The sequence below is a fragment of the Helianthus annuus genome, chromosome 1, assembly GCF_002127325.2.
Source record: "Helianthus annuus cultivar XRQ/B chromosome 1, HanXRQr2.0-SUNRISE, whole genome shotgun sequence".
NCBI classification, from domain to species: domain Eukaryota; kingdom Viridiplantae; phylum Streptophyta; class Magnoliopsida; order Asterales; family Asteraceae; genus Helianthus; species Helianthus annuus.
In genome coordinates this window covers 74,947,567-75,019,655 of record NC_035433.2, presented here as the reverse complement: position 1 = coordinate 75,019,655, position 72,089 = coordinate 74,947,567, and the positions used below count along the sequence as shown (strand labels likewise).

General features: G+C 35.5%; 5 protein-coding genes and 2 long non-coding RNA genes across 12 annotated transcripts; 5 read left to right on the top strand and 2 right to left on the bottom strand.

Moving 5' to 3' along the window:
- Window positions 1–22,736: 22,736 nt before the first annotated feature.
- On the top strand, window positions 22,737–24,096 carry LOC110911407. Its single transcript, XM_022156048.1, has 3 exons — window positions 22,737–22,819; window positions 22,890–23,259; window positions 24,028–24,096. The coding sequence occupies exons 1-3, from the start codon at window positions 22,737–22,739 to the stop codon at window positions 24,094–24,096; spliced, it is 522 nt and encodes a 173-aa protein (XP_022011740.1).
- Window positions 24,097–31,360: 7,264 nt separating this feature from the next.
- LOC110869247 (PRA1 family protein B3) lies at window positions 31,361–32,335 on the top strand. The gene has a single exon (XM_022118541.2). It carries the CDS (start codon window positions 31,449–31,451, stop codon window positions 32,091–32,093), a length of 645 nt encoding a protein of 214 aa, XP_021974233.1. The 5' UTR covers window positions 31,361–31,448; the 3' UTR covers window positions 32,094–32,335.
- Window positions 32,336–33,396: 1,061 nt separating this feature from the next.
- LOC110869241 lies at window positions 33,397–39,955 on the bottom strand. Its single transcript, XR_002553005.2, has 3 exons — window positions 36,472–39,955; window positions 35,213–36,017; window positions 33,397–33,866 (listed from the first exon to the last, which is right to left on the bottom strand). It is a non-coding gene; the product is annotated as an uncharacterized LOC110869241 (long non-coding RNA).
- A 706-nt stretch (window positions 39,956–40,661) lies between these two features.
- On the top strand, window positions 40,662–42,678 carry LOC110869230 (heat stress transcription factor A-7a). The gene is made up of 4 exons (XM_035988049.1): window positions 40,662–41,084; window positions 41,304–41,667; window positions 42,408–42,598; window positions 42,667–42,678. The coding sequence occupies exons 1-4, from the start codon at window positions 40,662–40,664 to the stop codon at window positions 42,676–42,678; spliced, it is 990 nt and encodes a 329-aa protein (XP_035843942.1).
- An 8,240-nt stretch (window positions 42,679–50,918) lies between these two features.
- Window positions 50,919–54,418, top strand: LOC110911222 (protein FAR1-RELATED SEQUENCE 5-like). Its single transcript, XM_022155853.2, has 6 exons — window positions 50,919–51,118; window positions 51,232–51,358; window positions 51,674–52,433; window positions 52,522–52,780; window positions 52,966–53,529; window positions 53,615–54,418. The coding sequence occupies exons 3-6, from the start codon at window positions 51,727–51,729 to the stop codon at window positions 54,416–54,418; spliced, it is 2,334 nt and encodes a 777-aa protein (XP_022011545.2). The 5' UTR covers window positions 50,919–51,118; window positions 51,232–51,358; window positions 51,674–51,726.
- A 1,970-nt stretch (window positions 54,419–56,388) lies between these two features.
- On the bottom strand, window positions 56,389–61,764 carry LOC110911141. The gene is made up of 10 exons (XM_022155765.1): window positions 61,743–61,764; window positions 61,586–61,660; window positions 59,767–60,752; window positions 59,004–59,681; window positions 58,286–58,592; window positions 58,099–58,206; window positions 57,555–58,008; window positions 57,287–57,470; window positions 56,886–57,140; window positions 56,389–56,817 (listed from the first exon to the last, which is right to left on the bottom strand). Exons 1-10 carry the CDS (start codon window positions 61,762–61,764, stop codon window positions 56,389–56,391), a joined length of 3,498 nt encoding a protein of 1,165 aa, XP_022011457.1.
- Window positions 61,765–64,058: 2,294 nt separating this feature from the next.
- On the top strand, window positions 64,059–69,686 carry LOC118481960. 6 transcript variants are annotated; one of them, XR_004866435.1, is made up of 9 exons: window positions 64,059–64,264; window positions 65,580–65,642; window positions 66,022–66,135; window positions 66,217–66,304; window positions 66,498–66,554; window positions 66,677–66,729; window positions 66,834–66,943; window positions 67,279–67,374; window positions 69,011–69,686. It is a non-coding gene; the product is annotated as an uncharacterized LOC118481960 (long non-coding RNA). The 6 variants fall into 6 exon arrangements; XR_004866426.1 differs by having other exon boundaries at window positions 66,498–66,729; window positions 69,011–69,223; window positions 69,348–69,686; XR_004866445.1 differs by adding an exon at window positions 65,750–65,830 and having other exon boundaries at window positions 66,498–66,729.
- The last annotated feature ends 2,403 nt before the right edge of the window (window positions 69,687–72,089 follow it).

Below are 72,089 nucleotides of genomic sequence, written 5' to 3'. Positions count from 1 at the left end.
ATTGGGTCTAGCCAAGGACCCTTATAAACGTGGCGCACCACGGAGGCATTCCGCGGACCTATCCTTAGTTTAAATTTAATCTTTTAGTTTTTGCAGAATAAAACACACTCATGGTGGTAATGGATGAAAAAGGGAACGAGAAAAAAATGGAACCATGCAGAAGAACAGAACAAACCGACAAAAATCTCAATAACAGAAGGCTCCACACGGGCCGTGCCCAACCAACACGGCCCCGTGCTGAGCCCCCTGCAGGAAATCACCCAGTTCAGGTAACTGGACACGGGCCGTGTTCAGCGAACACGCCCCCGTGTCCAGGCTTCTGTTTCAATTCTATAATTTTTGTTACTGGCACTTGACCACGGGGCCGTGCCCGGTCAACACGGGGCCGTGTCCAGAGCGCCAGTAACACAAATCTTTGTTTTAAAACACACTTTTACATATTCTAATCAACCAAAAACTCTATTTTTGGACACATTGAGGACAATGTGTAATTTAAGTGTGGGGGGATGCTAAAACCTTGGAATTTTGCAAAATCCTAAAACAAGCCTTACACAAAACTCTATTGGAACCGCTAAACACCCCAAATTTTTTCAAAAAACTTTTTCATTTTTTTTTTTATTTACTTGTTTTAGTTTAAGTTGGGAATAACAAGTTATAAAAGGGTTATATTTTTACAAACTTACAACCGATAGCGTCGTGATAAAAAGAACTAACATAAGAAAATTATGAAACGGTATAACAAGTCTAGCTAAAATTCGATTATATATGCTTGTTCACATTAAAAACCCATTCCCACAAAAAGTGAGTTTTGAGCCTTTATTGAGCATAAAAATATACATATTTAGATTAAATGCTCATTTTTCGTTTCTTGTGTGAATAGCCGCTCGGTTTTTACAAATCTAGAACTTGCCACGACGATACATTCCCGGTCCTTACCAACTTAAACCCAAGTAAGTAAATGATGGAGGCATTAGGACTAACTATTTTTCTTTCAAAACCATTATTTTTCATTTTTTTTTACCTACCCAAAATCCCCCTAGAAAACCCCTTTGAGCCTAAACCTTTCATTTCATTACCCCCAAAACAATTTTTTTTTACCTACCAAAAACCTTTTTCATTTTTTTCACCTTTATTTTAGTGACAAACTCGGTTTTTCATAAACATACCTTTACGTGATAAAAAAAAAAAAAAAAAAAAAAAAAAAAAAGTGTTGAAGTCAAAAACAAACATAAGCTACAAAAAGCTTGTTTGGAGAAATACTTCAAAAATAAATATCACCAAAAATAAGGTATTTTACGAAAACCGACAATTGTTACGATTTTCGCCCTTTTTACTAACCACTAACCAACCACCCACCTTTAAACCCAAGCCTTCACCCCAAAAGACCTTTTGATATTTACAAAGGTAAAAGTTAAAAAGGAGGAGGATTGATCGCTTGGCAAGCATATGGAAAATGTAAATCCGTGCCGCTCTCGAGCGATTCACTTAAATATACACCTTCGGCCGAGTGATTGAGTGATCTCCCGTGAGGTATGTGAACTTGTATATAAATGGAATTTTAATAAGGCATGCTATGCCAAATTAAGTAGTTTATCTTATGTAAAGTTCAAAATAAACCATGACGAATAAGATTGTAAATAAAATAAAAATAGAACCCATACAAACCTTGGATTCCCGACACTCTAGGACAAGTTAAAAAACTTCTCTTCTACCTATTCCATTTGGGAGTGTAAGCCACATTAAAAGAGTTTTGCTTGAGGACAAGCAAAAGTTCAAGTGTGGGGGTATTTGATGTGTGTAAAATGCAACATATAAAACACATCAATTAAGGCATAAAACTAACCCTTTTTAAGTACTAATGTTGGAAAAAGAGTGTTTTTGTCTTCCTTTTGTATTTTCAGGATGAAATGAGCTCAAAATCACAAAAGAAGCAAAAAGAACCCTAATTCTATCATAATTACAAGAAAAGGAACAAAAGCAAACTGCCCGGACCCTCAACGGCACCTCCCAAGACAAAGAGAAGAGAACAGATGTCTGAACACGCCCCGTGTCCAGTGAACACGGGGGCGTGCCCAGGAAGCAGCAGAAAAGACAAACCAGTAGAAGCTTCCATTGCTCACCACGGGGCCGTGCCCAGCGGACACGGGGGCGTGTTGAAAGTACAGCAGGCGCATTAATTGTAATTCGCAATTACAATTAATGAAGAGAGAGAATGTCAGACGGGCACGGGGCCGTGTTCAGCGAACACGGGGCCATGTCCAGCGTTCTGTTCAGCCTATAAATAGAGGAGCTTGGCTTCATTCTCTCTCATCCCTTGGCACACCACCTCTCTCACACTTCATCCACCACCCACCACCACCATAACACCATCATCCACCACCATCATCCATTGTCCATCATAGAGTGTGTGAGTCGTCTCGGGATCCAAGATTGATCGTAAGAGTTCTTGACAATCAAGGCCATGTTTGCCTAAGTCTCTTACATCACTTGGTGAAGACAAGTGTTTAGTATAATACTTTTTATTTTTAATCTTTTGCACTTTTTATTTGGTTTTGTATTAATGACTTTAATAACTAGTTACTTATGTTGAAGGTGATCTTTCCTTATCGTTTGTCCGTGGTGTCTTGGCATTATTTTACTGTCTATATAAAATAAAAGATTTTCACCATTCATATCTCCACGGTCTATATGGAGGTATGTTGGCTACCTGGTCGGGGGTTAAGGGAACGGTTTGGTAAGGGTCTTGCCCTTGTTCAGCGTTTAGAGGTCCTGCTTGGGACCTGGGTCAAATTTAGTAGGATCTCCTTCAATGCCCATAGGTATTGGATGGCGGGGATCCAAACTCTTTGACCCCCTCATAAGCTAACTACTATTAATACTATAACCCGGCTATTTAGGACTGTATCCCTGCTGACTCAGACTACTTAGCCGAGGGTAACGTCACCGCCAAAAGCGGGGCCTACCATAATTTGCATTAATAACTTAATTCATTATCTTCCAATAATCCAACCCTTTAGGATTGTATCCTTGCTGACTCAAACTACTGGGTTGAGGGTAACGTCACCTCCGAAAAAGGGGCCTACTACAATAACTAAGATAATCTCTTAAACAAGTGCAAAAGTGCGAAAATAATCAAAGGTTATACTAATACACGTGTCGGATCCAAGTGATTCATCTTGTCTATCTGTTTTTATTTTATTTTATTTTTCAGCATTTAGTTAGTTTTTATTTTTCTTAGTTTAAAACATTTTTCTAACTTTTTGATTTGATTAGACGTTGAGGATAAACCGGTATTAAAAGCTCTTGTGTCCTTGGACGACCTCGGTATCTTACCAACACTATACTACGTCCACGATGGGTGCACTTGCCCATATGTGTGTTTAGTGTTAGTAAATATCGTGTTTTATAAATTTAAAACTTGGCTAAAAGTGTAAAAAGGGCTTAAATATATATCTAAAATTATATTACACTACACGCACATCAATCCCTGCATACAATAATACCAATGAATAATCCAAACATATAAACTGCAAAAGTAGCATACTTGGGAATTCCTAATTTTTGTTTGTGATATTATCTATTTGATTTAAAACATCATTATCAAGATTCTATGTAAATGTTATTTATGAATCAAACATATGTGACTGCTTGAACTTAAATGGTGGTCCTTCATAGAAGTTGATCAAGAAGTCCTACCCACACGAGACTATACGAAATGGTCTTGTAGGGTTGAACGCATAACTTAGAACTCTCAGAATGCACATCAAATTCTCCAACCGCGAAAATGAATATACTCCATCTGGTACAAATAACATCAAGTCAAACTTCCACATTATATAGTGCTAGATGTGAAGAACAGAGTAAAATGGTCAAATTGTTATGGTTATCGTTGATGCATCTGCAAAAAATCATGGAACATATATGATGTGAAATCTAATTCATGGATCGAACTCTAGCTACAATATTAAAAATTTTCAAAGCTGACACTAACTTTCAAGATTCAGAAATAAACATGACATATACTCTATAGGTTCCAAGCATTTGTGACATGGACTATATCCTTCCCAATTTCAAATTAACTAAATGTGTTGAAAACAATGGTATGATGATGAATCAACAACAAATAACAAAGATGAACACAAATATAGCGACAAAATAGGTGACAAAACTCTTATTATACCAAACCAGAAAATCTACCCCCCCCCCCCCAAATACCCAAAGATCTTACAAAAGTAAGATCTGAACAATACAAACGATACAATCAGTCTTGATGATCATCTATACCAACAATCACAACAATCTCTCTAACGATGAGAGATATGAAGACGATACAGAGATGCAGCAACTCGCCACAAACCCTAACAACAATACAGGAGAAAAATGAAAGTGATATAATGAGAGAGATGATACAATGAATCTTCCGGAACCACGCTTATATACCAGGCCTTAACACATTTGCACTTTGGTCCAAAAGATCTTTCAATGATGATCGCAGTCCCTCAAAATTTTCACAACACCCCCTGAACTTCCAGCTGAATATAACAAACTACAACAATAATTAAACGGTTATAACAACCCAACAAGCAGCCCAATAATACCAGGCCCAAATGAATAATATTGCACATAACCATTTGAAGGATGAGAGCCCATATAACATTTCAACACCCCCCCCCCTTCATTCAAATGGTTTAAAAAGATCAATCATACCCAGCTGTTTGCAAAAAAAAAAAAAACATCATGTTGAGTAACACTCAACCCTTTGGTAAAAAATGTCTGCAAGTTGATCTTCAGAATCAACCTTTTTAGTAACTATAAACCCAGTAGACACCTTTTCTCTTAAAAAATGCAAGTCAATCTCAAAGTGCTTAGTTCGTTCATGAAAAAAAGGATTCGCAACTATAGATATAGCTGCACTACTATCACAAGACAACTGAACAGGCAGATTACAAGTAACATTCAACTCGTTCAGCACATTCACAATCCAGACAAGTTCACAGGTGGCTGAGCACATGGCTCTATACTCAGCCTCACCTGTTGATCTAGAAACAGTACTCTGTTTCTTACTTTTCAAAGACACAAGGGTTTCACCTAAAAATATACAAAACCCAGTGACAGATTTCCTAGTATTCACACATTTAGCCCAATCAGAATCCGCAAAACACGACAGATCAAAACTACTACTGTTTTTAAATAACAACCCTTTGCCTAGACTAAGTTTAAGATACCGTAACAATCTTAAAGTAGTTTTAAGATGAACAGCCAAAGGCTTATGCATAAACTGGCTCAAATATTGCACAACATAACTAATGTCTGGACGAGTCAAGGAAAAATAGATCAATTTACCAATCAACTTTTGATAATTTGTAACATTAACTAACTCTTCTTTTTCTCTAACAGTTTTCTTATTAACATCATGATTTAATTCAATTGGTGTATTCACTAGTTTACACCCAAGATATCCAAACTCGGTCAATAATTCCAAACAATACTTTCCTTGATTCAAACAGAGACCAGACTTATCATACACAACTTCTAAACCAAGAAAGTATTTTAGAACACCTAAGTCTTTAATTTGAAAATTGTTACTAAGTAAACTTTTAATTTTTTTAATTTCAGCATCATTGTTACCAGTTATTGTTATATCGTCTACATACACAAGTAACATAATGAACACAGAACACTTAGACAGAATGTATAGTGAATGATCACATGAACTTTGAACAAATCCAACACTAACTAACACATTAGTCAGTTTTTCATTCCACTTTCTAGGGGCCTGTTTAAGCCCGTACAAAGACTTAACCAGTTTGCAAACTTTAGACTCATTTTTAGCATAATAACCTTCTGGAAGGGAGATATAAACATCTTCAGTTATTGAACCATATAAAAAGGCATTATTAACATCCAGTTGATATAAGGTCCAATTATTTTGAACAGCTAAACTTAGAACACACCTAACAGTGACCATTTTCACGACTGGTGAAAAGGTTTCACCAAAATCTAACCCTTCTCGTTGTTTGTACCCCTTTGCAACCAACCTAGCTTTATAACGCTCAATTTCCCCATTGGCCTTATACTTGATTTTATAGATCCATTTACAACCTATAGGTTTTCTATCATTAGGCAAATCAACAAGTTCCCACGTTTGGTTTCGCAACAAAGCTTCCATTTCTAGGTTCATAGCTTCGACCCACTTAGGATCTCTCGAAGCTTCACTATAACTACTAGGTTCTGTTGATTTACTTAAACAACTAATGAAACTAGCATTATCAGCAGACAAACAAGCATAACTCACCACTTTATTAATATCATACTTCACACTACAATTAAGCACATAATCCTGAATTTTTTTAGGAATCGAAACATTCCTTGAAGATCTTCTAAGACCTACTAAGGTCCCATCAGATGGGTTAATCTCATCTTCTAACACAGCAGTGTCCTCTGCCTCGCCAGACTCCTCTCTATCACTACTTCCTACACTAGATTCTAAACTATGACCTAAGTCAGTTTGTCCAGGAGTGGCATATGCAGAGGGAGCTGGCTGCTGATCATCACTGATTGTGTCATGAGATTCAGTAGCACCCTCTTCATCATCGATAATAGAAGAAACTTCAAGTGTATTTGTCTCATACATATCAAAAAAGTTTAACAGATTTAAACTCTTATCATGCACAACATTATCATTAATTTGTTTTGATTTAAAAGGGTATACATGTTCATAAAATTTAACATCCCTTGAATAAAAAAAAAACCTTTCTTTCATCCAAACTCCAAAGTTTATACCCTTTTTTTACATTTGAGTAACCTATCAAAACACACTTATCAGCATGATAAGCAAATTTATCAGGTTCATTTAATATGGTACTAAAACAAAGACACCCAAAATTTCTAAGATGAGACAAAGAGGGTTTAAAGTTAAACATAAGCTCATAAGGACTTTTTACATTTAACACAGAGGATAGCAGCCTGTTAATAATATAAGCAGCAGTTAGCACACAATCACTCCAAAACCTCAGTGGTAGGCCACTCTGAAACATCAAAGTTCTGGCTATATTTAAAAGATGTCTGTGTTTACGCTCAACTACCCCATTTTGTTGTGGGGTATATGAACAAGAAGTTTGATGTATAATACCTTTTTGTTTACAAAACATAGTCATTTGGTTGTTTATAAACTCAGTTCCATTATCACTCCTAAACACTTTAACTTTCTTTTTAAACTAAGTTAAGACAAGTTCATAAAAGACTTTCAGGTTTTCAAAAACTTCCATCGTATTCTTAAGCATATAACACCAAACAGATTTAGAAAAATCATCAACAACAGTCAAGAAATATTTATATCTTTCATAACTAGACACTTTATAAGGACCCCATAAGTCTAAGTGAATCAGATCACCTAATTCCTTAGACTTATGATCACTCAAAAGAAAAAGGACTCTAACTTGTTTAGACCTATGACAAATTTCACATGGACCATGTTCAACAAACTTAACACCCAAATTATCTTTTAAAATAGCCAAAACGTGATCCGAAGGATGGCCTAACCTACTGTGCCACAAATTTGATCTAACAACACTATTAAAACACAAGTTCACATAATTACCATCTTTACCTACAAAATACAATCCATTTTCCTGTTTACCAATCACCAGGATTTTCTTTGACCTCAAATCCTGTAACATACAATTATTTTCATTAAACAAGACTGCTATTTTATTATCTTTGGCTAACTTATGCACAGATAAAAGATTAACACTATACCCAGGAACAGTGGCGGACCTAGGATTTTTGGACAATGGGTCCCATTTTTCCGGTGTTCAAATTTTTTGGATCGGTCGTTGTTCGGGTCGGGTCGAGAAACATAATAGAAAACAATATCATAACTAAACTACAAGTTTCATTTACTACACATTCATTTACTACACATTCAGCTATTAAAATACCCAATTTTAAAGTCAAGTTTATTCATTTACGACACATTCAACTATTAAAATACCCAATTTTAAAGTCAAGTTAAAAAAAAACCCAAAAAACGAAAGAAACAGGTATTGAACCCATGACCTTTTGAATGTAAACAAGGGGTTTTACCAATGCACCAGGCTCACTCTCATTGTTATGGGGTCCAACTAAATTATTTTATGGGGTCTATAGAAAGTTCATATACCGTTTCTACTACTTTTTATAAAAAATATTGGGGTCCGGGGACCCCGTTCCGCTTAACGTGGGTCCGCCCCTGCCCAGGAACATAAAACACATCTTTAATAACAATATTGTTAATTAGCCTAAGTTCTCCAATTTTTAAAACACTAACACTTGTCCCATTGGGATGACCAACCTTTAACCCACACTCAGAAACATCAATAAAATTAAACATATCTTTATCACTTTTAATCATGTGTTGATTAGCACCAGAATCAACCACCCAATTATAATCATGATTAAAACTCACACTGCTAGAACATCTAACAAATTCAGACACACAAGCAGACATACCTCCCATATTGGACTTCTCCTGATCTCCCTCATACTTATCACCAACTAAACTCATTGACTTTGCAATCTGCTCAGGAGTAAATGGTAAAGCAAACATAGCAGAACTAGAAGGACCAGATGACATACTAGATCTATTAGTATTTTTATCACTATTGTTTCTTACAAAAGATCCACTAGTTCTCTTTTTCATACCAGGTAGATAACCAATTATCTCAAAACATCTATCAACTGTATGACCTAACATATTACAATGAGTGCATTTTAAGTTTAAGTTAGGTCCCCTAAAGTTTCTCCTAGATGTGTTTTGATTAGATTGGTTAGAGTTAGCCACATATGAAACAGGTTGACTCTTTGACCCACTACTTGAGAGTCTATGTGACTTTTCTCTAGAAATTAAGGCATAAGCATCCTTGATAGAAGGAAATGGTTCTCCGGTCAACAAATTTGTCCTCACAGGTTGATATACATCATCAAGACCCATGAGGAATTGCATTAATTTGATTAAAATGGAAAAATCATTGTAGTCTTTGGCTGCTTGACATGAACATGAAGGCAGATGCACCATTGCATTAAACTGCTTCCACATAGTTGTCAACTTATTATAATACTCAGCCACAGAACTACCACTTTGAGAAATACAATTGATTCTTTTATATAAATCATAGACAACAGAACCATCGACCTTATCATAAGTCTCTTTCAGGTCTGTCCAAACTTCAGAAACAAGTTTGGAAAAGACCTGCCCTAAAAATAATTCTTCAGACACGGAATTCAATAACCAGGTTAAAACCACAGAGTTGCATCTATCCCATTGGGCAGCTAAGACATCATCATTAGGTTTTTCACACTTTCCATTTATAAAACCAAACTTATTTTTAGCTTCTAGTGCAAGCTTCATTGCACTAGACCAAACAGAGTAATTCTCAGTGCCCTTAAGTTTTATACTAACTATGGTCAAAGAACTTAAGTCACTAGGATGCAAATAAAGAGGGTTCCCTATGTCCAACTTGCTAATAAGGGTAACAGAAGTACCCTCACCATCACCCATGATGACAAATACACAAAGAACAAACAAACAACCAAACATAGATTTCACAAGTTATCAAACAATAACACATAAGATACAAGACAACCAAAAAACAACCTAGGGCGAAGCTGAGTCAGGGACCAGATTCCAGGTTCGTCACTCACAGATGCCTGGACAAGCCTTTACTCAGGAGCCACTCCTAAAACAACCAAGATCAGAAAACAACACAAACACAGAACAGACCTGAACTAACAACACAAACAGATGCAAACAAATAAAGACACACCAAGTAGCGAATAGACAGACTCGATCAAGTGCCGGCCCGACTAGTTCGGTAAACAGGGATGCCTAGACTCAGACAAGAATGATGCAGAAACAAACAATAACAAAGATAAAAGAGAGGAACGATCTTACAGATGGCGCAAAAGCTCCAAGAGATATCAGATTAGTAGTTTTCGAGAACTACTAAACTTGATATAGAAAATACCCTGAATAATGCTTCCGGTCAGTTTGCTATGAAACTTCTAGGGCTTCAGAGACCAACACGAAAGACAGATCGCTGAGAAGACCAAAAGACATCAAACCCTAAATTAGGGGTTCGTCCAACTTCAACAAGTATACCACCAATAACAAACAGATCTGAGCAGATCTGTCACCAACAAAATTTTCCGAGCACAATACCCTAGACAACAATAACAAACAATCAGTGAATACAAATGCACAGCGGAGAATAACAAACAGATCATCAACAGGAGCACGATGGCTCTGATACCATTTTAAAAACAATGGTATGATGATGAATCAACAACAAATAACAAAGATTGTAACACCCACCCCGTAACCCGGGTGATTATGCACAATCGATACACTTACAACGGAAACAAACTAAACTTTCATTAAAACTTATAATAGTCTGAGTACAACACTCTATTTATTTACAAACTTAGCAACTAAGAACTCCTTGATTTTCTAAAACTCCATAACTGTCAAGTAGTTCCTATAGCTTTCCTCACGACTCACCTGAGATAAGTATACTTAAAACGATGTCAGATATATACTAGTGAGCTCATACTATACAATTTTTATAAAAACAGACCACAGTTTACATTATATGCATACACAATATGGGCATGTGACCACATTATAGTCAGGTTGGGCCTCATTGAACCTTATAGGTCACATTTGACTTGTCACAAACCACCGTACAAGAGACATACTGGTCCTCCAGTAGTGTCCCCCTACGGCCGTCACATAGGTATGAGTGTGTGTCGCTGGACCTTATAAGCACGAAGTGCCTGTGGGTACAACACCTTATTACCCTTCCCAGAGTGACACACCTCATTAAGCATAATAGGATCCCATATACCTCTACTGACACATGCATACTGCAGCATTCTCATTATTACCAGTTATGGACGAGTATACTATCACAGTTTAAAAGACAAGTATGATGACTCACCTGATTAGCAATTGCTTAACTGCCGCTAATACGACTGGGTTATGTCTCAAGGTCCTGACACAATTACATAATCCTAGGTTAGGTAATGGTACAACTAACTAGTCATTATCATGGTTGGATATTGGTTAACCCTACCTTGTTTAAGCATAGGTGATCAGTCCATGCCTAACTAAGGCTAGGCTACCCAATACCCGCCCCTGACAATAACCCTAGTACCTAAAAATAATACTAACACTACTACTATTAATATATTATTACTAATAATAAAGCTAATATTAACTACTAAAAATAAATAATAAATAACTAAACATAAACTTAAACGAGAGTATACCTCAAAACTATCTACGGCACGTTGATGTAGAGTTTCCCTACTCCTGCTCCTACGCGCGCTCCAAAAACGACTACTAACAACACCCAACAGGGTATCGTATACTCAGGATTCTCTATACTAGAGCATTCCCGTTAAAGAAACTAGTACCTAAACAAACTACTGAGACTCTTATTTAAAGGAAGCAAGCAGGCACCTCAAATTATTTCTGAGGCGATGTGGGATAAAAGTGACGTGCCTACCTGCCTTGACCTGCTAGCTTGCTTGCTTATATATATTAATTCAGCTGCTTAACTCGTTTTTCTCGTATAACTTTTAAAATATGACGTTTTATAAAACGACGAATATGTCATTAGAACGAGCATATTTTTATCTACGTTTTAACCTAAGTTTCATTAAAAACGGAGTAAGGTAAAAAAAAAATATATTTAATTATTAATATTAACGGTCTCCTATATTAGCCAAGGTTTGTCAAGATATTTCACCTTTCACACAATCATCTTACTCGTTTAACAATATATGAAATATAAATTACATTTTTCACACGTTTATAACCAACACATTAAGATTCGGGGTATTACATCCTTCCCTCCTTACAAAAATTTCGTCCTCGAAATTTGTCATTACTTAAAAAGATGAGGGTACTTATCTTTCATTATGTTTTCTAGTTCCCATGTAAAGTTGGGTCCATGACGTGCGTTCCACTTGACTTTGACTAACGGGATTTCCTTCTTGCGTAACATTTTAACCTTTCTATCTTCGATTTGTAGTGGTTCTTCAATGAAGTTGAGTTTTTCGTCAACCTGTACGTCTTCCAGGGGTATTTGTTGGGCTTCGTCCACTAGGCACTTCCTTAAATTTGATACATGGAAAGTATTATGTATTCCTGCCAGCTGTTCAGGAAGTTTTAGCCGATAAGCCACTGGTCCTACTTTGCTTGTTACTTCAAACGGCCCAATGTATCGGGGTTTCAACTTTCCCTTCTTTCCAAACCGAATCACTCCTCTCAGAGGTGATACCTTAAGCATTACTTTATCCCCTAGTTGGAACTCTAGGGGTTTACGCCTCTAATCTGCATAACTCTTTTGTCGATCTTGAGCACTTTTCATCCTTTCTTTTATTTGCTGGATCTTTTCTGTGGTCTCCACAATGATTTCTGGTCCTGATAGTTGACTTTCCCCTACTTCCGTCCAACAGATAGGAGTTCGGCACCTTCTTCCGCATAAAGCTTCATAAGGTGCAGCTTTGATGCTGGCGTGATAGCTATTATTGTAGGCGAATTCGATGAGTGGTAGATGAGTGTCCCAACTTCCACAAAAATCAATTACACAAGTCCGAAGCATATCTTCTAATGTCTGAATAGTCCGTTCACTCTGCCCATCTGTCTGAGGATGATATGCAGTGCTTAGATTAAGCTTGGTTCCCAACTCTTGTTGGAAACTTTGCCAAAATTTAGATGTGAAACGACTATCTCTGTCTGATATGATCGATACAGGCACCCCATGTCGTGAGACTATTTCTTTGATGTAAATTTGAGCTAGCTTGTTCATCTTATAGTCCTCACGAATTGGCACGAAGTGTGCAGACTTGGTCAGTCTGTCCACTATTACCCAAATAGTATCATAACTGTGACTTGACCTTGGGAGCTTCGTGATAAAATCCATGGTGATTTTCTCCCATTTCCATTCTGGAATCTCTGGTTGTTGCAAATATCCAGAGGGTTTTTGATGTTTTGCCTTCACCTTAAGGCATGTAAGGCATTTTTCCACATAATGGGCAACAGATCGCTTCATTCCTGGCCACCAATAATCTCTCCTTAAATCCTTATACATCTTGTCACTGCCAGGGTAAATGGAATACTTAGACTTATGAGCTTCCTCTAAGATTGTATCCTGTAGTCCTCCAAAATTAGGAACCCATATCCTAATGTTGAACCTAAGGATATTATCATTTCCCATTGTCAGTAGCTTCAGTCTCCCAATCATTCTTTCTTTTACAATATGATTTTCTTTTAAGGCTTCTTGTTGTATATTCTTAACTTGATCTAAGAGACTAGTTTTAACCTCTATTCTGGTTGCACGAATTCTTATTGGTTGAGGTTTCTCTTTTCTACTTAGAGCATCTGCTACTATGTTTGCCTTACCTGGATGGTATTGGATCTCACAGTCGTAATCACTTAATAACTCCATCCATCGTCTCTGACGCATATTGAGCTCCTTCTGCTCAAATATATGTTTTAAACTTTTATGGTCACTATAGATAGTGCACTTTGTACCGTAAAGATAGTGCCTCCAAATTTTCAACGCGAACACTATGGCACCAAGTTCCAAATCATGGGTTGTGTAGTTCCGCTCATGAATCTTCAACTGTCTAGAGGCGTAGGCAATCACTTTGCCTCTTTGCATGAGTACACATCCCATACCATAGTGAGATGCATCACAGTAGACGGTAAAATCTTTTGTTCCCTCAGGAAGTGACAATATTGGGGCGCCACATAACTTATGATTTAACGTGTTAAAGGCTTCTTCTTATTTAGATCCCAAATTAAACTTAGAGGCTTTCTGGGTTAGTGTGGTTAATGGTGTTGCAATCTTTGAGAAGTCTTGAATAAACCTTCTATAGTATCCTGCTAAGCCCAGAAATCTTCTGATTTCAGTGGGATTCTTCGGTACTTCCCATTTCTTGATGGCCTCGATCTTTGCAGGGTCAACTTGTATTCCACATTCATTTATCACGTGGCCTAGGAATTGCACCTCACGTATCCAAAATTCACACTTAGAGAACTTTGCATAGAGTTTTTCTTTCTTGAGCAATTCAAGGACTGCTCTCAGGTGTTGTTCATGTTCTGCCTCATTCTTAGAGTAGATAAGGATATCGTCAATAAAAACGATCACAAACTTATCGAGGTAAGGTTTACAAACCCTGTTCATGAGGTCCATGAACACTGCAGGTGCGTTGGTTAATCCAAATGGCATTACCAAAAATTCATAATGACCATACCTAGTCCTGAAGGCAGTTTTAGGTATGTCTTCTGGTGCAACTTTCACTTGGTGGTATAACCTCAAGTCTATTTTAGAGAAATAGCTTGCCCCTTGTAATTGATCAAACAAGTCGTCGATCCTGGGCAAAGGGTATTTATTCTTTATAGTGGCTTTATTCAAGTCTCTATAATCGATGCACATGCGCATCGTCCCATCTTTCTTCTTGACAAACAAGATGGGTGCCCCCCATGGTGACGAACTAGGTTGGATAAACCCCTTGTCAAGCAACTCTTGTAGTTGCTTCTTGAGTTCTTGCATTTCTGTCGGGGCTAGTCTGTATGGCGACTTAGCAATCGGTGATGTACCGGGAACTAGGTCAATGCGAAACTCAACCTGTCTATCCGATGGTAGTCACGGGAGCTCGTCGGGAAACACTTCGGGGTATTCTCGTACTATTGGCATGTCCTCGACCTTCTGCTTTTCTGTAGTGTTTACGACATATGCTAAAAAGACAACATACCCTTTCCTTAGGCATTTATGTGCTTGTGCTATCGTGATGAGGTTCTTAGTCTTCTCAGTGCGGTCTCCCGATACAGTTAGCTGTTTGCCGTTGGGTAATCGGAGTCGGACGATCCTTTTGTCACATATAACTTCCGCATGATATGGTGTCAACCAGTCCATTCCTATGACTATGTCGAATTCTCCAAGTTCCATAGGCATTAGGTCTATAGGGATAACATGGTTGTTTAAGCTTATTTTACAATTCTTAAGAATGTCAACTATCTCTCTTTGACTTCCATCAGCCATTTCTACTGTAAAGGCATGATCTAGGTTTTGGGACGCCTGGTTCAAGTAAGGTCTAAAGGTAGTCGACACTAGACTTCTATTTGCACCGGTATCAAATAACACACGCGCATATACATCATTTACGAGATACGTACCCGTGATAACGTCTGTATTGGTCTTGGCTTCTTCCGTGGTGAGTACAAATGCCCGCCCTTTTGGCTGATTTGGTTGTGTCCTATCATTTCTTTTGAGTTCGGGACATTCAGATCTCATGTGGTTAGGGTCTCCACATTTGAAACACTTCTTCTTTTCCTTGCATTCTTGAAGAGCATGACCCGTCTTTTTACAATTTGGACAAGGAAAACGACATTCCCCCGTATGAAAGCGTTTGCAAATTTGACATTGAGGAAATGTTTTAGGCCTTTTAAAGTTGTTATTCCAGGTGTCCCCCTTTCTTTCTTCCCACTTCCTTTTTGGTGCGGGAGATTCAGCCTGCCGCAGAATCATCTCGGCAGCCATGACGGCGCCAGCCTCAACAGTTTCTGCAAAAGTCTTGGGGGATTTGGATTTGATAAACACCCTCATTTCAGAGGGTAGACCCCAAATAAACCTATTGATCAGTTGTTCCTCGGTTAATGCTAAATAAGAAACCAGTCGAGATATGTCGTTGAAACGAGAAACATACTCTCGATAGGTTTTATTTCCCATTTTTAACTGAAAGAATTCCACTTCCAGTTGCTCAGTCTCACTGGGAGGACAATACTTAGCAAGAAACTTATGAATAAACTCCTCCCACTTCATCTCCTTAACCTTTTCTTCTCCCTCTGTTCGGACCACAATGTTCCACCAGTGAAGGGCTTCAGCTTCAAACATATGTACGGCGAACCGTACTTTGTTGCGGTCATCACACTCACATATGTCTAATACTGACTCCATTCTGTTGAGCCAGTCTTGAGCTTCTAGTGCTCCCTTTCTTCCGTCAAAGGACTGAGGTTTACAGGACATGAAGTGCTTATAAGTACATTACTTTGATTTGGAATATTCACCTTTTCCTTCTAGTGGCATGGTTGCAATAGCGTTTTTCCTTTCGCCCATTCCTTCCCTTTGTACTGGCGTGGAGGCTGCTGAGCTTTCTTCATGTCGTTCTCCAGATTGGTTAACATTACCGGTTTGTGCATTCTTCATTACCTTAGCCACTTCCACAGCTATATTGTGGATATCCTCAGTATTTAGACGCATGCTTGTACTAGACCGGGACCTGACACTATGAGAGGGAGTTCGAGTCCTATAAGAATCTTCCTCTCTCCTTCTGTTATTCTGATTATTTCTAGACCCTTGTTCATCTCTATGTTCAAACATTGTCTCCTTCCTATAGGAATATACTAGAGTTACTAGTACGTATGATACATCATTATAATATAACAACTATATACGTCACATAGATATATATATATATATATATAGCACATAAAAAGGCACAACATAGCTTACTTCTTCTAGCGTCACTCAATTGACTATGCAAGTACTTTTCCTGAGAACATGTTATTTGGCCTAGTCTGAGTGTGCTATTTAATCTTTAGAGAACTACTAGTTAAAGCTTAGGCATTTCTGCAATACCTAATTCGCTAAAACCTCGGGCTCTGATACCAACTGTAACACCCACCCCCGTAACCCGGGTGATTATGCACAATCGATACACTTACAGCGGAAACAAACTAAACTTTCATTAAAACTTATAATAGTCTGAGTACAACACTCTATTTATTTACAAACTTAGCAACTAAGAACTCCTTGATTTTCTAAAACTCCATAACTGTCAAGTAGTTCCTATAGCTTTCCTCACGACTCACCTGAGATAAGTATACTCAAAACGACGTCAGATATATACTAGTGAGCTCATACTATACAATTTTTATAAAAACAGACCACAGTTTACATTATATGCATACACAATATGGGCATGTGACCACATTATAGTCAGGTTGGGCCTCACTGAATCTTATAGGTCACATTTGACTTGTCACAAACCACCGTACAAGAGACATACTGGTCCTCCAGCAGTGTCCCCCTACGGCCGTCACATAGGTATGAGTGTGTGTCGCTGGACCTTATAAGCACGAAGTGCCTGTGGGTACAACACCTTATTACCCTTCCCAGAGTGACACACCTCATTAAGCATAATAGGATCCCATATACCTCTACTGACACATGCATACTGCAGCATTCTCATTATTACCAGTTATGGACGAGTATACTATCACAGTTTAAAAGACAAGTATGATGACTCACCTGATTAGCAATTGCTTAACTGCCGCTAATACGACTGGGTTATGTCTCAAGGTCCTGACACAATTACATAATCCTAGGTTAGGTAATGGTACAACTAACTAGTTATTATCATGGTTGGATATTGGTTAACCCTACCTTGTTTAAGCATAGGTGATCAGTCCATGCCTAACTAAGGCTAGGCTACCCAATACCCGCCCCTGACAATAACCCTAGTACCTAAAAATAATACTAACACTACTACTATTAATATATTATTACTAATAATAAAGCTAATATTAACTACTAAAAATAAATAATAAATAACTAAACATAAACTTAAACGAGAGTATACCTCAAAACTATCTACGGCACGTTGATGTAGAGTTTCCCTACTCCTGCTCCTACGCGCGCTCCAAAAACGACTACTAACAACACCCAACAGTGTATCGTATACTCAGGATTCTCTATACTAGAGCATTCCCGTTAAAGAAACTAGTACCTAAACAAACTACTGAGACTCTTATTTAAAGGAAGCAAGCAGGCACCTCAAATTATTTCTGAGGCGATGTAGGATAAAAGTGACGTGCCTACCTGCCTTGACCTGCTAGCTTGCTTGCTTATATATATTAATTCAGCTGCTTAACTCGTTTTTCTCGTATAACTTTTAAAATATGACGTTTTATAAAACGACGAATATGTCATTAGAACGAGCATATTTTTATCTACGTTTTAACCTAAGTTTCATTAAAAACGGAGTAAGGTAAAAAAATAATATATTTAATTATTAATATTAACGGTCTCTAGGGCTGTAAACGAACCGAACGAACACGAACAAGGTCATGTTCGTGTTCGTTCGTTAAGGAAATTAACATGTTCGCGAACTGTTCACGAACGCATACCGAACATAAGTTTATGTTCGTGTTCGTTCGTAAAGGAAATTCAGTTGTTCACGAACAGTTCGTGAACACTGATCTCGAATACAAACGAATGCAAGGAAATAAAAACGAACGGAAACGAACATTTAACATGAAAATAAAAAATAAAAAAAATGTTATCCTTAAACATTAAATAAGTAGTTAAACACAACCATCAAATGATAAATCAAAACACAAGAAGTCTAATACACCGAATCAAGTTTAACTAACTTAGACATAATTATTCTAAAAAATGGCTTAAAATGTCCAAATTTTAGCTAACTTAGAAAAAATAGGGTTTCAAGTTTTCAATATGTTTAGATAAATGGTTCATTATTTATTATTTTTAATACAATCAAACGAACATGAACGAACGTAACCGAACATATTACCGAACGTTCACGAACGCAGTCGAACGAACAAGACATGTGTTCGTGTTCGTTCGCTAAGCTAGCCGAACAAAATTTTTTGTTCGTGTTCGTTCATTAAGCTAATCGAACGAACATAAACGAACTTCCCGCCGAACGGTTCACGAACTGTTCGCTGAACGTTTGGTTCGTTTACAGCCCTAACGGTCTCCTATATTAGCCAAGGTTTGTCAAGATATTTCACCTTTCACACAATCATCTTACTCGTTTAACAATATATGAAATATAAATTACATATTTCACACGTTTATAACCAGCACATTAAGATTCGGGGTATTACAAAGATGAACACAAATATAGCGACAAAACAGGTGACAAAACTCTTATTAACCCAAACCAGAAAATTTGACCCCCGAATACCCAAAGATCTTACAAAAGTAAGATCTGAACAATACAAATGATATAATCAGTCTTGATGATCATCAACAGATGATCATCTATACCAACAATCACAAAAAATCTCTCTAACAGATGAGAGATATGAAGATGATACAGAGATGCAGCAACTTGCCACAAACCCTAACAACAATACAGGAGAAAAGTGAAAGTGATACAATGAGAGAGATGATACAATGAATCTTCCGGAACCACGCTTATATACCAGGGCTTAACACATTTACACTTTGGTCCAAAAGATCTTTCAATGATGATCGCAGTCCCTCAAATCATTCACAGTACCCCCTGAACTTCCAGCTGAATATAACAAACTACAACAATAATTAAACGGTTATAACAACCCAACAAGCAACCCAATAATACCAGACCCAAATGAATAATATTGCACATAACCATTTGAAGGATGAGAGCCCATATAACATTTCAACAAGATGTTTACAAATTTTTATATCTAGTACGTTATAATACACTCTTTAGGTAAACAAATTTTGTAAAATTTTAAAACAATATAAAAAACACCATTGACGCATTGTTCGACCGAATAGTTCAAAATAATATCTTATGCATACATATGATATAAAGCTTGAGGTAATCTTCAAATGAGATCTTGCAAACAGACTCGTTATCTATTTTGAGCTCGTTATCTATCTTCTGGCTCAAACTTAATCTCGAAAAAACCTTAACATGAAAGTGTAAGCTTGAGCTCGAAGACCATAGTGAAGTCTTGATTTTACTGTTGTGGTATTGACGATGATGATGGCTTCTTCATTTGCGATGGTTAGCTATATCTCTGCTGATCACCATCAAGAGCCTTCCTAATTTGCATTATACATGGTACGGTCCGACTTTGATGCTCGTACTATTAACCACCAATGGGGTAACCATATACATGTCCTTACAACTCGCCAATGTCGGGACACAATCCAATCCATGACAATGTGATTAGTTTATAATGTCTCCTCTATCTGTGTGCTCGAAGAGCAATTCACCAACTTGTTAGAAGGTTCTTTAGGATTACCTAATGTGTTTTGATTTGGTGGATGGTTGTGTGGAACTAACACCCATCACATATCTCGTGGTACATTTGTATTTGCTATGACATGTGACCTTAAGTTGAATTTCTTTATGTTTCATTTGCGTTGTTGTACGAATCTTTAATACTTGTTAGTAGGGAAAACGTCGCTAAAATGTAACTAACTTTGTCAAGTGTCTCAATTAAGTCATCCAAACTTTTTTTTGTCTCTCTAAAGTCATTAAACTTTAATCTTGTGTTCTAATATTGTGTAATTACCAGGTTATTAGGTTACCATGTTTTTCTTTTTCTTTTTTTAATGCTTATGTGGATATTATTTATATTAGGTGGAATTTATAAAATAAAAACATATTATGATCAGATCATAAAAACCTACGAATGTTTCATTCCTCCCACAACCCTAGACGACATGACGAGCAGCAACGCCCACCGACCTTCAACCTATGATGATCCGATTCGCGATTCGCCGTGTAAGATTGCTTTCGTTTTTGTTTTGATCAAATTTAAGATTCTTGTCTTATGATTGTTGGGTTTTAGTTGGCTTCTAGTGAATTTGATATTAGTGGTTCGTTTTAGTTGTCCAATAGCACATATGACTTTTATTCTAGATAGCAACGCTTGTAAATTGTTTCTTCAATATGACCGGCTCTAACCTTTCATGTTGAAAAGAGCATATAGCATTGCATGCAGCAGGAGTCGGTCAACCATAGAAGCCTTGTATCGCTTAAAGGGAGAAATCTTTGGTCACTTGATCAAGAAAGGGTATATCAAAACTAAAACAATTTTTTTCCTAGTTTAATGATTTAGATATAACTTATTTAATATAAACTTTAGAGTTAGAGAAATATAATAATTTACATTGAAATATGGCATTGCATCAGCACGAGTCGGTCAACTTAAGCCTTGTGTCACTTAAAGGGAGCATATAGCATTGCATGCATGTACTAGCTAGTGAAGCCAGGGAAATCATTATAAAGCAGAGTCACTTTTTTAGTTATTTAACTAATTTGTAATTTTTTTTTGCTATTTATATTCCGCAATAAATAGTACGGAAGTTGGGTCTCAAACAACATTACAACATGAAGATGATCAAATCGAAAAGGACCCTTTTTTGAGTCTACTTTGTTATGACAGTGATAGCGAAAAGGATGATCGTATTGAAAAAGATGACGAGGCCAGTTCCGCTGAAGATTGGAGTGCAAATGAAAAGGATTATGACATTGATGGTGTTGAAAATATGAAGCGTGATGTTGCATATCCGAGCTACGATCCAACAATTAATTGGAGATTGACCAAACCTATTCTAGGAATGAAATTTAAGAGTCCTACACAACTAAAGGAGAGTTTAATTGACTATGGAGTATCAAATGGTTATCAATTAAAGTTTACAGTCAATGACTATCGTAGTTACTGGTGGTATGTGGGGAAGAAAAAACTGAAGATGAAGAGGATCATGAAGGAAAAAAGAAGAAAGTCAGGACATGTCCATTTAGGCTTTGGGCCTCAAGGCTTACATGCGAGGATTCATTCCAAATAAAAACACTAAACAAGAAACACACATGCACAAGAAAGTATTGTTTGGGCTCTCTTGTTACGTACTCTTGGATTGCAAAACGGTATTTCAAACAAATAGTTGAAAATCCGGAAATTAGTTTAAGGCAAATGCAGACCGATATCATGAGAAAATTTGAATGCAAAGTGAGTATTGGTCAATGTAGTAGAGCAAAAAAAAAGGTTTTGGATGATTATGAAGATGGTTTAAAAGAACATTATGCTAGACTTTCGGATTATAAAGCCGAGATATTAGAAACTAATCCAGGGAGTACTGTGAAGATGGCTGTGAATGAAATGGAGAATGGAGAAGTTTACTTCAGTAGTTATTATATTTGTTTTAAGGGTGTCAAAGATGGATGGATAAATGGATGCAGAAAAGTTCTTGGTTTAGATGGGTGCTTTCTAAAAAACAGTGGCCAACTACTAACGGCTATGGGAAGAGATGCCAATAACCATATTTTTCCTTTGGCATGGGCTGTTGTGTCCGTTGAGAATAAGGAAAATTGGAAATGGTTTCTTAATCTAGTGAGGGATGACACTAAATGGAAAGTGGACTTGGACTAACTCTCATTTCAGATCAACACAAGGTATGTGATTACTATTCATATGCAGTTTAGTTAGTTTTACTTTTTTGTTTAACAAGTGATATCATAATCAAACTATTTTATATTGTTATTATTTTCATTAGGGAATTACAGAAGCTGTGAAGGACGTGTTTCCTTATGTTGAGCATAGACAATGTGTAAGGCATATTTATGCTAACTATAAGAAAAAATATCGCGGATAACAATTTACAAATTTATTTTGGAAAGATGCAAAGGCAACAACCAAGGAATATTTTGAGAAGAAAATGGAAAAATTGAAAAACATTAACAAAGGGGCATATACCCATCTAATAGAAAGGAATCATGTTACTTGGTCAAAGGCTTTTTTCGAGCTTAATAAGGCATGTGATGCGTACGAAAATGGCATGAGCGAAAGCTTCAACTCGCGCATTCTATCAGCACGACGGAAACCTATAATTACTATGCTAGAAGAAATCCGAACATTTGTGATGGAAAGAATATTTTTAATGGCGAAAAAAGCTGGAAGATTAAAACGTGATATCTGTCCGAAAATCAGAAAAAAGTTAGAAGACATCAAAAAGGATCAAAGGTACGACAAAAGTGATTATTATTTTTACATTTTTGGTATTTTTTTATTAATTTTCTAAACTTTTCGGTAGGTTTTGGAAGGTAGTTCCAAGTGATAACACCGTATTTGAAGTTAGAAGTGAAAAATATGCGTGCGTGGTGAACCTTGATAAAAAAACTTGTAGTTGTAGATTATGGCAGTTGTCAGGCATACCTTGTGTTCATACAGTGGCAACGTTGTCCTTCGTTAACAAGGACCCAGAAACTTTTGTTAGTTCTTGGCTTAAAAAGGACATGTTCAGAGAAGCATACAAATATCCAATCAAACCACTAAGAGGAGGTACATTTTGGCCCAAAACTGATGATATAAAACCTTTACCTCCAAAAGAGAGACGAATGTCGGGTAGACCAGCAGTAAAGAGGAAAAGAAGCGCTGATGAGAAAGAGAAAAAGAACCCGAAGGTTGGAATTGGAAGAAAAATGTCTTGTCAAAATTGTTATGAAACGGGGCATAATGTTAGGTCTTGCAAATACGAGAAAAAAGACCCCCACCAAAGGTGAAAAGGCCAAAAGGTAGACCTAAAAAGCATGGTGCAACGAAGAAAGTCTAACATGATTTCATGTTTTTTATTTTTTTGAGTTATCTTTTTGTGACATGAATTTTGGACGATGTTGCCTACGTTTTTTGTTTATCTTTTTGTGACGAATGTTTTATAGTCTTATTAGTTTAGTATAAATCACAAAAATTACCAATACGAATTTTAAAATAAAAAAAAAGTGTTTTTGTTACTCATTCAAAAAGTACAATTTTTTTCTTTAAAAAATCTCAATCGTAACACTATATATTTTATTAATTTTAGAATAAAAAATAATTTTTCAATTTTTTTAGAGAAAAATCCATGTCATTAATTTTATTTTCCACATCATATTAAAAAATAAAAAAAGATAATAAAACCTGACACATTATCATTACTAACCTGATAATTACATAGTATTAGAACATCAAATGAAACTTGAGTTATTTTATAGAGACAAAAAAAGTTTCAATGACTTAATTGGAACACTTGTCAAAGTTAGTTACATTTCTACGAAGTTACCCCCTTGTTGGTATTCATGCTATTAGATACTTTTTTTACTTCTTTTATAGTCTATACCTTATTATCTTTGTTATTATTCCTTTTTATGCATTGATCAAGTATATTTTGACTTAACGACATTTTCTTTCTCTAGGACAAGTATTTTGGGATATCATACAATAAAGAGAAGTTGAAAGTAAGAGTCATTCTTAAAGAAATGTGATTATGTAAAGCAAAAATATTATAAAGAATTAGACTCTTATAACTAGACTAGCTTATGACCCGTGTATTACATGGGTTTGTTTTAGACCATGAGACCAATCTTTCCATCGAATCAATCGTAAGTACATAATGGTTTAAGTTTTATTCATTAATTGATACAAATACAAAAAGCCATATGCTGAACATTATCAATTTGCTCACAACAATACAACGCTAATCATTAATCGATAAAAATACAAAATAATTACGGAGCATTTGCTCAAAAGTTATTAATATGCTCACTCCGTTAAAATGTTATTATCTATAACATATGTGAAACAATGTCACCTCATAACTTGAAAAAAAAATATAATAACGATATTTAAGTTGGTTTACTTTAAATTAGCAAAATGTACACGCGGTGTCTATGATATTATTAATAGTGGGTAACAATATTTTTTTACAACTAATTTAATTGTTAGATATACATTTTGTTTAAAAAATCATATTTTTTTTACAAATTTGTATTCCTTTTTTTAACTAAATTGTTATTATTATTAAGTTAAATATTTGTATTGGACTTGTAAAAAAATCATATCTTTTACAAATTTGAATAGTTTTTTTTTTTTTTTTTTTTGCCAACAAAATGAGAATATTATGACTACCAAATTACAATCTTAGCCAGAAGCTAAGACAACCAAACATACAGAAGCAAAGAACAAAACATACAAGGGGAGCAGATAAAAAAATGACCTAATTTACAACAAAATTGTTCTAGTTCTCCCCTTCTCAGCAACCACTCATAAGTTCCTTCTTTAATGTCCTCCAACATTTTCTCCTCTGAGTGACACTTCCCGTTGAATACTATCATTTTGACTTGTCCATAGCTTTCATATTGCCATCAGAAAAACGACATATTTTCTCCTCTGAGTGAAACTTCCCGTTGAACACTTTATCATTTCGACTTGTCCATAGGCAGTAGAAAACTGGCCTTTCAACTTGCCTCCCATGGACCACCTGTAGCTTTACTATTGCAACTAATCAATATGCATTTTTAACAACATATTATTCACATAAATTGAGTCACCTGACGCTTCATCCGCAAACCGTCCATTGATAAGGAGTTTGGTTAGTTCAACCTTGACAGGTGGAGTTATCGATTCCTCTAAAGCAGCAACAGCTGTTAGGGGTGTGCGTTTTGCGGTTCCGAACCACGAGAACTTTGGACCCGAACCTTTTTGAATATATGGGTCAGTTCCCGGTTCTAGATTTATTTGAAATATCTACCCGACCCGGTGGTTCTAATATAAGAACCATGGCATAAAGAACCATTTGTATTTTAGTTAGAATGTATATAAAAATTACAGTTTGTAGAAATGGTCTAATAGATATGTATTGTTAACGCAAAAAATAACACAATGATCTTCTTTCGTATCTCTGCTATTCTTTTTAAAGTGTTATTGTAATCAATTTCACGTTATATTAATACAATATTTAAAAATACCATTTTAAAGAAAAACAATGTATTTTTCATGAAATATTTTTCAACTAGATGCATATGTATGGATGCAATATATTACGATATATATTTATTATATCTAAATTTAAAGTATATATTTATGTATTTTGCTCTAATGTATTTATATGTATGTATTTGTGACAAAAATAAAAGCAAACACACCACATATTATGGTACAGTCTAAACGAACCGAACGTTCAGCGAAAGGTTCGTGAACCGTTCGGTGGGAAGTTCGTTAATGTTCGTTCGATAAGCTTAACGAATGAATACAAACAAAAAATTTCGTTCGATAAGGTTAACGAACGAACACGAACAAAGGTCTCGTTGTTCGACTGCATTCGTGAACGTTCAGTAATATGTTCGTTTATGTTCGTTCGTGTTCGCTTGTGTTCGGTTTTTTATGTTTATTTTTCTAAACGTTTTTAATGTTTTATTAATTTTTTACTTATTTCCCCTATAAGTATTATTTCCATTTATTTTTGTTTACCTTTCTCACCTTTTTTTTTACTTTCCTGCCTAATTCCTACACTTTAGTACACTAATTATATTAAAAAAATAGTAAAAACTAATAACCCATGTGGCCTTATCTAAATATAAAGATATTGAAAGTTGAAACCCTAATCAGTAAGTACGACCTTTGAAAGTTCAACACCCCTCTGGCCCTCTCCCTCTTTGATATCACGCGCCTTCATTCAGCCTAATAACCCATGTGTCTTGAATTCTTGATAATCGTTTAATGGTTATATTTAACAACTTTCGTTGTGTACAATGTTTAAGATTTAACGGTGTCTTTTTTTTTAATTTTCAAAATTAATGTTCATTTGTGATCGTTTGTGTTCGTTTGCGTTCGTGGTTAGTGTTCATGAACTGTTCGCAAACAACCAAAATTCCTTGACGAATGAACACGAACACAAACTTCTGTTCGTCATTAGGTATGGTCTCATTTGTGTGTGTATATATATATATATATATCTTTTTTGTGATGTATACATAATGGATTCACATAATGTTTTGAGTGATGAGAATGGCAAAACCGTTACTAAAACACAAGCCGGGAAACGAAAAGTTGCTTAAAAATGAAGCTCATGGGCTATTGTTGGAATCATTAGGATGAATTCTTTGATGAACATGTTAAAAGAATTAGAGGACATAACCCCTTAAAGGCCTATTACATATAAAAGGTTCTTGCGCATCAGACCCTTTACCCGACCCATTAAAACCTCTAGGACCCAGAACCATATAGCCTTCTAAGGTTCGGTTCGTGGTTCTCAATTTCATCAATAAAAGGGTATGCGGTTCTAGTGGGTCCGGATCGTGTCGGGTCGAGTCGGTTCTGACCCTTTGCACAGCCCTAGCAGCTGTACTAAACCTACTACTACCCGTGTATGCTAAGGATTAGATTACATAACCATAATTCAGGTATAGATGACAATCGTTACACCTGTTATTAGAACACAAAATTTACTATCTAAATCACATGCTTGTTCTAAGCTTTTTCATCATTAGAAAAGGTTAATTCCTTTGTTTGGGTAAAAAAAGCATGGACAGTTCGAACGTTTAATATGTTGAAGAAAACAGTATTATATCATCAAAATGAAGTGTTCACCAGTCTATTACTCTGCATGAAAGAAAAGACAGTTATACTGTTAAAAATTACTAATATGTATGTTTTGAATACTCATTGATACTATATTGCAAAAACAAGCATCCAATTAACTTCTTGATACGAAATTAACTTCTTGAACAACAATCATTTAAGTCATGAGAGTGAAAGTATACATGTGTTACAGTTCAAAACAAAGTAAATACATTGACCAAAGAGGTGTTGAAAGAAAAACTCCCGAAATCCCTTTGTTCGTTAGTAGAGGACCTGGAGTACATATAAAGTGTATAAATGTGTTAACTACAGTTGATGCAGGCTTGGAAAAACATTTGTTTCTCCTACACAAAATGAGTACATTTACATCGCCAACTCCTGCCAGGCCTACCTCAGTGCACAACCATAAGATGAATTTAATAACACTCGTATTTTGTAACAGTCTCAACGAACTTTGAGATTCTACAGATTATGGGAAGTTATATAAGTTAAATATCAATTGCGCAAAGCAATTAGGGTTATACGTACTTACAGATCCTAATATCATCCCTGAATATAATCATGTCTTCAAGAACCACCAAAATGTCCGACTTGTGTTTAAAATGATAACAGTCAAAGATTTCCCCCAAAATTGAAGATTCCCTAATACATAAAGTCCAATATATTTTGATCCAGTCTGATCATTTATTGCAATAAGACTCTTTAGTTAGCAAAACTATGATTATTCACCTATTAAAACACATAAACAACTTCAAGTGAGCATAACTTGCAATCTTAAATGCCACCATACCAGGCGTCGCAGATGAAGCCAATGCAATAGCGCCAATTTGTCTATTCCTTTACTTAAAGCTCCGTTTCGACTTCTTTTCTTCTTCATTCACTGTAACTTTTTGATTCCCATATAAGAAGCCCGAAAACAGTCAGCCAAATTCCACTTTCTAAATGAACACCTTGCCATCCACCTTCATCTTCACCCACATAATACTGTAGGACAAGTTGCTCTACCCCACACTGTTCTCCATCTTCACCATAAAACCTGCTGTTTGTCCCAGTTTTACAATTAAGTGGCGTACCTTGAACATGAACCTAATAAATAACTCCAAATAAGAGGCTTGTAAGTGAAAAATAAAGAGCAAGCAATAAAATCTTAAATCTCCTAGGCGGCTCTACTTCATGTATACAAACTAAAACCGATATAGAGTTCCAATCGGGTCCAAACATAATCAAAACTGAAAAATACAGATAAATGGAGCCGATTACTTGACCAATCAGAAATTGTTTAGTTCCATTTTGCATTCGATTAAGAACTGTTTCGGTCCAAAACCAGACTATGGAAGAAAGGCGTATTTTGTTACATGCAAATTTATTAAAATAATTTGAATAAATATATTGATTCTAAATTAGGGTTGTGAATGATACGACTAAAAGAAATTAGTTTAAATCACACCTCATAAGCAGAACGGAATAACCAACTTTAAGTCTTTTTTCATAAGTAGGTGTCATTTTGGTTGCCCTGTGTGAAGCACTCTCAGCATCAATAGAGCCTCAACACTTTCACAGTCAAACTACATCAACACGCTACAAAGACACAAATTAACAACGCCTCAATCAACATAAAATAATGAAACCATTACAGTCAATTAGGATTTCGATTCATCTATTTTTCAATTTGCGATTGCGATAATGATGGAGATGAGTATGAGGACGAATGATGGTGGATTTGAGGAGAGTGAAAGTTTAGAGAGAGATTAAAATCAAAACGACATATGAAATCAAAGTAAAAAACTATACAAATTATGTATTCAGAAAACATACCACGATCAAGATGATATAGATTGCAGATGAAATAGAAAGATGAAATCGCCATAATGAAAATCGACAATGTAGAAGACGGCCAGAGATCTAGGGTTGTTGGTTGTAAGAAGATTGAATCAAAACATATTGAAGTGTAGATTGGAACAATAATGGCTAAAGAATGAGATAGAAACCCTAGTACTTAGAAACAGCGATGGAGAATAAGGATTGATAATAAAGAGGGTTGGTTGTGATTTTAGGGTTTCTCAAGAAAAAAGAAGGGCATGCAAAAAGATTCAGGGTTTGATTGGGGGAACATACCACGATCAAGATATAGATTGTAGATGAAATAGAAAGATGAAATCGCCATAGTGAAAATCGACAATGTAGAAGACGGTTAAAGATCTAGGGTTGTTGGTTGTAAGAAGATTAAATCAAAAGGGATTGAAGTGTAGATTGGAACAATACTGGTTAAAGAATGAGATAGAAACCCTAGTACTTAGAAACGATGATGGAGAATAAGGATTGATAATAAAGAGGGTTGGTTGTGATTTTAGGGTTTCTCAAGAAAAGAGAAGGGCGTGCAAAAAGAATCAGGGTTTGATTGGGGAAATATTTGGCCCAATGAATATGTTGTAGGGATATTAATTAGTCTTGGTTATTCTTAAAAAAGTTAAATTAAGTTAATTAATTTTCTTTTCTTTATTGTTTAAAAATTAGAAAAGGGATGACATCATATATTAAAAAAATTGAAATTATCATTTTGAAATTCATGTCAATTGGGTGAATTTGACTTTATGACATCAGCCTTAATCCACATTTATTAGATAAAAAGATTTGCAAACTTGAATTATAAGGTTGGTAATATTGAAGAAACACCAGTTTTGCGAGGATGCTTACACTAGGATTTCCACACATTTGAGCTCTCCGAATGTCTTGAGTTCCTGGAAACTTGTTGGATCTACAAAACAAACACCGCCATTAGCCTCGTCGCCATAAGGAGATTTCGGCATGCAAATAAATATCGTCATGGAATGTAATGGAGAGAGTGAATTCGAGCGTTACGAGAATCATATGAGTATAAGCATCCTACGGATTGGTGTTTCTTCATCAATTAATTTAATAACTCTGAGGACTATCATTTTTATTTTTTGACCTTTTCCAACTTTACTTTAAACCTAAAAAAGAGTAAAAACTAGCATGAAAATTTATATATTCCTAGAACTAGAATAAAAACTAGCATTAAAAAGAGTAAAAACTAGCATGAAAATTTATATATTCCTAGAACTAGAAAATACAATGTTTTAAAAACCGGTTTTTAAATCATACCAGGATGGTCTTAAAAATGGTTCAACCGGTAGAACCGGGTTGTACCGGGTGGTTCAACCGGATAAACTAGTTAACTCTATAATTTCATAGAGATACATACGTACATGAATTATATTGACATAACTTATCAGTTTTAATTTTTTCACTAACATAATAAATTATAATATAACTATTATCAGGTAGAGGATCCTGTAAAAAGTGCTCAAAGTGTGAGAAGTGTAAGAAGTGTATTATAACACTATATATAATACTATATAACACCATATAAACACCGTATAACAATATGTAACAACATATAATACTATATAACACTATGTAACACTATATATCATTATATAACAAATATAACACTATACATCTATCATAGACATGTTATCAGACAACCTATAGTGTTATATTTGTTATATAATGATATATAGTGTTACATAGTGTTATATGGTATTATATGGTGTTACATATTGTTATACGGTGTTTATATGGTGTTATATAGTATTATATATAGTGTTATAATACACTTCTTACACTTCTCACACTTTAGGCCCTTTTTACACTATCCTTACCCACTATTATCATGTCCTCTTTCTTTTTCAAGTTTCAAAATACAATCTTTCCAATAACATTGCTTTACCCGTATAGACATACATACATACATACATACGTACGTACGTACGTACGTACGCGCGCGCACCAAAATAACTCTAGAATACTAAAAACCCATACCAAAATAACCATGGGCCGGTACCGGTATTACGGTTCAAACCGGTATACCGGATTTTACCGCCGGTACGAATCTTATGCCGTTTCACTTATTTACCGGGGTGTTTCGTACCGGATTTGCTTCCGGAACCAGTAATACCGGTATAACCGGCTGGTATTTACCGGTTTTTAAAACACTGAGAAAATAACCATAACCGCGTACATGAGAAAACACGTCAAATCCTGATCTTCCATTCCATCATCAACGGTTATAATCCATTGAACTCAAAAAGGTGTTACAGATGACGTAAATATCAATTACAAGAGCTACCGTATATATACCCCTTTTCATTGGTCCAGTCCTTTCAAAGTCAAAGAAACTTCCCAAAATATTCCCTTCTGACCAAACTACCCCTAATTCATCCCACTATTTCCACCAATGTCCTCCCAAAACCTCCCAATCTCAGATCCTCCGTCGTCCACCGGCGGCAACGCCTGGTCCTCCGCCATTTCCGCCACCCCTGCCTTACGCGCCTTCATCTCTCGCCTCACCGAATCCACCAGACGCGCATTCACGCGCCGCCGCCCGTGGTACGAGCTAGTAGATCGAACCGCCTTTTCCAAACCGGAATCTCTCACCGACGCCACTTCTCGCATCCGGAAAAACTATAACTACTTTCGCGTCAACTACATAACCTTACTCTCCGCCGTGCTCGCTTTCTCTCTCCTCTCTCATCCGTTCTCTCTGCTCACAATCGTCTCTCTCATCTCCGCATGGCTGTTTCTCTACATCTTCCGTGCTCCGGATCAGCCGGTGGTTATCGGCGGCCGTACGTTTTCAGATCGTGAGATTTTAGGTATATTGATCATCCTCACGGTGTTTGTTGTGTTTCTCACTAGTGTCGGTTCACTCCTCATGTCGGCGACGTTGATCGGACTCGGTATTATTTGTGTTCACGGCGCGTTTCGAGATCCGGAAGATCTGTTCCTTGACGATCAGGAGATTTCCGGCACCGGACTGTTTTCTTCGTTCGGCGGAGCTGCTACCACCGCCGCTGTTGCCGATGTGATGGCGCGTGTTTGAACAGATAAGTTTGAGTACTCAGATGCAACTGTTTATTCGATTATTATTTCGTCAATTTTATAGATATTTTGTTGATTTTTGTCTTGTATGTTTTAGATTTGTGTAAGATCTGACGGTTTTCGATGTATTCTGGCTACGTAATGTAGATTGTTGGATCTGTACAAGTATTCATGAGTAATTCTTTTTATTTTACTGTTATTGAATCAAATTCGTCAATGAAGTTTGGTAAATTTACATATGCAGTTTCATATAGTTTTCAGATTCAACTGTTTCATCGATTATTTCATCTATTTTATAGATTATCTATCGATATTCGTCTTGTTTGCTTTAGATTTGTATAGATTGTTGGATCTATACAAGTATTTATGAGTAATTTACATATGCAGTTTCATATACTTTTGTTCATCTTTCTGAAGAACTTGAGCAAATTGCTTAAGCTAGATTTCAGTTCTGCAAATGGAATAATGTGATTGTATGATTGTGTTACGATAGCCTTAGATCTGTAATGGATGAATGATTAGTTAGACCAGCAATATAGGTGTGTGCATGACATGAATTATTGTGATGATGATTCTTGAGGGTGTGATTGATTCGTTACAATGGTGTCCACTTGTGGTGTTGGTTAAACTAGTTAAGTCTTGCTTGTTTTGCATCCGCCTGAAATGATATTGATGATGGCCCTGAATATCAGTGAAATTTCTTAGAAAACTATTTGTCTTTTGCGCGCCACGGTGAGGTGTTTAGTGCTCAAGGCTCCAAAGATTGCTAAACTTGCCTATGCCTGATGTTTAGCGCCTGAAGATTGCTGATATGTAACTATGTGTCCCTACACTCGGCCTAATAGGATATTATAGGAGGCTAGGCTATTGCGCGCGTTACACGCGGTTTCAAAAATGAAAATAAATTTATTTGTTGAATTTTAAGATTGTGCAAAAAACAAATACATTGGAAGAAAGAAATATCAAATCATTCAAATTTCAGTAAAAATTTTCGTGTAGACCATATCGGTTGTTATATTTGTAGATTTCCATTTTTATCTATTATAAGTAGTTTGACACCGGCTCTGCTTTTGACTCTTGACAAAGTGACATATAGTTGACAATGTAAGAAAACATGATATTTGAGATACAATCCAACCCTTGATAGAGAGTGTCCATGACTTTTTTTTATCGTCATTGCGAAACAGACAGATATTGAAAATTGGCGCCGTTGAAACTTGATGAATTCTTTTATCAAATGGCGACAAACTAATTCGTGGAATGTATGTTTTTATCCCTACGTTTTCTTCGGATATAATCTCAGCTTCTATTACACGCCTGTCAGCTTATGCATACCATTTTCAAACTTCCGTAAAAAAACATAACCATGGACCGACCAAAAAACTATCACAACACACCTATCAACAGATATTGTTCATTATAATGACCCCCCAAAACAACCACAAACTGTATTCTAAATATTTCTAGCATATACTATTCTAACAAAAAAAAACCTTTGTTCACAACAGCCTATCCACATACTTAGCAACCTTCAAGCATTCAGTTGAACCACAACATACCTTTAGCTTTCACGAACCTAAGCTCAAACACTTCACCTACAGCCATGTGTTTATCTCTAACAAATGCTTTCATTCCTTGAACTTTATACCTCGAACAGCCTTGAGAAAACTCCACACCAATTTCAACATCCCAAACTCCACCAACAGTGTGCCATAATCTTCGAACTCACCTTCTTATCCAAGCCGTTCTCTTGAGCCCACCGTTTAGGAAGCCGCTATAATAAACAAAGAATAAGGTGAAAATGATTGTCGACATGAAATAAAATAGAGTGAATTACAAGTTTTGTCCTTTATCTATATACCCAATTTCAGGCGGTGTCCTTTGTCTTTAAAATTGACGAGTTTTATCCTTAATATTTTAAAATCCTACACATTTTGTCCTTTAGCCATAACTCAGTTAATTTTAATTGTTAAGTAAAGGGCAGATTGGTCTTTTTACTTATTTATTTTGAAAACAATTTAATGATTTTAATATATAACTAAACAACAAAAATAATTATATATCTACTCTCTCTCTCTCTCTCTCTCTAAAACACACACTCTCTATACTCTCTCACTCTAACACCACCACCTGCCACTAGTACACTCACACCAGCACCACCCCACACCACAACTTTGAAGATAATGGCGGGGCTGTCACCGGCGACCATGCCACCACCCCCCACAACACCCACACACCACTACTGTCACACCACCACCACCACCATCATACTACCACAGCCACCGTCCACTTGGAAAAAAACGAGCCGCCAGATTCTTTTTGGAAGTTGCAAACTCAACATCAAGTGGAAAAGAGGAATAACGGAGCCTTCTTTTTTCCAACACCACATGGTAGAAAGCCCCAGTTACGGTTGCCGAATTTCTCCCAAAACCCACTCAGGATTCCGGGGATTCCGCTGCTGCTCCGGTCATTCTCGGCCTTCTACCGGCGGCCCTTGTTGATCACATAGCCCCAATTTCTACCAAACAAAGAACGAAACCAAAACCTAACCCTAATTTCAGTTCTAGCTTTTTAATTCATTGAATTTGTATAATCTTTTCAAAATAAATGTTTTCAGCTCCGATGCTACCCTTTCTCGTTCCTTTATGCCTAAGATAAGGTACCTTTTAATAAGCAATTTGTAGATTTTGAAAAATTCGTTTTTTGAAATGTTGATGAAGTTGATTTGTTATTTGGGAAAAAGAAACGAAACTGTTGGAACTAGGATGATTTTGTTTACGGAGAGAAAAAGAGTGTTGAGAGTGAGAGAGGGAGAGAGAGTTTTAGAGAGAATATGTATTTAAATTTGTGTGTATGCATAATATATAATTAATTTTGTTTTAATTACTAGTTAAAATGGTTTTCTAAATAAATAAGTAAAAAGACCAATCTGCCCTTTACTTAACAATTAAAATTAACTGGGTTAGGGCTAAAGGGCAAAGCGTGTAAGATTCTAAAACATTAAGGATAAAACTCGTCAATTTTAAAGACAAAGGACACCGCCTGAAATTGGGTATATAGATAAAGGACAAAACTTGTAATTCACTCAATAAAATAATAAACAGAAAAAAATAAACTTACAAAATGATTGTCGACACGAAACGCAACACCTTCATCATTTTGGGTGACATTTGTTTGTCTTTTAAAAGGTAAAATGTCTACAGTTTGCAAACCAAATTTGCAGACATCTGTAGAAGAAGAGGTGGACCAAAACCCTGCAGTCTGCAAGAAGAAGGTTGTTTGTTTTTTTAACGTATGTAGACTTCTAAAATAAACAGGTGGTGGTATACGGACGACAGTGGTGGGTGGTAAGTCTGCACCAAAAAGATCTTAGAAGTGGTTGGGCCAAGTCTGCACCAAGACGAGCTTGCGCAGATATTTTTTAATGAAACGTATTCGGAAAAAAAAACAGTCCGCAGATGACAATGCCTGTGCGGCGCAGACAGAAGAGACTGCACATATCTTTTTTTAGAAAAACAAACACCACCTATGATTGGTAACAGCAAACACACCAGCCTGATTCTGGTTTACATTAAGCTCCGCAATCTGATCAGCAGCTTCATCATCAGAAAGTTTTATAACCTCATGATTTGGTTTTTCTTTCATAGCAACACAGAGTTCCGGAGGATAAACTAAAAAAGAAAGGTGCACATTTGAAAACAGTCATATTAAATGTCTGAAGATCAACAATCTCAAACACTACCAAATGGTCGTTTGTGATCGACATCTCCTTCTTAATACGATTCCAGTCGGTTGTTATGTATAACTCATATTCCTTCTCTTCCATGCGAATAAACCATTTGCGGTTTGAAGCTGATCTGATGACCACATGATAAGCACAAACAGTATCCATTATCTTGTGATGAACAAAGAATCGATTGACATGCTACAAGTATGAAAAAATAAATTATTAGTTACCTTTACTTAACATAAAAATTAGGGTAAATTACTTTTTGAGTCTTTGTGTTTTAGTGGTTTTAACCACTTGACTCCAAAATCAAAAAGTTTAACGCCCTGAGTCCCTAGCCATTTATTTTATAACGTTTTGAGTCCAATTTTGTTCATTTTATAACGATTTGAGTCCAAAAAATTGGACTCAACAGGTTAAAATTTGGACCCAAAAGGACTCAAATGGTTAATGAAAATGCTTATAGGGACTCAGGTCGTTAAACTTTTTGCTTTTGGACTCAACTGGTTAAAACCACTAAAACACAGGGACTCAAAAAGTAATTTACCCTAAAAATTATAAACAATCAATATTCATAACTTCCTAACATATACCATCAATTATATTTTACATTAATCAGTGTCATACGTTAAACATAATGAAAATCACATACCATATAATCCTTTTTATCCTTATACTCTCTGGTTTGTAGTAGAAGAAATCACACGGAGCAAAGGCGACATCTTGATATAAGTAAAACAACCCAATGCTTCTTCATACCGAAACAAAAGCCATGATTTTGATGGTATCCTCAACGCAGTAATCATAGCAATCCATCCATTAAAAAAAAAAGTAGAAGTTTCCAATCTTGAAAATCTTAATAGTAAACACTTTAACTAAATTGGTCACTTGAAATTCCATCTTTTTATTTTTGGGTCAAAGCAGATCGACAACATTAAAGAAATGGGTCGATGTGGGTTAGTGTCTTAAAGAAACGGGGCAGGTTTCGAATCGGAATGGGTTTCAAGCCGGCACAAGTATCCGCACGAGAAGGGTTACGGCACGAAACGGGTTTTGGAAAGAAATGGGTCGATGTGGGTTGGTGTCTTAAAGAAATGGGGCAGGTTTCGGATCGGAATGGGTTTCGAGCCGGCACAAGTATCCGCACGAGACGGGTTACGGCACGAGACGGGTTTTGGATCGAAACGGGTTCAGTTCGAATTGAGTTTCGGGCCGAGACGGGTTTCGGCACCACGCAGGTTTTGGATCGGAACGGGGTCGGTTTGGGTAGGGTTTCGGGCCGACACGAGTTTCTGCACGGGACGGGTTTCGACGCATACCGTTTCGACGCGAACTGCTTCGACGCGTACCGTTTCGACACGTACCTTTTCAACCAGTACCGTTTCGAATCGAATCGTTTCGACCTGTACTGTTTCGACCCGAACCGTTTCGACCCGTACCGTTTCGACCCATACCGTTTCGACGCGAACCGTTTCTACAAAATGTTGTCGAAAGGAAAGAGTCTGGTGAAACAAATGGCGGAAAGTGGTTGTCAAATCGGACCGTTGACGTGGGACTCTTTGGTCAAACTGTATATCGAAGCTGGCGAGATTGAAAAAGATGATTCGATTTTGAGCAGGGCTTCAGAACAAAACCGTATGAAACCCTTTTTTGAGACTTATTTGTTGATTATGGATCAGTGCAAAAAGAGGAGACATACATAATGCTGAAAAGATTTTTCATAGGATGAGACAAGACGGTGGTTATGTGTCGATGATGAAAAAGTATCATAGTCTTTTACGGGCATACATAAATGCGAAAACTCCTGCTTATGGGTCGATGCGAACCGCTTCGACACGAACCGTTTCGACGCGTACCGTTTCGACCAGTACCGTTCCGAACCGAACCGTTTCGAATCGAACCGTTTCGACGCGGACCGTTTCAACCTGTACCGTTTCGACCAGTACCATTTCGAACCGAACAAAATTACCCCTTGAGGTACAATCTGTTTAAAAAAGCATTTTTAACGAACCAGACCTGAAACCCGTTCCTACCCGAAACCCGTTCTGACCCGAACCCGTTTTGACCCATGACCCGACCCGACCAAACCCAACCCGTTTGCCAGGTCTACCCACCGCGTTGACACAGACACGGCTCATTTTGCTAAATGGATTTAGGGGTTAGACCCAAACCCACAAACTCTTGTGTCATGTTTTTGTTGTGTGCCAAACTCACAACCCGTGAAGAACAACGCATCTTTCATGAAACAAAGCATCCCATAAAAGGTGGCCCATCAACCATAACTAAGCCTACATACATTGGCCCGTGCACATGTGATAAATGTTTTATAGTATGATCGGCTGTTATTTCTATTATTTGTTAATTTATTAAGATGAAGTGCCAGAATCTAATGTTGTAACTTATATGGCGATATGGGTATAAAATACTACCAATAATAATAACCGATAGCCTATTTTATAACTTCTAGTTACTTGTAAGAGTGAATTGGTTCAAAACCAATAATAATAACCGATAGCCTATTTTATAACTTCTAGTTACTTGTAAGAGTGAATTGGTTCAAAAGATAAAAACAAATGGTCAGTATATAAAACAACAATCAGGTTTTGAGTTTGAAAAGAAAAGTAGTTAATAAAGATAATGCATTTAAAATTTGAATATACAATATATGTAGAAAAAGTTTAAAATACAAAATTCACTTAACTTGCAAAGTGTACACGACCATAAAATAACGTGCGTGATTAGGGGTTACTGTATGCGTGATTTATGTGTGTTTGTTTACTCCAAGTGTGATTTGTGTGTGCTTGTTCATGCATGATTGTGTTCAGCCCATGCATGATAAAGGTTACTGTGTGCGTGATTTTTGTGTGTTCGTTCATGCGTGATTTTGCGTCAAACTATGCATGATTAGGGTTTGAATTTTATAATATGCATAATTTAGTCGTGTAAGCTTCGCACATTAAGGGACTATTGTACGTTAACCTTTATATATAGGATTCGGTTCAATTAAGACCTATCACGAGTTGTGAGAACTCCTACTTCCCGCGCGAGTTGGGCCAACATTTTTTGCACAAACGTGGATGAAAATGTTATAAAATATCTATAAAAAAATTTGTCGAGTCGATAATTACGCCTAATGTAAAATTTGTTTATGGCGATGTAATTTTTTTTACATCACCAACAAAAGTTTTATACACCCGATCTAGATTTTTGCATGCGACATTTTCTTATTTTTTTATTTTTTGCTAGAACAAGTGATTTTTTTTTTTTAGATTTTTGAGATTTTTTTTTTTGAAAAAAACTTTTGGAATGGCTAGTTCTCATGGTTCTCACAACTTAAGATGGTTCTCATTTTACCCTTTCTCTCATAATCGAAATAACTTTTTTTTGCTAAATAGTGTCAATTATCATGTTCTTTAAATTGTTGTATTTGTTACATGTACATGTGGTCAATAACTTGTACAGTTTGTTTTGTGTTTTGACGAAGTCAAAATCATGCAAGAACCATGATATGAAAACATTCCGACCACAATTGTCTTGCCTTGCCTAGAAAGAATATTGTCACAATGTATGTTTGACGTTTATAAAATGAAATATCATGATTTTTTTTTTCATTTTCTGGTTGAATGCTAAATAACAAAACATATCTCATATCATTTTTTTCTATGCCAAATAATTCAGGCGCTTGGATGATTTTCAATATCAGAGTAAATTCACTTAAAATGATTAAAACAAATAATCATGTTTAAAAAAAGGGACAAGTGCAAATTAGTTTAACAAAGAGGATGAAAAATCCTTTTTGTTGAATAATAACTTAAAAATATATGAAAACATCCTTTATATCACTTGTGGTGTAGGGAATAAGAATATTGTACGCCCTACATCTAACGGTAGGGATAATAATAAGGAATAAGAATATTGTACGCCCTACATCTAACGGTTGGGATCATAACCATGATAGGAAGTCTAACGGTAATACATATGTATATAAGGTAGGTAATCTATGTGTTGATGGTTTACATTCATTGTGGTGAAATGGAGACAACACACGATAATAACCACAATGGAAATGGTGCTAGCAACAGCGGAGGAGTGGTTGGTTATGTGGACGCTACTAGCGCCAATGGAGGAGTAGGTAGTAGTGATGGTGATGGTGGTTTAAGTGAAATATCTTGCAATGACATTGAAGCAATTGGCGATGGTGGTGATACTAGCAAGAATGGACCAATGGGAGCGAAATCGCCGTGTCTAGTAGCTAATAGAACGGGAGGGGGGATATGCGACAAAGCAACAAACCATGGTGCATCCCCATTCTTGACCAAACTATACTTAATGGTTGACGACAAAGCAACAAACTCGATCATATCTTGGGGATCGTTGGGCACCACCTTCATCATAACCGATAAACAAGAATTAATCTCAAAGATTCTCCCTTGCTACTTTAAAACCGATCGTTTTGAAAACTTCATTTCGCAACTCAATACCTACGTGAGTATTGTTTTTTTCCTAATTTTTTTATTTATCATGATTTTAGATACTTGTATTGAGAACTTGGTTGGACTTAACATTTAAATTTGATTTCAAAAGGGTTTCAAGAAGAAAGAATGGCATCAATTGGAGTTCGAGCATGAATATTTCCAAAAAGGAAAGATAGAGTGGTTAAATACCATCAAGAGTGAAAAACAACAATCTAATGTCATTAACAAGCCATGTGTCCAAGTAAATGAACTCAAAGCTACATTTGTTAAAGTAAGGCAAGGACAAACCCAAATTAGCAACAAAATAAAACGATTCAAATATGATGTTGAACAAACTTTATTGGATATTCAAACTATCACTAAATCCATGACCAACAAGCTTCTATCCACCTTTTCTGCGGGGATTGGGCGAAAAAGAACTTTTCTTGATATTGACCACATGATTAATTTTGTCGATATCGAAAAATATTTTCAATCAATCATTGATCCATATATGGGATCATGGAGTAATGTTGATTGTTTAATGACATTGAGCGACTTGAACGAAAAGGGGAACACTGAATATGGTGAGGGTGCTAGGCGTGGCGGGGTTAATGGTTATTGTGTAAAAGAGTTCTTGCATAAACTTTATAACATGGTGGAGAAAGAAGAAATCAATGATCTTATATTTTGGAACCGTCGTTGTGATGGTTTCGTTATTTCAGACATCAACAAGTTTGCAACTGATGTTCTTCCCATGTACTTCAAACATAAAAATTTCGGTAGCTTCAATTCGCAACTCAACGTATATGTAAGTACCGAATGGAAAAAATGTTTTGATTCTGAAGTCAAACTTATTGGAGGTGTGTGTTCATGAAGGGTTTTAAAACGTTATTTTTACTTTTTTATTTTCTAAGCTATTTTACTTTTTTATTTTCTAAGTGTATTCTTAAACTTTATTTCCTTTCTTTTTGATCTTTCCTTCATGATAATGTCCTGTTTAACTTTTTTTTTTTTTTTTGTTATGAAGGGTTTTAAAAAGGTGAGTTGGGAGATACATGAATATGCAAACGAATGGTTTCGAAAAGGGAAGTATGATTTGTTAGCGAACATTAGGAGGAGAGACAAAACTCCACGACTAGTGAAGTTTGGGAAAACATGTTCCAAAATAGAAGTAGAAGTGTTCAACAATCGGTTAAAAACAATACTCCACAACCAAGATAGTAAGATTATCTTGCTATCAAACTACGAAGAACAAATTAAAAGCTCGGTACACGAATTCAAGGAGGTAATCGTCAACATGGCAAATGTTGTGGACGAATTGACAGAGAAAAGTAGTGAAAGGCTTGAAAACATTAAGAAATCAAAACTTGAATTTGAACAGGATGTGACAGGTAAAACTTATAAGTTGACACTTCATTATTTTAGACATTCTCATGCAAAGCCATTTTGAATCATTTTTTTTCGTAAATGGATCGATTCAGACAGGGGTGTCACTGAGAATTCATGTATCCTGTTTGAGTTCGAAAAAAATGTGTCATTCCATAATGTTTTACTATTATTATTTTTTAAAATCAAATGGGTATCTGACTCACTAAACCTATTGTCAATGAGTTAACTTCGAAACCATAAAAATGGATTTGTAAATGGGTCTATCTTAGAGTTGGTACCGGTATACTATTTAAAGAAAATTAGCATATATATATCATATTTTTTTTAAAACACATGCCCCTTGAAATCACGAGCCCTATGCGGTGGTTCTCCGTGCACACCCTCTATGGATTCAGATTATCATTCTTACTTACATTTGAGTATGATATTTTTCTTTTAAAAGAAGACTTAAACTGAAAACACTTTAGATTATAACCAAAGGGGGAAACCCCTCAAATAATACATGATCCATTAAGTATCTTCAAAACTCTGGAAAAAAAAAACAATAAATGAAAATGGTGTTTGCCTGATAGCCGACCCAACCCGGCCCGTTTTAACTATTACTAATAGTGATTGTTTTGACCCGTAATCTGTTTTACACTGATTACCTACACCAGCAATTTGGGCAATGGGAACATCTACCTTCTAACATAGTACATTTCATATTTAACTTAATATGTGTTGGTTTTTAACGATATTATAGGTAACGTAAAAGAACAAGATCAACCGGAAGTTAATGAGCTTGAGACTGCACCACGAGAGAACCATAGCCCGGAAGTGCAAGATTATTCAACTTATTTTCAAGAATCAGAGATCGAAGAATTAGGTTTCGATCGTTGGGATTTCGAAAAGATCCTCATGGAATGGAAGAGCCATGTTTTGAATGATACGCAGGTTCGCACTTACAATGGATAACTAATGAGTTATCTGATGATTGTTATGTTTTATTTTATTTGTTACAGAACTTATATTAATTCTAGGATTAAGATTATGGTTTATGTAGTAGGTATTGAACTATTGTAAGGGATTTCTTGTCGTGAGTAATATATTTATAAATAAAAACTGCATATAATTAGAAAATACTACTTGATAAATGAATTAAAATAAGTTCTTAGTCAGAATCATTATAGACAACATGCTAATTGTAAAACAAATGTTTTGAGTAAAAAAACAGCAGAAAAAACAAAATAAAACAGAAAATAATGTGTTTTTTCTTAAAGATTGAACACATGTATGGATAAGAATAACTTTTTTCTGAAAATAGGGTCGATTTTCAGATGGTTTGTAACTAAATTTATTTATTGCTATTATCAGTGTACTAGTGTGGTAACAAATTATTATATTACATATATTTGATTTATCAATAATATTCGCATGCAGCATGTGAAATGTAAATTGTTTAGAAACTTTGTACTTGTTTCAGAATAAACGAAATCGTATATACATTTATCTTTAAAACAAAAAAAAAATATATAAGATATTAATATGAAAGCATCTAATAATTATAAAAATTCTTAAATCAATAGATGCATTGAAGAATAATAAATATAATAAATAATGAAGGAGACGTGACTTAAACGAAGTTGGAAAGGACTCAACATCCATTTTCACATGGAAGGGATCAAAAACAAATGCAATTATGTAATTTCTTTCATGAATAAATTTATAAATATCAACTAAATTTCAATAATATTTTAAACTTTTACAATTACAAAATCAGTGATCACATTTAGTAAAATTTCCAAAATACTTAAATAGTTACGAAAGTTAGGAGTTGTTTGGCAACCTTAGGCTAAATTATTAAGAGGTTTGATTGATCGATTAAGAGATACAGTAGCGGAGCTAGCCCACTAATTTAGGGGTATCCTAAATTTTTTTACCATGCAATCATACAATAAAAAAACGATAATAAATAAAGTAGAACAAATACCTACTAGATTTGTTCTCTACTTTTTTTCATAGCTTGAAATCGTTCCATTAAATTGTCGTCTTTTGCTTTATCAAAAGTTTCTTTTTCAACCGCACAAACTATAACATTGTTCAAATATTCCGGGCCCATTCGATTACATAAATTCGTCTTAACAAGCTTCAATTTAGAAAAAACATCTTTCAACGGTTGCGGTTGTAACCGGTAAATCCAAAGCTAGCTTCACTACCCGATAAACGAAAGGACAAGAACTATGTGTTCTGGTTTCCACCATAAAACGAGCAAGATCACTTATTCAATTAAAATATTGTTTTGGGTTTTGGGCTAACTTTATCAATTATATTTAGGGTCTTCTTTCAATTCTATTATTGTTAATTCGGGCTTATTTTTATCATTCGGGCTTAATTCTTTTACAAGTTTTCGGGTTATAAAATGTTTGGCTTATAAAAAAAATGAGATTTTAGTAATATCAACTATCCTATTTTTTTGTTAGGAATATCCTCGTATTTTTTAGGGGTATCCTTTATATAAAATCGGAAAAATAACACTACGACCACGGGGTTGAGCCGTAGCCCGTGCTACGGCTTCTAACCTTGTGGTTCCGCCCCTAAAGAGATACATTCTGAATCGATCAATATATTTCTAAAACTTATCCACAGAGGCTCTATAAGGTATGAACACTAAGAGGTACTTTATTAAATGAAACAAACATATTTACCTCTTACGGGTTCCAGAGGTCGTTTGTGCCACCAAACAACCCATTGGTTATTGTTAACAATTAAGTGACCTTTTCAAATGAAAATAAAAGAATCACTAAATATCATACAAGTTTTGCAAATATTCAATTCATATGGCTGGCTTTTAAGTATAAATGAAAAGTTACATTAACAATAAAATTAAATGAAAGTTAGTTACTATTAGGTAATTCGGTGTGGGGGTCGTCCCCCCCAAACACCATTTCGGGTGGCTCGTCATCGTCGTGAACGTCGGGAGGAGACGACGAAGACGGGCACAAAAAGACAAAACCCCTCTCACACACATATACATACAACACATACACACACACACACACACATATATATATATATTAGGCACATTCTTCACTTCCTTAGGTCCATTACGTGGCGTTGACGTGGAGGCCCATCCTCCATTTCCCACACCGAGTAACCTTAACATTAAGTTTTTTTTTTTTTTGAAGGTAAACTTTATTCGCAACGCCAAAACCCACAAACAAGGACGACTATAACAAACAACTACAAAAAGTTAAATTTACACCAACAATTAAGTGGTTCTATAGCTATAGTAATCTACATGTTGAGTTTACTTTATCCCTAAAAGTCAAATTAAATAGTATATTTAAGTCATTTATTCATAATTTTATAATACAGATTATATATTTATAGTTATGAGACGTCAAAAACACTAATAACGTTTAATGCTAGCAATTGTTATAAAATATAATACTTGGTAAAAGCTAAAATGTTTAAACTGAAAAGGATACGAATAAATGTATTTCTCAAAAGATACATTTCAAGAAAAAGAAATTAATCTAATGCTATGTACAACCCTCAAAATACCAATATATATTAATTCAGTATATGGACAAAAGCGTTTGGTCCTTAGCAATTCATAATGATATAAAGAATGTTTCTATCATTTAACGTTTTTGTTAATATGTTACTGTTAATTTACCCAAGTATATCACTATATAAAGGGTTAAATATTATATGTGTGTATATGGAGAGAGAGAGAGAGATATGATACCAGGAAATTAGATCTTGAGGACATTTGGATTTTGTATGTTATTGTGAGAGAGATGTAGCAAGAAGAAGCCGTGAGGCTCAGGATAGATAGCGCCGCCGCATAAACATGATCTTTATGGATTATGTATCGGCGTTATCCCTCCTGAGCTTTACAGATTCTTTCATACTGTTTTTTGCATTTTCAATATACCGCTACTATCACCGACACCTCCTTACCCACAATATTAAACTTTGCTAACACACATACATACATATAAAGCTTAAAGTGATGGGATGGATGGTGAAAGCAAAGGGACCATGATCAATATTTATAGTAGGGGAATACTGAAGAAAGATGGAGAGGGAGTGATCAAGGTGGGGGTCAGGGGTGTGGAATGCTAGATTTCCAACAAATAAGGTATCCAGCTGGAAAGATTTAAATATTTCTTTATATAATGAGTTTTAATGATGAATAATTTAATTTCAGGAAAATTTACTTCAAGTTTAATTATAAACTATCTAAAAATTGATTACACAAAATAACAAATTTAAATAATAACATCATGCTTGATAAAGTATAGAAAAATGTTTGAAATATTTTGCAAAATGTTTGAAATATTTTTTATATAAATAAAAGGTAAAAGAAAAAAAAAACATGTTTCCGTGATTCAAAATAATATTCATTAACTGATAAAACATAAAATACATTATTATAATGGATAGTTTTTATTATTATTAAAACTCATACCACTTTTGTGAGAAAGAAACGTCATATTACTAGACATTATTAGGCTTTGGGGTGTGGAGGTCGGGGTAGCGCTCCCTTGGTAACGTACAGGGGATGGGGGAGGACGCCAAGGGGCGCTAGTTTTGCTGAGTTGGCGGGGTGGCGTGAGGCCGCACTCCCTGGCCTAATACATTAAAAGATAAATTGATGTTCAGTTTAATTAAATGCGCACCTCCGAGACGGGTCGTTGGCTATGCTTACCGTCGATTTCTCGAATGCCTTTAACCTTGTGGATAGAACTGCTCTTTTAAATGAGGTAAGGAAAATGTGTCCATCCATCTCTGCTTGGGTTGATTTTTTATACGGGCAACCAGCTAGTCTTTATGTGGGGAATGATTATATTTGGTCTTCCACGGGGGTTCAGCAAGGGGATCCTTTAGGGCCTCTTCTTTTTGCCCTTGTTTTGCACCCTCTTGTTGTCCGAATCAGAGATCGCTGTAAGCTTCTTTTTCACGCCTGGTACCTGGATGATGGGACCATTATTGGAGATGCAACTCAGGTTGCCAAGGCTTTAGACATTATTAGAGTGGAGGGCCCCTCCTTGGGCCTCCTTCTCAACATTAAAAAAACTGAAGTTTTTTGGCCTACATGCGACGGGGTGAAGACTCAGGAGGGTTTATTTCCGCGGGAGATTGGTAGGCCGGTGCATGGTGTGAAACTCTTGGGTGGTGCTGTCAGTAGAGATGGGCAGTTTATTAGTGGGTTGGCCCTCAAAAGAGCCAAATGTGCGGTTGAGTTGATGGGGTGCCTCAAACGCCTTAAGGACCCTCAGAGCGAACTCCTCCTGCTTCGTTCGTGTATGGGGGTTGCTAAACTGCTATTTGAGCTTAGAACGTGTCAGCCTTCTTATGTCGGGGAAGCCGTCTCTGTTTTTGACAAGGGGCTTCGGAATGTGATCGAGGACATTGTTGTTTGTGGGGGTGCCTTTTTCGGGGACCTACAATGGAGGTTAGCTTCCCTCCCGACACGTTTTGGGGGGCTTGGGATTTGCTCAGCTGAGGATGCCTATTCCTACGCTTTTGTGGCTTCAAGGGCCCAATCTTGGGTTCTTCAAGACCACATCCTTCGCGAATGTGGGGGAGAGCTGTTGGACTCTGATTACAAGGGTGCGTTGGACAATCTGCATGGTTCTCTTCCCGATCTTGATATTGGCGGTTTCTACATTAAAGACACCGCCCCCATTAAAGCCCAGAAAATTCTGGCGAATGCCTTATATGGCGAAATCGTCAAGACAGTTGAAGAGAAGTTTGCCTTTTCCCCTCGCCAGCGAGCCGTGTTTGAGTGTTTGCGAGCCCCCCATGCTCAGGATTTCCTGTCTGTTGTTCCCATCGAAGGGTTAGGACAATGTATGTCGGCGGTAGAATACCGGGCTATCCTCAAGTACCGTTTAATGATACCCCTTTTCCCGGCTGATGACCCGTGTCTTGTATGTCGGAAGTGTTGTTTGGATTCTTTTGGGGAGCATGCAGTACATTGCAAAGAATTACCGGGCTTTAAGTATCGACATGATTTAGTTCGGGATGTGATGTATGATGTCCTTAAGCGAGCAGGGATCTCGGCAAAAAAGGAAGCTCCGGTGAACTTCTTGACTGATCCATTAGAAGGGAGATCTACGCTACGGCCCGCTGACATTCTTGTTTTTGGATGGGAAAGAGGGAAACACGCGTGTGTCGATTTGACAGGTGTGTCCCCCCTCGTTGGGTTAAGGGACCACGGGTTTGTGGCGAGACAGGCGATAACCAAGGCAAAGGCGGGCAGAGTAGCTAAACACGAAAAAGCTTGCATCGAGAATCAGCACGTGTTCGTCCCGTTCACTTTCGATACATTTGGCGCTCTCGCCCCTGACGCGGTGCGGTTCCTAAAGCGGGTTCAACAGGTGGTAAGCAGTAACACCGCACATGTTAAGGGGCAGAATTTTGTATTTAGCAGGGTAGGGTTTGCTATTCAGAAAGAGGTAGCGGCGCAGCTTGTTGTTCGTCTACCTGCCATTAGTTTGTAATCGTATTGAGTTTGTTCTTAAAAAAAAAAATTAACTTTTATTAGAATTTTGTGGGCATCAGTGAATAGCGATACTCATGTGATTTTGTGGCCCAGCATAGTTTTTTATATTTTCCAACTATAATAATTTTATATTTTCTCTATGAGTATCACGTAAAAGTTACTGAATAGCGTTACCCATGTAATTTTGTGGCCCAGCATACTAGTTTATATTTTTCAAATATAATAATTCTATATTTTTCTATACGTTCTCAAATGTATTTATACATTGTTCAATGTACACCAAATCTTCTACCAGTGTGTCCCGGGCCCCTCCATCTTTATATTAACTTTTACACGAGAGTTATTTTCTTCTCACACAATAATTGTTTTCTTATCTTAAAAGTCTTTATAAAAATAAATATATAAGACCAAAACATTATATGATATTTTTCTTAATATATACTTTTAAAGTAAAACTCCAAATATACTAGAATATCGACTAGTTGTCTCGACACAAAATAATATATATGTATATGTAAAAAATACCAAAATATGATTTGCAAATACAAACAAAGGCCATCACAACCAATGCAAATTCATGATATTAGTGTTCGAATATCACAAAGATGAGAAGCCTAAAATAGAAGAAATATTCCTACGATTGGAATTTAATATATTCCAAAAACTATAATTTTCATATAGCTAGTTTAAGGGAATTTGGTATTCGATATTTTCCATGCCTTTTATTTTTGTTTTCTACGTACTTGAATAAGGTTACATAAGAAACCGAGTTGATACATAATTGGACTATCTTTTTTATGGACATCTATTTGTTTAGAACTATTGGAATTCTCACGCGCAATCCTTAAAAAGTTTCAAACACCCAACTTCTAATATCAATATTTCATTCATTTTAGCTCTCTTCTACACATGGTATGATTCATTTCGAAGCTTTCACATGATAGAACATAAACTCTGAAAATAATACTTATATTAGACCATACAGTGTGGTTCCTCTTCCCCCACCTCCACCTCACCTCCAAAAGAGAGAGAGAGCGCTTCGGGATGAATGGGAAGACTTCCGTGAGTTGAGGTGGGATTTTTATTGGTAAAGAAGGATTTTAAAAAGTTAAATATTTTTTTTATTACCGTTATGTAACGGTCAAAAATATGAAACCACTCAAAAATTCCAGCATTTTCTTGACCACACCCAAGCCATTTTTTCACAAAAAAAAAAAAAAAAAAAAAAAAACGCCCCGAGGGAGGAAGAAGTAGCTTGGTGGGGCGCTTTGGCGCAAAAAAGCCCAATTCCACCCCACTACGGATGGTCTGAACAACAAACTAATTATTATCCATTATCCATATATATATTAATTCATAACAAATGAATCAATAGTGACTCTTTTATCTTTTATGGTTGCTTTTTTTTGCATAGTAAATTTTAAGATTTTTTTTTTTAACAAAACTTTTGTTTTTTATAATTTTTTCACAAATGTTAAATGAGTTTTTACTACTAAGGACGGTGTTTTGTGGTCATATTTGGTCTCACATGTTATTTTTCACCCCCTTGACTTTCTAATACGTGTTGGAATAAATTCGTCTTCGTCTACATTTTACATTACGTGAGCCACTTAGTATTAGAACGTCATATTTTTATTTTACACTTTTTCTCAATTTTGGTCGTTATTCGGTTGCTACATAACATGATTTTACGCCCTCCGCCCCACAATGTTGATATCATGGTTTTACGCCCTGCACCGCATCGCGGGGCTTAAGACTATTTTTTATTGTTTTATTATTATTCTTGAGTAAAATATAAATTGTTTAAATGTTTATACTTTATACAAGTTTTAAAGAACAAAACCTTTATTAAAAAAAATAACAGTCACGACTCATCATCAGTCCCTATCACTTCATCAGGGGAGGTTCTTTCCAATCACGCCGATTCACGATTAAGCCGAAATGGAGTCACGTGCATATTCACGTCCACCCACGCTCATTTAAAAAGAGAAGATGCTACTTTTTTAGTGTGAAGTTTGGGGTAGAATTAGAAAGATAGAAATATAGGTTGGAATTCAATAGCAAATGTATTTAGTTACTAGAACGGTAGAGAATATCAAAGAGAGATTTTTTTTTATATCTAAATTTTATATGTATTTTAGTTACTAGAACGGTAGAGAATATCAAAGAGAAATTTTTTTTTATATCTAAATTTTATATATTTAATGGTAGAGGTTGTGTGATTTTAATATTCTTTTGAACGGCATATAATTTTAATATTCGTTATGTAATCTTCTATCTTTTGGTTAGTTTCTTCTAGTGTTTCAGCTTCTTACTAGTCCGGCGGCTATATTTATAAAGAAGTTTTGTTATTAAAAAGTTTTTTTTTTTTTTTTTTTTTTTTCATGTAGTTTGATTAGTTTTGTCTTCGATCCAAATTCTTAAATTTTGTCATTTTGACATTACGATATATCCAATTTCACTTCACTTGCTTAACACCATCCAATTTATCCATTTAATTCTTACGTGTGAGAGTAGTTCAGTCTTTGAACCCTCTTCCCTAAATAAATAAGTTGTTCATAGAAAGATCGATGGTCAAACCTTGAAAGAGTCTAGGTATTTCTTGTTTTCAATAATAATAATAATAATAATAATAATAATAATAATAATAATAATATAATTATAATTATAATTGTAATTGTAATTGTAATTGTAATTATAATTATATTATATTATATTATATTATATTATATTATATTATATATATATATATATATATAGAGGAAGTGTAATGTACAAAAGGGGTAATCGTACTTCACGTACGCTAATACCCTGACCGTCAGATCTGTTTGATCATCTCGCAATTAAGGTTTAATTATTAAGGGCAGATTAGTATTTTTCATTCTTGTCACAGGGGTAATTCAGACATTTACTTAAAAACAAAGAAATTACGCGAGTTCGTTATCTCCAGCATCCCGGTAATTACGATCAGTATCAGTTTCAATTAATTTCCATTTTCAAATTATAAAATTAGCGGTTATTGGTGGGCGATTAGGGCTTAATCATTTTTTTCATTTTAATGGATCCACAGAGTAGTAATGCTCGAAACACAGAAGATGTCGAATTTGAAGATGCAGAGGTCGATACCGGACTTGAGGATGCAGAGCATTATCGGAATCCGACATCAGGCAACAACATTACCTTAGACGATCAGACTAGTAAGTTGTAAAGTAAATGGCTGTATTAAATGTGTTGTGTTTTATCTCCATCATTTTCATAGTTATTAGTTTCTTGATTGTGTTTTTAATCACGAGTGTTTGGTTGAATGTAAGAGAAGTTTAATTTACTGGGTGGTTTTTGTTTATGCGGTATTAGATTTTCAAGTGTTATTAATTTTACATGCGTTATTTTTATAGTGATGCGTTTTATTTTTTTTTTTCAATGTTCCTGATTCCGAAGCGTTATTATTTTTACATGCGTCATTATTTTTACAAGCGTTATTTATATTGATGCGTTATTTTTTTTCAATGTAGCTGAAAGATTGTATATCCCAGAGGTAGCTTCATCATGTGTTCCTGTTATTGGAATGGAATTCTCTTCCATAGAACAAGCATATGTTTTTTATCAGACATATGCCAAGAAGGCAGGGTTCTCCGCTCGAAAAGGAGGTGAACATCATGTTGGTGGTATTATTAGGTCTAAGTATTTTGTGTGTTCAAAAGAGGGGCATAAACCACAGGCATTTGATGATAATTATTCGAAGTTGTCTAAGCCATATAAACGTAGGAACAGACCGACTATTCGAACCGGCTGTAAAGCACAAATTAAGCTTTGTTCGACGGATGGGGTGTTGTTTAAGGTTGATAAGTTTGTTCAATCGCATAATCATTCATTCGTGTGCCCCAAAGACATGCACTTATTACCAGCTTATAGACATCTGTCTGAGACACAAGAAGAGATGATATGGGAGCTTGGTACATTGAATCTTGGGCCAGTGAAAGCCTTTAATATAATGAGAAAAAGATACGGCGGGTTTGAAAATGTAGGCGCAACTAAAGACGATTGCAAGAATTTTAGAGCTAGGATACATAGCTACATCGGACAGTATGATGCAGATATGGTTATCAATAGGCTGACCGATAAAAAGAAGTTTATGGTTGATTATTCATTCTTTCATTCGGTCGATGAAAACAAACGATTAACCGGCCTGTTTTGGGCCGATGGCTTGTGCAAACGTAACTATGCTGAGTTTGGAGATGTCATATCGTTTGATGCTACATTTAAAACCAACAAGTTAGTCATTAGTTCAAGCTTTTTACTGGTATTTTTTTTATAATCATCTTGTTTTTTTATATTCATTTTTTGTATTCACATTTTGAAGGTATAAAATGGTTTTTGTACCTTTTACTGGTATTGATAATCATTGTCGAAATGTGACACTTGGAGCCGGGTTGTTAGCATCCGAAAGCATTGAATCATACAAGTGGCTTTTACAATCATTTTTGAACTCATTCGGTAAGCAGCCGAATGTGGTTGTCACTGATCAGGATCCCGCGATGAAACAAGCCATCGAAGCAGTGTTCGATAAGAGTAGGCACAGATTATGTATGTGGCACATAATGAAGAAACTTGCTGATAAGGTTAGGTTCAAATAGAGTATGAGTGATTATGTTAGAACTGGCGTAATAGTTGTATTCAGTTCATATCTTTATTTGACCAGACTAAGAATAGTCATAATGCGTTATTTATTTTTCTACATGCGTTATTATGTGCTTTATTCTTTTTTTCATTACACCGTCTAAGTTCCAATTCTTTGGTTTAATAGGTCGGACATCAGCTGTGCAATAACGAAGACTTTAAGAGACGTATGTGTGACATTGTATGGACAGATTCGATTACGCCAGAAATGTTTGAGAGAGAATGGAAGCTGATAATGATTGATTTCGGTCTAACTGAGAATAAGTGGCTTGATGATATGTTTTGCATGAGATCTTCGTGGATCCCAGCGTTCTATCGTCATGAGCCTATGTCTGGGCTTATGCGGACCACTTCTAGATCAGAGAGCGAAAACCATTTTTTCTGTCAAGTTGCGAATTCTCAACTTACCCTTGTTGAGTTCTTTAACCATTTTGACGGTGCAATGGACATTCAAAGATTCAACCATCGGAAGAATGACCATATATCTAGAAATACAGTCCCGGGTAACTTTTCTGAATCTACTCTAGAGGATGATGCCATGAAAATTTACACCAGGTCAATTTTTGCTGATCAACAGGCAGAGTTACAAGGAACATTGTCCGAGTGCCTTCCTATAGAGACTAAAATTGAGGAACCTTTTTTGAGGATAAGTATGAAGGATTGGAAAGCTCACGGCGACGGTTTATTAGAGGTAATAATATATACATCAGCTAGTATGCGTTTATTGCCAAACCATGTTTCCTTTTTATTTTTTTTTATTATTTTTTTTTGTGTAGGTATGTTTCAAGAAGGGCGAGGATGTAATTGCATTATGCACGTGTCGCAGGTTTGAACAATATGGATTGTTGTGCAAGCATATATATTTCGTGTTCAAGATGTTCAAAGTGAAGGAAATTCCCAACAAGTATGTAATGAGAAGATGGACTAAAGATGTGGTACCGAATGATCTTAATAATACATTTGATATTACTGTTGACGGTGATGATGCGCATAAAAAGGCCAAAGAGGTTGCGTATGAGATTATGCAGACTGGAGAGTATCTTATTGGTAATCTGATCAAAGATTTCGATCATCTACTTATAGTTAGGGATCGGATGAGAGAGATGAAAGAAATGGTTGATGAACTTCGCATAACCAAGCCCATCGACCCTAAGTTTGATAGATATTCACGGTTAATTGGTTACGAGAAACCAAACACTGACGAGCCACCTACAGTCCGTGTGCCAACTGGTATTAGAAACAAAGGACGCGGTTCACATAAGCGCATTAAATCAAAAAAAGAGAAAATTATTAGTCTAAAAGGCAAGAGAGGTCGGACATGCAGTCACTGCAATATCAAAGGTCATGACATTCGAACTTGCAAGGTGTTGAAGGGTGAAGCTACTGCTGCTGCTGATAAGGTTGCCAATAAGGAGGGGAGGAAAAGAAGAGCAATTCAGTTAGAGAAGGATCCTAATTTAATTGATGAAGAGGACGAGGAGGTTGAAACTGGTGACGAGGAGGTTGAAACTGGTGACGAAGAGGAGTTTGAGGAGTCCGACGAAGCAGAAGATAGTGATTTTGAATGCGAAGACGAGTAGTGTTTTAACAATACAGACATTCCATATTTAATGATTTTTGTTGTGACTGAACTTTTATGTAATCTATGACATTCACATGGTTTTTTTTTTCACATGATATGGGTGATTATATATCTCAATTGTTTATTTTTACCCCTTTTTTTTGTGATTAATCATAACCATACACAAGACTTTTTTTTGAAATGGAGACTTCAAGTGACCAAACACTGATTCTCATCTACGTAACTAGCGTATTAAAAGGTACAAATTCATGCGTGATAATACGTAACATGCATTTTTTTTCATATCAATATTGCTAAACCAACATTCAAAAAAGTATGAGACATCAAGTGACATAACACTGAGTCTCATCATCACAACTAGCTATGGGTGGATGATTTTACCAAAATATACCCCCACATATAAGTTCAATACACACAAAACTAGACTTTAAAACCACCATTGTTCAAAATACCAACAACACATTAGGTCATCCCGAAAATCAACAAAATAGTTTATTAATCAGCCATACCACTTACTTCGGTGACATTATCTTCCCAACCTCCTTCTCGGACGTATCCATCTTCTCTTCAACGGTCTCCACTGCATCTTTCAGATATGAGTATACTAAGTTATCTGCCGATGCTTGATCCTTCATCAGTTGTATTGCTTTATCCCTTAACATGGACTTCGGTTCTTCAAGCAGAATTCCCCACACTTCCTGGGTTTTTTTTTTATGTTCTAATATCCTGCCCTGCACATCGAGAATACTGTTACAGGAGTTAACATTACAAGCAAGTTCCGTTAACCTGCGGGTATTCAAGAGCTCCTTGATTGCTTCGTTTGCGGGATTTGTCGACATTGTTGTTCTTGAAGAGAGTCTGATATATGTTTTTTTATAGTATATGCCTAATGGGAGGGGTGAGTGAATCTTATATGTGTGTTATTGGGTAATTAATTTTGGTAGTTGAGAGATATTTTTGGTAAGTTAAATTTAATATTTTACATCATTACAAGTCTCTACAAGTCATATCGACTTAATACTAGTCTATATAGTTATAGGGTTTAATTATTTTTATACATCAAGTTGCATACTGATAATGTCTGCACAATTATCACTGCATGCGTTATTTTTGTTAGTTCATGCGGTATAATTTTATAAAAAATTGACATGCGTTATTTTTTTTAGTTAATGCGGTATAATGTGGACTAGCGTGATTTCATGCCTAATTAAAACTGGGGCATGCGTTTTTTTTATAATTCCTGCTGTATAAATTGGTCATGCGTTATTTCTTATATTCAAGCGTTATTTTTTAACAAAACTACAAAAAAAAAAACAGCTGTCATGGTCAATAATTTTATATTGTCCTCTTGCTCTGCAATTCCCTTTTATATATTGATGGAAAACCATTCATTTTTTATCCGTTCAATTTTTATTTTAAAACATGGCAGAGTCTTGTAATTCATCGAGTGGTTCGTCTTCTTCATCAGGTATGCGTGCCTATCTAAAAAAGAGAATTGAGGATCAAATAGCTGAAGACAAGTCTTGTAAAGACTTGCTAGAAACTAACATTCATAGGGTCAGAGAGAACATGAAAAGGAGGGAAGAAATACTGAATTTGTTGTCTGGTATGTCAGATTCAAGTGTCAAAGAGGTGGCTATGATGTTTATGGTTGATCTTGGCAAGCGGGATGAGAAACAGTTAAAACAACTCGCGGACGCCATTACCGTCTTGGGATGCTCTATGGAGTTGAAGATCCAGTTTCTAGAGACTTATTTCTGATGGTTTTTATGTATCGTCAATCATATATGGTTGCGAAATCATGTCTATCTAAGTGTTTTTTATATTTTTGTATGAAAGTTGTGTTTTTGAATAATGAAAATGTCCGACTAGTTTATGTTTATAACTAGAAATTATTAGAATTATAAATAGAAATAAAAGATCCAAATGACAAAGATGTTTGGAACAAAAGACAGCAAGATAGTAGTCCTACGACTTTTCATTTTGTTTCCTCTTTTTGAGCTTGAAGAACTGCTCTAATCTGTTACTTATTTTGCTATCTAGATCGTGCAAAGCATTAGCGGGGATCGAATTCGCCATAAAGTCCGTAGCTTTGTCGTATACCTCCTTCCTTATAAGATTGTAGTCGGACAATACAATCTTACTAAGATACCTGTACCGCAAAAACCGTAGTTGTGAATCTTGCATTGCTTTCTGGTCTTCCGTTTTAAACCCTGCATTCCATGGAGATTTGCCCTTGTATGTCTCCATATGCCTCATAGTGAAGACATCACAGTCACTACCGTTTTGAAGAGTTCTCCACTCCATTTCCTTTCGAATTATTTTTGCTTTTTCCAACTTTGTTATCCACTCTTTTTGTCCAAGTTTGCCTTTTAGGTATAGCACTAGGACTCTCCGCTATAAGCACGATAAAAAATCATATTATTACCTATTCATCATAAGGATAAAAAGCTATTTAGAATTACCAGCTTTTCGGGGCGTCCACGGTAGCGTTTGGTAAACGATTCGGCATACCGAGAGTTATCGATTAACTCGATATCTCCATTTTTCATGTTAAAGCATAGGCACCAGTAATGATCAGAAAGTAGTACTGGAATGAAGATGAGATCAACTTTGTCAACTTTCTTCACCTGATACTTACACAATATATCGTCTACGCCTGGTCCGAATACTTTCAATCGATCACTATCTGTGATTTTTGGCTCAAACATTTCGTCTTGCTGCAAGATTTTTCGCAATTTTTTTCATAAAAAATCAAACCATGCGTGATTAACATATTTAGTGATTTTTTTCAAAAAAAATGCAACCATGCGTGATTAACATATTAATTTTTCAACCTTTGCGTGATTAATGTTGGAAAACTTACCAATATTGTAGTTGGTAAGAACAGCCTGTAGGGTGATGATTTTCTGTCCCTTTTTTTCTCTTCAAAGTTTAAAACATCTACAAATGTGTCCATTCCACCATATGATATGTATTGCGATGGGTGGAAGGTTTCAAATATGATTTTAAGCGCTTCGACTCCACTGTCAGACTTGTATATCAATGTCCTGTTGTTTTTTAATACCAACAAAGAAAAGTTAAAAAAAAAAAGATGAAAATTCTTAACTAATTTTTAGGATTCAAAATCTTACCCAATATCTCCCATCGGAGCTAAGAGATAACAGATGATGTTTTGGTCACGTACCAAAAGTGGCTCATATAGGTTGGTTACCCTGTTGCAGTAAGGCGATCTATATGCGTCACCTAGTTCTGCCAGCCGCTTTTCCCTCTTTTCCCTGATCATCTTGATACGCGTTGTTACTAGCTGTGTATGCCTCTCGTCATCCGTTTTATTTGTGTTCGCTGAGACAGGAGTTTTTTGATTACCCGCACTTGATGTTTGCAGGATTGGAGCCAATTTTAAAAGTGTCTCAACAGACTGCATTTCTGCTTCGGTCACTTCAGCAGGTTCATCAGCTGATGTTGTCGGAGGCTTATCTTTATCATAGGCGTCGGTTATTGTATTCTGTTTATGTGCTTGTTGTTGACTGCACTCTGCCAAATTTACAGGTTGGTCCATGTTGTTCACCACATCTGCTTGCGCCACTGTTTTCATGTTTGATTTGGATTAATTTGTTTTGTAATCACAAGCTAAAAAAATGCACCTTTGTTTAGTAATGAACATATTTTTGTTACCTTCTGTAGTCTGCCTGTATACGCCTGGTTCGATGGTTTGTAAGGCAGCCAGGCACGAGTCCGAAATACCACCATCATCAAATGGGGTATCATGAACATCATCACATCCTATAAAATCCCATACGTTTTGTTTTTATTAATCATAATTTCACGTAAATATTAACAAATAAGAGAAGTTATTATATACCTTTATCTTTCACCGTGTTTTGATGTTCCAATTTTGCATCTCCATCGCCCTCTAACTCTTGATTTGTTTCGCCACATTGTCCGACTTTGTTTTGAACCACCTCATCACCAGCATAGCTTACTTCAGCAGGTATCGAAACTGTATCCGTAGAAACGGAATTTTTAACCGCATCATTCCATCTTTTACACCTTTCCATAATTTCAACATCCCAGAAAAACTTCTCCTTTACACCCTTAACGAGAGCATTCATATCCGAAACAAGAGAAATGTATTTCTTTATATTATTGTCCATTGTTTTCAACAACACCTGCGGAATTGGACAGTCAAAAAGATCAAGCGTGATTAACAGTTATAGCGTGATTACAAGTCTAAGAAGCCAAGTTGCAAAAAGTTCAAGCGTGATTAACAGTTCTAGCGTGATTACCAGTTTAAGAAGCCAAGTTTCATTTTTTTACAAGACCATTCGTGATTATCAAGTTCTAGCGTGATTAACAGTTATAGCGTGATTCCCAGTTTAAGAAGCCAAGTTTCATTTTTCTACAATACCATGCGTGATTATCAAGTTTTATATCATGCGTTATTAATTTGTTACCCAGTATGCGTTATTACATCTACAGAATTATTGTCTAACATCATAAACAAGCTCTATAGCATCTCTTATTGACAGAAAAAAAAAATAAATAAATAAAAACAAAAACAAACAAAAAATCAAGTTTACCTTTTTATTTTTTTTCGAGGCTTCCCACGCAGCATGATCATAGATCACCCCGGTTAGTTGAACTGGAGTGCTGCAGTAGTCAATCTCTTTTTGCGTTTGTGTCCCTATGTCCATTTCATCTAAATTCATGTCTGAAATATGTTCATTCGGATTCCACCCGTCAAACCAATCCGTATTTGATGGTATGTCTCCTTCGTCAATCGGATCCTCCCCATCCAGGTTTCCAGTCAGGTTTCTTCTGTTGTAGACATGTGTCGTATCCACTGGTGGTATCATGTACTCATCCGTATCTTCCATCTCATCTAATGTATTGAATTCGGTGAGGTTTTCTTGTACCGCAGCTGCCTCGTGTATCGGGATGTTGTCAGCGAAAAGGTCAGTGTACACCGTCGATGTGTTTTCTTTTACGATTTCGAATGGTGCAGTCGTAGCCTCTTGATTTTGATGATCATTGCCATTTATGCGCGAGGCAGTAACATGTGGTTGATCCTGGCGATTATCATTTGCTCCTTCGTCTTCTTCCACTTCATCACAATCTTCAACACCTAGCGGCCCGTTGTTGTATAAATATTCTTCCATGTCGTCGATCATACCAGAGGTTACATAATGTATGACAGGCATTTTGACAGGTTCATCGAAAATTTTGTGTCTTTGGTTGAAATAATGGCTGTATAGAAGCTGCATATTGTTTTTTGAAAAAAAACAAATTATTAATATTAATATCGTATTTAGCATAACCGTTAAAGATGTGTACATAACATACCGTTAGGAATGCAACCGGGCCATTGTATTGTGAGTCTAACTTTTTCCAACCTTGTCTTGTTCGTTTCAGCGATTCTAAAACGAAGGAGCACCAGTCCAGATTTGGAATGTCTTCCTCTTTGTCAATTGCAAGTAGAAAACTTTGTTTAACAGTTGTTGACTTTGTTATCTCTACAAACAAAGTGTTCCAGTAGGCTAGGAAATTTAGCTTGAATAATCGTCCGCCAGTGGTTTGCTCTGACATAGTTCTTGCAAGCAAAGTATGAGTAATTTTGTTTGTGTCTGGCCACTGGTTTTTGAACTCATCTATGGTTGTTTCTGCGCCTTGAGTAGCCGTATTTTTCTCCACTATTGCTCCTTTTCTAGGCTTATTTTTTTCTCGTACAATAACATTACCCTTTGGAATACCAAACACGTCATGTACTGAATCTCGGGTGATTTTTATCTTGTGATTTCCTATGTTTAGTGTGTTGTATTGCTCGTCATAGTTTCGTACGAGCCAATACCCTAAACGTGTGCTTATATGATAAAGCTTTATATTAAGGACATCACCAAATCCAATGCTTTTCACATCCGCCACCTGCGCTTCAGTAAAGTGCTTAACTGTATCCAAAAAACCTGAAGGACTGCACCGTAGGCGTATTACATCATGATGATAATGATAGAACGGTCTTGGTTCTGACCTAAAAGGTTCTGCATCGGTAATCTTCCGTTTCCCCTCGATAGGATCCATCTGCTTTTCGTTTTTCGATTGTTTCTTTTTTACTGGTTCAAAGTCTTCACCATCTTGGTTAGTTGTAGTACTTGGCCTTTTTCTTGTGTTTTCACCTCTTTTGACTATCAAATTTCTAATAGGTTCTTCAAAGTCATCATCATCATCTTCTAGACTATAGTTTGTATGCTTTTTATTAACCTTTGATTTATGAGGTTGCTTTGTCATAATCGCCTGAATCGGGGGCTCAAAATCATCATCATCATCAGCAACCCCTACATCATATTCCAATACAAAGTTTTTAAAAGATGGGATGAATCATGCTAATGCTGCTTGCTATCTCAAAATCTACAACTACACAATTTTTAAGCTAGAACCGGTAGGTCATATCAATATGTAATAGCTATCATACTAATGCCGCTTGTTACCTCTAAATCACCAATTTTACAATTACCGCAGAAACCCAAAGATTATAAGTTTCATATCCCAATTCACACTGTAATCTGATTCAATATTTCCATATCAATCTTGCTAATGTTGTTTGATAGCTAAAATGATTCAATTACACAATTAGATCAGACGCCCCAAATATCAAGTGGTAAAATGCCCAATTTCACAATGTAACCTAATTCCGCTAGTTTATTAAAGAGAATCATCATCTAATGTTGAGCCTGATAATCCCGCTTCTACATATTAATGAATCAACAAAAAATTACGCTTGTTCTTATCAAATAACGCTAGTTAATCACCCTAATTTTGGCTTGAAAAACATCAACCAACATCAAAACTGTAGTTATGCCGCTAATGTGCACCGGCAAGGCAACCTAATTCTATATTTCCATATCAATCATGCTAATGTTGTTTGATAGCTAAAATGATTCAATTTCACAATTAGATCAGACGCCCAATATCAAGTGGTAAAATTCCCAATTTCACAATGTAACCTAATTCCGCTAGTTCATTAAAGAGAATCATGATCTAATGTTGATCCTGATAATCCCGCTTCGACATATCAATGAATCAACAAACAATTACGCTTGTTCTTATCAAATAACGCTAGTGGATCAACCCTAATTTTGGCTTTAAAAAACAACAATCAACATCAAACCTGTAGTTATGCCGCTAATGTGCACCGGCTTCACCGGATCATTTCTTTTCTTGCTCCTGCTTTCTCTTTTAGCTGCTTCAAGGTATAATGTAACCGCCGATTAGTTCAAGTATAAGGTTGGGACTGTCTAACAAAATAAACGGGATTGAATCGATACCTCTTAATGCCGTATTCGTCATTCTCAAGTGAAATCGATGTTCGTTACTATTTCACCGTTGTTAGTCTTCTTTCACCGACGGTCGGAATCGTCTTTTCTCCGTCGCTCCGAGTCGTTTGAAAGTCACCGAATTTTTTGATGAACAAATATGGTTATTGATTAGATACTTATTGATTAGATACTGAGATTTAGCCGGGTTTTTAGGTATAGGAATTGACCATTTTAACCTTTGATTCAAATAATTACGTTTTAGCCAGACCCTTAAACATTTATTTAATCCCGCTTTTAATCGTTTGATCCAACGGTCAGGATTATAACGTATGTTATGTACGATTAGTCATTATGTAGGTTAACCGCCCTCTATATATATATATATATATATATATATATATATATAGAGAGAGAGAGAGAGAGAGAGATAACGAAATACAATGAATAGTAACTTTATTTTTAAAATAATATATAGCTTTTTTATTATTTTTTATTTAATATATTATAATAGAGTATTATTATATTTACTTTTAATAACATATTTTTTTTAAAACCATATATTTCTTTACCATTTTTTTAATCATTCTTTTTTTTCTTTTTTTAGAACATATATTAATTTATCAAATAATTCGATACTTCTTTGATAATTTACGTTTATAATTTTTTTTCTAAAATCTTAAGTAAGTAGTTGTATTTGATTTTTCCCTCGACATTCCGTGATAAGTTTGGTTAAAAACGAAGTTGTACTCAAAATAAAGTATTTATTTTGTATCATAAAACGGTACAATAATAAACTAAACCGTTCTAATGGTTTGCCTTTCTAAACAACATGCTTTATTTTCAAATCACGTTGTTTTATTATCATTTGCCCGGTTTTGCCGCAATGCACGACGTAGAAAAAACTAGTTATAATTATAATTATAAATACTATTAAATAACAACACAAAATCATTGTAGCTCTATTGTGTTTCTGTTATTTTCTGAATTTTTTTTTTTTAGGTTTTGTCTTTCTGTGTTTTTTGACCTTTATACTTTAAATGACTTGTGTTCGCCAATTATATCAATTATTCTATATGTAATGAAACGAACCAGACAGATACCGATTTAACAACTTCAATACCAATATCGGTATTTATTTTTATTGATGTAAACACGTATAGATATCTGCTTTTTCTTATCAAGACTTCATGACTTTAGTTTTTCATAGTTCATACTTCATTCGCTATGATATAAATGTATCAATAAATGATTGTTATAGTAATTCTTTTTTGAAAATATATATATATATATATAACATCAATTTATTTTGCATAAGCCATGGACGATAAATTAAACTAGGTTTTTTTTTTTCTGCCGCGAGTTGCGGTGAAACGGAGGAAATGATAATATAAAACAAACGTTATTTGAAAATGTAGCATGTTGTTTAGAAATCCAAACAGTTAGTATCGGTTTAGTTTATCATCGTATCATTTTACGATACCAAATAAATACTTTATTCTGAATATAAAATTTGTTTTTAATAAAACTTATACTGGTCGAGGGTAAAAATTAACAACAACTACGTAATTAAGTTTTTATAAAAAAAAATAATGAACATAAGTTATTAAAAAAATATCAAGTTAATTGATAAAGTAAAGATGATTTAAAAAAGGAAAAAAGAATTACTAAAAACAAAATAAATGATAAAGGAAATATGGTTTTAAAAAATGAAAAAATGAAAATATGCTAAAAGTAAATAGGAAAAAATAAAAATATGTTAAAAGTAAATATTAAAAAAATATATTGATATAATAAAATATTAAAAAGCTATATATTATTTTAAATTTAAAATTACTATTCATGTTTCATCAAGAAAATGTGTTAGTCAACTTCTGGCAGAAAATTAGAAAACATATTATCTAAATAGCATAACAAAATGGGAAACACTCGACTCTTATTTATAGTTACGCATAATTGCATGTATAAATATTAAAGAAAATTATATAATGGTTTCTTACCCATCTTTTCTCGCATATGTCCTTCCTTTTTACCAACGCTCACTAAAAATACCACATATGAATATCTATATATATTAATAAATGAGATGATTTGGGTCATGTGTCATGGGATGGTGGAGCATTTTTGCTGTTGTGGCATGTTATGGTGGATTAGAGGGTGTTTTTGGGAGGGAATCCATCTCAATTCTTAATACACAAACCAAAATTCTCAAAACACAAAAATTCAACTCTGGACGCGGGATCCGTTTTTACAATGGGGTGACCCGGTATCAAATGGATCATATATGTTGTCTTTAACAAACCCTAAAGCTTCACAACCACACTTCTCAAAACACACACAATTCAACCTACTAAAATTCTCTGAAACCCTAAATCCCTCTACATGTTTCTGTGAAATCGATCTTCCATATGATCCAATCCATCTTCTTTGATTCAAGTTTCTCTCACTTTACTTTTCATTGCAAACCCTAGCCAAACCTCTGCATCATCATCTTCTTCTTCTTCACACAAATCAATCCTGATAACCAATCAAAGGTATGTTTCTTTGTTTTTGATTTTATTGTTCCTGATTTCTTTGTTTACGATTCTAATCTCATTAATCGTTTATTTTCTTTTTCTTCTCATAACTACATACTGACTCTTTATGTACCATTGCTTTGTTCTCCGGCGATTCATCCATTGTTATGACAGGTATGATATCGTTTTTTGATGTTTACAGTTTTCGGTTTTCTTATGTTGTATCGATTTATTGGGCTCCATTTTAATAAAAATCCACACGGGATCCGATTAAATCAGTTTGGATTTCTTGATTTGGATCACCCACTTCCCCTTTTTCGGATCTAATATAAATTAACAGATCTCAATTATTGAGATCATTGTCTGCGTTTCATTTCTCTCATAAACAATAGCAGCCCTTCTTCGTCCCTCTACATCAATATTCTTCTCCAATCGATTCACAAAAATATGTGTTCTTGATCTTTAGGAAAACAAGGAGGGCCTTAAATTACTAAAGATTCATTTACTTATGAATGGATCAATTCGATTTTATTTAATCTCTAATATGTAAAAGGTTAAAATGTGAAAGATCGAGTCTTTCGTACTTCAAGTCCACCTTTGTCGTTACACATTGGTAAGTATATATCACATGTTTGAGATTATTTATTAATTTTTTTTGTCATGTTTTTGTTTAGTAATTTTTTTAAATTCGTCGATTTGGTAGAAAAGTTTGATTCAGTAACATTGTTGTTGTGTTTTTATTTACTTCATTGTTTTTGTTATATGGATTTTGAGTGACTGGAAACAATGAAATGCATATATAGGATATGTGCTCTGTTTATCTTCAGGGGAATATAAATATAATATTCATATATTTGATTTGATTTGATTTGATTTGATTTGATTTGATTTGATTGCAGACTCATGGCCTAAGGCTATAGGGTGTGGTCATTATCCTTATGATCTCCATGACCTTCCACATTAGCGCCATGTCACTTACTTTTAACCCATCATTCAAAACCACTACCCTAAGGGTGTGGTCATGACCCAAACCAATAATCTTTTATTTTAATTTATTTGTAAAAAAGGAAAAAAGAACATTAAAAAAGGAAAGGAGGGTCATGGTTGCCATGGTTTAATCCATGTCAACCATGGTGAATGAAGTAAGGGGGTGGTATAGCAATTTATTAATGATCCTACATGGCAATTAATGACCCAACCATGCCCCCCCACACCTTTTAGCCTAAGAAAGCTATTGGGTTTATACAAGTTCATTATTTCTTTTCATTTAATACATCATGGAATTAAGAGACTTGTAATTGTTCAACTTATAACCTATGTTTGGTTTTGGCAGGCCTTTGTATCTGTAGGGAAGCAAGAAGGCATTAAAGGCTACTGGAAGGGTAACTTTGCTCAGGTGCTCAAAACTTATGCTTATTATATTTATATATTTTTTCTTTGAACTTGCAATGTCTCTTTTTGTTACCATATAATCTAACTAACACTTGAGTTAATCTATTTTAGGTAGTTCGAGCTTAAGTCAAAGCATGTAATATCACAATCTAACTATTTAAGGAAATGGTGGTGAAGGGCTTAAGTCATAAGGTTGTAGTTGTGTTGGTGAAGTATGCATCAAGTTTGTATAAGAACCCAAATTAGGTTTTAATAAAAATGATTTTTATGTTCACAGAAAAAGGCTGTTAGGGAATATTTGAGCAGGGATCTTCATCTAAACCATATTTTACCTAACATTCCGATGGAAAATAATTTATGATTCCTTTTTTGTAAAATCTTAGGGTTATATCATTGCACGAGACACTAATGACGGATTTTGAAAGCTGCATTATGGGTTTAGTTCAAAAGAGGTTTTGCCTCAACATTGGTGTCAACCAGAGATGGCATTTTAAGAGGTAACTTTAAAGTTAGTCAATATTTTGATACCTGATTACCTTATTTTGCAAGTTTAACTATACGGTATCCTCATTGAATAGGAACAAGTCAAAGATAAAGCTGGTGATTGAAGAACTTGATGGATAGAAAAAGGAGGCACTGAATGTCATATGGGTGAGAAGTAAATAGGTAATTTTGACTTATGTATATTTCCATTCATTATGTCAACTACAAAAATTGGTTCCTCTGTTTTTTTGTGACCTTTTTTTCAATACTGATGATCAAAGTGAAGAATTTTATGATAATTTGTCATAGGACATTGATTTGTTGGTGGTTATTGTTATAATATTACCAAAAACGCCATAAAGGTTTTTTTTTTCAGAAATGATGGGTAAAGAAGGGAGAAATGAAGGGCCGCCATACCAGCCTGAATGATGTGGTATACAAAATAGCAGTCCCTCGACGCACATTGTTTGGAGCGGCAAACTTTTGTAACTCAAATTAAATATATAGTTAAGCTTACATATGTACTGAAGCATTTGTACACTGACTCAAATGTAGTTGTTCTTGCTATTATCGATATACTCCAGATCACTCTCATAGTTGTAGCTTCGGTAAGCTAAATTCTCCCTGGTTAGGTTCGTATTAATATGGTTCACAGATAGGTGGTTCACTTTTAGAAACGTCTATAAACACTATTGTGTTTATTTATGTTTAGGTTGGAAGTACCGGAGGAATTAATAATGATGCTGCCACTTCAATGATGCAAATGTTTTGGGATTTTGCGATAGCAGCACCACCTGCAGATGATGATAGTGAAGCCCGATGGTAATTAGTTATAGGCCATGTATGTTGTTAATACGGTACTATGATTTTGACTTAACATTGGTCAACCTAAACATAAGTGGTGATATTAAGCGAGGGTCCAAAATTAGCTTCGAAGTGTGCCTTAAGAATGAGTTTGTTGTGTTTTGAAGCTGTCTGTTGTACGTTTAAAGTATTTTGCTTTTTATTGTTAATTCAAGAAGACTAACTTATCTGGTTTCAGCAAAAAGTTGATTGATTGTTGTCTTTTTATTTGTGATTCTGTTGCTATTCGATGAGGTTTTTTTTTATTATAACCTGCTGCCAAAAATGATTTCTCAATCTTTATGATCTATCAGGTAGTCAAGATTCTTACAGAAAAAAAAGGTTGATTTCAAGACTTTTGATACACTCTCAGATGATATGATGAAGTAAGGCAAGGCCTAATGAGGAAGGTATAAAGTTTGGATCTTTTGACCATCATTTAATTACTTTTTGATAGCTCATTCCTACATAGTTAGCACTTTAAAACCTTTATTTTTTTAATTATTAGTTTTTAGTACTAACAATGGTAGAATTGGATTGAAATTTTTTTTACCTTTTTCTAAGATTTCCACCCTTCAAATATATATCGTATTGCCAGTTGTGTGATGAATAACATCGTAAAGATTTGGTCAATAAAAGATACAATATGTTGTTGGCATTATTAAGTTGAAACAAATTACTAATCCACTTTACATATTATTAAGTTAAATGCGTATAAAACTTTAACTCCCTTTTACATGAGATGATTCCTGGTTTTAGGGGAACAAGTTCGTGAATTTGTTCTCGGTAAAAGCTGTTTGGGAAGATTTGAGCAGGGATCTTCATCTAAATCACATTTTACCTAACAAAGGTAGAACTGGATTGATATATATATATATATATAGGGGAAGGTTCTATGCAGAACACTAAATATTGCGAGAACACTCAGAACAAAATGAATCTCTCATTTTTTTTTAATCCTAAAAACCTAAAAAGTAAATGAAAATGTTATAAATGTAAGATTTATTGTTTCTCACACTAGAATTTAAAACAAATATGAAAAATCTTCAGTTTTTAAATAACCTACACACATGTAGGTTATGTGTAGGCTAAATTACCTACATGTATGTATACTATGTGTAGGGGAGAATATATGATTTTAATGTATATATAATACATATATGAATGTAAGAAACATAAAATTTAAGAAAGAAGAACCTTAAATCCCAAAATTTAGTGATTTAGAGTTGTTCTTTTTGTTCTCGCAATAATTAGTGTTCTGTAATGATCCTTATCCTATATATATATATATATATATATTGGGTGGGGTTCGGCTACAAAGTCCATTTTTCCTACAAAGTGTACAAAGTCATAAAACACGAGAATTTCAACCATAAAACACACTCAAAACACACAAATAACAGAGTGAAGATCACTAAAACACAATATCCAAACCCTAACAGTCCATAAAAACTTCAAACACACCATCTTAAAACTATGAATATAAAACACAACATGATAATCAACATAAAACACACCAATGTTAGTCATTCGAAAATCAAAGCCTTATCATGTAAAACACAACACAAAACCCACAAATATGGCATTTTAGTAATCTTCACTTTATTATTTGTGGGTTTTGAGTGTGTTTTGTGGCTGAAATTGTGGTGTTTTATGACTTTGTACACTTTGTAGGAAAAATGGACTTTGTAGCCAACTCCCACCCTATATATATATATATATATATTACTTTTTTCTAGGATTTCCACCATTCAATATCTAACAATGGGTTTGTTTTAGCTGGCTCATACAAAAAGGATTCATTATTAGCATATATTTGACATAAAAATGAGATAAGACAAACTGAGCGGGTCGGGTAACACGTCATGACCCGTTAATATTTTATATTTTTTTGAATTTTATATTTTGTTTTGAATTTTATATAACCGATTTATGAAAGTTAGCATTTAAAAACTTTTATTTATTTCTAAAACTGTGTATATGATGAACCCGATTCAAACCCGTTATAAATTCAGAATGAAACAACTCACATCCAGCTATATTCAGGTTAACGAGCCAACGGTTCAATGTATCAGCCCAAGTAGTGGATTTTGTCTCAAGTTTGGTTTCTTCTTTAGGGATTATAGCAAGAGCGTCAGTTGAAGCATTGAGGGCATAGAAACTTGAAGTGATGGTAACTTGACCCACTGGCAGAACTGTAGCCGATGAACCAAACAACTCCATTTCAATACCAAGGGCCGTTGTTATAAATAGATTCAGGTATGAAGTATGACTAAAAATTAATGAAAATGGTGATAGAGAAAATAGTTAATTTTTAACCAGGAATTGACTAAATGAACCACTAAAAAGGGCCCATTAGTTTCATTATTCGAGGTGACTGCAGGTGGAGGTGTAGCGGCTACTGGCGATGGAGGTGTACAATATTTTTTTATTCTTTATTTATGAAGTGTTGGATATTTATAGGTTAGTTTTTATATACGGGGCCACATGAAGTTGTCAAGGTTTTCACTGAGATGCTTAAAGATCGTATCTTTGAGTTGAGCTCTACTCGATGTCCTCATCAAGTATGTTTCAATCTTATTGTAACACCCCGTATTATGAAAGTCAAAGTCAAAGGAAGAAAAGATTGCTAATTGCGATCTGTCGCTCCTTGCTTAACTGTTGACTTTACTACATTGACTTGTGATCGAATCTTTTATTTTGTTTGCTTTAGTTGTATTATGTGGAGTATCTATTAATAATCGATGTTTAATCGAGGTTTACCGCATGTTTTATCGCTTATTCGCTTTATCGATAATCGCATCGCAATCGCATTCGTGCCTCGATTGGTAGATTCCGAATATTGTTTTATGTGTATGTGTTATTTATGTGTTACTTGTGCATGTTTACTTTGTGTTTGTGGTGATTAATCGAAACGCAATCGCAACTCTATCGCAATTTAATCGCAAATGCTAAGCGCAAGATAATTAGGATGATTGTATGTTAGACATAGTATTTGTGTGGCTATTATTAACCTATCGCATCGCATAATCGACGCCCACTGAAACGCATCGCAACAGCTCAAAACATGAAATGAAACGTTAACACGCAACTCGTCGGAGCCACTCGATCGAATGGCCAATCGATCGAATGGTCAATCGATCGAATGGCCATCCGATCGGATGGCCATCCGATCAGATTGCCATCCGATCGAGGTGCTATCCGATCGGGATGCCATCCGACACCTGCACCTCATCTTTGCCTTTTTGGCAACCTATAAATACCCCCTGTCACATCACAAGTGATGTGACAGCTCCCCCTCACTCGACCAGCACGTTCAAGACCTTCTTTCTCTCGATTTCTCGTGATTCTTGTAAGTTTTCAACCTAAATCTTGTACTTCTATGATCTACACACACTTCTTCATTATTTTCACCTTTGAATCTTAACTTTTAACCATGAAATCAGTTGATTTGAGATGTTCTAGGGTGATGTCATCATAGAGTTCTTATGAACTTCAAGTTTTGACCTCATTCCACCAAGAATAATTCAGATCTGAAGGATTTCTACAAGATTTAACAACGATTTTGCATAGATCTAAACATTTTCAAAGTTAAAAGGACTGAAAGAAGCTTTTCCAACTTTCTTTCAACTCTTTTACACTCAATGCACTCAAAACCGATAGAATCGGAGCTCACTAAGATCTTCTACTCATTTCTTAGTGAAGCATCGGTCTGAGACCTGGTTTCTATTAAAGAGACAACCGATTTCGGGTTAAACATGAACAACCGTCACGAACCAGTCAACAGGTCGGATTTGGGTGATTCCTGTTCGATCGGACGACTTGGGACTTGACAAGGTTCCATTGTTTAGTACGTTATCACACCGTCTCGAGCAAACCACAAAACTTTCAAAAAAATAATCAAGTCAAGACGATCAGATTCGTTGGGACGGATTGCCGTCCGATCAGACTGCCATCCGATCGGATTGCACTTGGTTCCACACTTAAACTTTTTCTTCAAACTTGCAAAGCTCCGAACGTCGAACGGATAGCCATCCGATCGAACGACCATCCGATCATTTGACATTTGGAACTTCGACACTTAACATTTTCTTGATTTTCAAAGAACAGCAATTTCTAACGGATTGCTATCCGATCGAGTGACAATCCTGTTGTGCACTTGTTCTCACTAAGTGTCCTGCTAATCAGATCGCTATCCGATCGAACGACCGTTCGATCGATGACCTGAAAGGTAGAGATACTCCTCTGTTTTCAAAATGCTACAACGAAAACTTCAAAGCCATCATACACAAACACATCCTTACCAAACGAATGTCAATCCGACCGAATGGCCATCCGATCGGATTACCATTCGACACTTTGACACTTTTCACTGTCTTACGCGTCGTCCTTCGCTTATGCTTATGCCATCGTTAACTGTTCAGGCTAATCTCTCAGCGCTCCATTCAATCCAAGGCAGTGTTTATTAACTTAAACGCTATGTGTGAGTATATTCGAAGCCTTTTTGCTTACGCACTTTTGGGTGTTACATACGTTACTTATTCAAATCACAATCGACAAACAACGCAAACACTATTATACGCTGACCGTTATCGCATGCTACGTGTTATTCGATGAATGCTTGTATGTTATGTTAACACAGTGATTGTTGCCTGACACCTTAGCAACGATAGTACTATAGTTTGGACTCAGCACCTGTCAGGGACTGGGGTTGTTAAGGGCTTTACTTCACGTGTCCCAGTGGGGATATGTGTTGCACATTCTACAACTCGCAGTTACGTCTGTGCATATTTCTCTGTCGATAACCTACTTGCCTTCACTTTGTACATGTTACATGCTAGTTATGCGTAAACGATTTCAAACTCTATTATACTATCAAACTTGTATGCTCACCTTTACACTATGTGTATTGACTTTTTTTAACGTACGTGACAGGTGCTTAGGAAGCTTGCTTGCTATTTGATGGAATCAAGCTTGGGGTCTAGTTATGTCACGCTTAAATCTGTGTTATCAGAACAATGTTTGTTTTTGAGTCAAGTATTTGTAATAACTGTTTTATTTGGATATGTTGTGGTATGGGACATAACGTTTAATTCTGGTAATTAATAGTTGTTATGGATACTCA

What these genes read in the sequence shown, in the direction of transcription:
- LOC110911407 (XM_022156048.1), top strand. Translation starts at nt 22,737, where the DNA reads ATGGCGAAAAAAGCTGGAAGATTAAAACGTGATATCTGTCCGAAAATC. An exon ending in GACATCAAAAAGGATCAAAG is followed by an intron (nt 22,820 to 22,889) that starts GTACGACAAAAG and finishes ACTTTTCGGTAG; the next exon opens with GTTTTGGAAGGTAGTTCCAA. An exon ending in AAGAGAAAAAGAACCCGAAG is followed by an intron (nt 23,260 to 24,027) that starts GTTGGAATTGGA and finishes TTCTTTCTCTAG; the next exon opens with GACAAGTATTTTGGGATATC.
- LOC110869247 (XM_022118541.2), top strand. Translation starts at nt 31,449, where the DNA reads ATGTCCTCCCAAAACCTCCCAATCTCAGATCCTCCGTCGTCCACCGGC.
- LOC110869230 (XM_035988049.1), top strand. Translation starts at nt 40,662, where the DNA reads ATGACCAACAAGCTTCTATCCACCTTTTCTGCGGGGATTGGGCGAAAA. An exon ending in ATTCGCAACTCAACGTATAT is followed by an intron (nt 41,085 to 41,303) that starts GTAAGTACCGAA and finishes TTTGTTATGAAG; the next exon opens with GGTTTTAAAAAGGTGAGTTG. An exon ending in ATTTGAACAGGATGTGACAG is followed by an intron (nt 41,668 to 42,407) that starts GTAAAACTTATA and finishes ACGATATTATAG; the next exon opens with GTAACGTAAAAGAACAAGAT.
- LOC110911222 (XM_022155853.2), top strand. Translation starts at nt 51,727, where the DNA reads ATGGAATTCTCTTCCATAGAACAAGCATATGTTTTTTATCAGACATAT. An exon ending in GCTACATTTAAAACCAACAA is followed by an intron (nt 52,434 to 52,521) that starts GTTAGTCATTAG and finishes CACATTTTGAAG; the next exon opens with GTATAAAATGGTTTTTGTAC. An exon ending in TGAAGAAACTTGCTGATAAG is followed by an intron (nt 52,781 to 52,965) that starts GTTAGGTTCAAA and finishes TTGGTTTAATAG; the next exon opens with GTCGGACATCAGCTGTGCAA.
- LOC110911141 (XM_022155765.1), bottom strand. Translation starts at nt 61,764, where the DNA reads ATGACGAATACGGCATTAAGAG. An exon ending in CATTAGCGGCATAACTACAG is followed by an intron (nt 60,753 to 61,585) that starts GTTTGATGTTGA and finishes AATATGATGTAG; the next exon opens with GGGTTGCTGATGATGATGAT. An exon ending in ATACAGGCAGACTACAGAAG is followed by an intron (nt 58,009 to 58,098) that starts GTAACAAAAATA and finishes ACATGAAAACAG; the next exon opens with TGGCGCAAGCAGATGTGGTG.